We start from the raw sequence: 72,089 nt of genomic DNA on the forward strand, positions 1-72,089 counted from the left end.
GGGACATACACCTCCACACCAATGCTACAATAACCAGCTTTAATCGAGTCAGGGATGTTTGCTCGCTAGCGAATGTGAAGAGATAGGTGTTCGTTGGTTGAACAACACCATCCTTTTGAAGGTGAATCGTTTGGCCCGGCTGTGGCCGGATTGCGGAGAGAGTTCCTTGACAATTTGTTCTTCAGTCATGTCAGACAGGCATCGAGCTCTGTCCCGCGACAATGCCTCTACCGCGAGTTAAGGGTTTTGTGTGCTGAGACAGCCAATCTTGATATTGACAAATTCTTTTTATTTGAGGAGATTCAAGGATTGGTGTTTCCGGTACATTCTATCAGGAGAGAGCCAGATCGAGCTTTGTAACATTGGCAACCTCTCCGCCAGATACCAGCGATACCTTTGGAGATTGCAGAAGGATTCAATTGCAAAGGTTGCTTGTCACAAGCCCTCAATGATCAGGAAACGTGGCCAGTAGTCAGGTCGAGGGGCTGCTCTCGTCAGACGAGGAGTTGTCATCATCCATATGTCTTCGCTTTTGAACCGGGTATTGAGAAGCCATGTCGTTAGTAATGTGGTTCAGCATCCCTCTCCCCACCCACCGTGGAGTGTCAACAAGGACCGATCTTATACCAGCGGGTCTCCAAGCTGCAAAGACCAGGATAAGAGGTGTGTTATACTCCAGCGAATTTGACATGAAATGCTGTAGCTGCCTACAAGATTAAAGGTCAGGATGGTTCTGTCCATGACAATCAATTGGAGGCGTACAGAAATCGGAGGTCAGCATCACCAGATTGGCCCATGAGCCACCGCTTAGCCTTCTGTGCATGGGTCTGCGAGGCTAGTTTGTTTTGGTGGAATATTTGTTAACATTTTGAACATGGTCAAAGTGTTATGTAATACCCGTTTTGTATAGACATTCCATGCACAGGGCAAGGTGTGACCAGCCCGATTGGGGTGAGACACAGATAGGTCACTAGGCTGTGGGAGGTTTGTATGTGTCACATGTGAAATTAATCACAGATAGGTCACTAGGCTCTGGCTAGGTTTGTATGTGTCACTGTGGCACATAAAATTAATGCAATTAGCGCTTCAGAGCCTGGTTGTTCAAAAGCCTGTTACATTTTAAAGGATTGTTAACTAGTCTTTAACGGATCGTTAACGTTAGCAGGGCGAAAGCCTGTTGCTCAAACTCTGTTAACCTTTAACGGCACGTTAAGACCATGTTAACTTACCAAAAGGGGAGGAGGTACATTAGCTCACCTGTACTACCCATCAAAAGACTCACTTGAAGCACTCACTATATGTTATGCATATACATATGGTTACATCGAAGATTGCTTTCTCCACTAACTTGGGGGAACCTTATGTAGATGAATTGTACGAGGATCATGCATCAAATTGCTGAAAAGCATGTGCAAATATCGTACATGTGAACTGATGCGTTTGGTGTAAAGTTTTGTTAAGAATTCGCCAATATTCACTGATTTTCATCGTTTATTGAACTCATGACAATAATCTTTTCAACGTTGCGAATATGTTTTACAATACATCAGTTCATGTGTAAACAGTACCTTTAAACAGTATGGAATATTTTGCACAATTCAGTTCAGAACAGCTGACTGAAGTAAGTGGCTACATTTACATAAAGAAGTTGTATATCCATAATAGTGTTCCTCTTCATCTTTTAGTCATGCTGCCAGTGCTTACAAACAATATTTCATGGCATGCAAATTAAGCTGTATTTCGATCCCTGATCTCTCAGTAAAGAGGAAAAAGTAAGGTTTAAAATGAGCCAATGAGAGATGTTATGTATGAGATTGTTGTCCACTAATAATGTTTCCAAACATAGGAAGACTCGGAGTCTCAATGATTCTGCTTCAATGTTAGATCTGGGAACGCCAGTATTTAGGGGACAAAACAAAGATTGGTATAATGAGTATAATCAGTATAATGAGTCTGAACTGGTAGTGGGGTATCCTAGTGGTTAAATCGTTCTCTCATCGCGCTGTAGACCCAGGTTTGATTCCCCGCATGGGTACAATGTGTGAAGCCCATTTCTGGTGTCCCCTGTTGTGGAATATTGCTTACTCACTAATTGAACGGGGAATCCATAATAAATATGGCGTGGCCAACCTCTATAAAACCAGCATTAGTTCAGCCTAGTCCAGTCATGCATGTTGTTGTACAGGTGCATCGATCATCAATCGTGAATGCAGTGTCAGGGGTGGAAATAACCCATTGTCCGACATCCGAGTCCAGTGTTTTTTTCTGTCGGGCAAGCAAATTTGTATAGCAACCTGTACCGGTGTCCAGTTGACTTTCCAATGTTAGTTATGCTGTTTATTTAAAAAATCAACAAGAAAATCGGCCGGTATAGTGGAAAAATTATCAGGGCAAGTGATTTTACATGTGCCACTGTACCGGAGTACACTAGCAATTTTAAAGTTATTTTCACCCCTGTGTGTAACACCTTGACGTCCCCACCCAGCCCACGCCCACACAGCGATATATATTGGTAAGTTTTCTTTACGGATACATCTCACTCTAGGTTGTCCGTTCCGGCACTGTGATGGGGATGTGCTGAGACAGAAACTGCGAGCACAGAACATTTCCAAAGATGCTGTTGATGAGGTAATATTGATTTGTGAATGTCAAAAAGACAAAGAAAAAGCTATAAGCTGCGAGGAATTATTTAATTGTTCTGAGAGAAATAATTCTGTAAATGCATAGGCGTGTAGAGTGATTTTAACATAACTTCTAGAGGGACTTGTCATCCATTATTCCAAGTTGTAAGTTATTCTATATATCTAAGAGATACAGTTCACTCTACCCACATGTATAGTGTAGTCAGCATCCTTGTGCTTTAACTGTAATACGAGGGTCGATCAAAAAGTATGTAGAATCACCAAGAAAACGATACAAATACAGTTATTTTTGTTTTATTTTTCTACATATTATCTGTCAAGCTCAAGCGGGCGGTGGAGTAACCTAATGGTTAAAGCGTTGGCTCGTCACGCCGAAGACCCGGGTTCGAATCCCCACATGGGTACAATTTGTGAAGGCTATTTCTGGTGTCCCCCCGCCGTGATGTTGCTGGAATATTGCTAAAAGCGGCGTAAAACCAAATTCAGTCAGTCAGTCAAGCTCAAGCAATTTGGTTTTGCTATGTTCCAGTCTCACAATCCCCATTTTGTTTGACCTTTTATCTTGGTACCCTCAAAAAAAGGCAAAATCTACAATAAATGCATCAAAAACTTAACAGAATATGCAAGAAATATTTTGTGTGTTTGAGATTGATAGAAGTCCCCTAGAATCACACTTAGATATTAAAGTTCATAAAAAAGCCAATTGAAATTACAATTGCTTGTTAAAATGACTCCCCCCTTCATGTTGACTGAAAGAGCTTGTTTTGGAGACACAACCCATCCCCTTTCAGATGACGTAATCATAAGGACATAACTTATTCTAATGCTTTCACTTATTCATACATGATGCCAAGGGTTCAAACTAAACACTGAATGGTCACACAAGTGTCAGCTCACAATATATTGTAAACAGTACCAGCTTGAATATCTGGACACAATGTTTTAGGAAGATTGAAATGGGTGTTTCCTTAAAAAACAGCCCTCGACTAAAAATATATTAAGCAATCCAAATCTTTGACTGTTGATTATGACGGGAAGTCATCTAATACTATACTGAACATATTTTATATGATATACTCTGAGGGCATGCCATTATCCAAGAGGTACCAAATGACAGATCGTTTTTCATTTTCTGCAGTTTTGTTAGAAATATACCCCAATGTGTTGTGATGACTAATATCTTGTTAACCACATTACCCATTATTTTTGGATATGACTTTGCTAAAGATTCTTTAAAATTAAAATGGAAGCTTTTCAAACGTTGGACATCGAGAATACAGTTTTTGATCTAGGGCAAAACTGAACTTTTACACTATGATCGACCCGTGAGTCAGTGAATGAAAATGAACATTATTACACTATGCATGGGGTAGAGTGTGAACTGTATTTCTTTTGCTAAAAGCGGCATAAAACCAAACTCAGTCAGTCAGTCTTTTCTAAGATGCCAATTTTTATACATACAACGATCAATCTAAGGCACAAAACATAAAACAATATTGTTGTGACCTAAATTATGGTTATGTAATGCAAAAAGTCAGAAGCTAGAGTACTGTCGGCACACACGTCATTATATCCCAGTTGTGTAGACAGATGCTCATGCTGTTGATCACTGGATTGTCTGGTCCAGACTCGATTTTTTTGCAGACTGCCGCCATATAGCTGGAGTATTTGCTGAATGCGGCGTTAAACAACTAACAAACTGTCAGCACCTTGATCTTTTGGCAAAGCATCTTAGAATATCCCAGTCATTTTTATCTGAGAAATGTAGAAAATTGTGTGTTTATAATCACAGGTTGAGCTAGATCTGCAAACTAATTCTGTTGTTTTGAATCAAAGTCATGTCAAGTACAATTGATGACATCTTGTTTTCGTTGCAGCAAATTAGAATAATAGTTAAATAGCTGGATCGAAGAATGACACTGGGATGTGTACATGGTTTGGTCAACCTTTCGAAGGTCATTCTTTGGACATTTACTGAAACTTGCCTAGATATTTTTTTGTAGTTGGAATTACTTAGAAGGGGAACATTTGACCGCGTTGTCTTTAGTGCTGGAGCAATTGATTGAATAATCTGTCAGTCGATTGATTTTGCTTGCATCAGCGATTATCGATGACCTCGAGAGTCTAATCGATATTCATAAAAAATGAAACATCAAATTAAACTTTAAAAGTATGTACCTTATTGTTATGTTTGTTAACTCAAGAGATAAACAGTTGAATATGGTTTCCTGACTCAGAAAACAGAAGTGTAAACAACATACTTGCGTGCCTGTCTCAACAGGAAGTATCCGAGATCGTCTTTGTCATATCATTGTGCACAATATTGTTTGCACAATATTGTGATTGTGTCCCCTTTAGTGGTGTTCCGATTAATTGAAATAATCTAAGATTGGTCGCAGTGACCAAATGACCAAGCAATCGATCACATTTTCTTCATTATCGAACACAAACTATTTTGTTTTAGTCTTTGAAACACTTGACAGTGGAACATATCTTCGAAGTTGTCAGGGCCTGCAAACTTGTTTAATTCTTAGAAAACTCACTTCACTAACTGAAAAGTCATGACTGAATATTTCTTGAAGACTCCAGGAAGTTTATGGTCATGATATATTCGTCATCACTCTAAAGTAGCATGTTGCATCATCTTGTACATATCTGCAATTACAAACTTGATAGGAAAATCTGAAAAATGACACTAACCAATTTTTTTCGATGATTGTTCGTTGGTAATGAAGCAATCATCAATTGTGAGATTTCAACCAATTCCCAACACTAGTCCCCTTATTGCCCACATGGGTATATGATTCCATAGACTATAGATTGATTACTGAGCTCCGTTTGTTCCTCAGCATATTGTGGTGAATGACACTACAGTCCGTTTGAGACAAAATGATACCGATGAATTGCAATCTAACACAAAAACAGATAGACATAAAAGAATCAAACCAATGCGGACGAGAAGAAGGAAGTTCAAGCGTCTATTCATCCCGCTATCAACCGCTATGACTGTAGAAGTCTCCCATACAAAGATCTCCTTCTGGATCAGAGCAGTGATCCTAAGAGCCTATAAAGCAGCAGGGTTAGAGCATCCAAGAGCATCAAACCCACATGAAGCTAGAGCATTGGCCTCGACACTCGCCCTACATGGAAACTGCTCTATATCATCTATAATGGAAGGCTGCTTTGGAAGTCAGACTCTGTTTTCGCTTATCACTTCCTGAGAGACATCTCCACAGAAGACGTATCAGGGATACATCAGTTCGGCCCTCTAGTCGTAGCGCAACAACTCACTGTACCGGCCAGACTTTGAAGAAACTCACCCTTGTCACGCAGATTCGTTGACGCCAGGCAACTGTCCATTGCCACCGGCTGAGAGTCCGTGTTCCCCTGACTTACAAGATAAGTCAGCACATGAGTGATACATAGACTCAGTTATGGTAATGTTCTTGCCTTAACAGATGGGTCGCGATTCTAGTTTCGGTAAAGTTCTACCGTAACATATTGGGTCGTTGCTGATATCTAGACAACCAGGCGTCTAGTATACTAAATCCACAAAACTTAAGAAGTTTGCTTCTAATACAAAAGTATATGAAGGTAGTCCCCCGACAAGCATCAAGAAATATTGAAGTTAGCTGCAGAAGAAGAAAATTCCCAGGGGGTATATATATATCAAGGGAACGCTGATGTGAATACAATCATGCAGGGAATCCCGTGAGGTGGTTGACCCACCCGATTCCGTCCCGGATTCAGTAAGCAAATAAGCATGAGTCAGGATAAGGACAAATATGTACTATTTTTCCTTATCCTGACTCATGCTTAATGCTGTCTCTTCTTCTTCTTGAACCTAGTGGAACATTGTATCTCCCAATTGAAGTTCCTTCAATAAAAAATCACTCATTAGTACTCACCACGAGTAACCTCCCTTCCTTAGCCTTGGGAGCAGAGCGCCACCTGCCCCATGTGCCTCACTCTCTCCTTCTTAAGCCCAGTGAGCTGGGCGTGAGAAGCCTGTGTCTCCCAACACACTATATCCTTTATTTATATTTAGTTTATCCTTATTCAATTTTGCATTGATTATTAATGTGTTTCTGCTGTTTATTCACGGTTAAGCGTGTTTGTTCAGCAGTTTACGTTAATGAGAATCTGCACAGATTGTAAACTCGTTACTCTGACAGACCCACATTTAAAATGCCCTAGTTGCATTACTCCATGTTCATTTGTTTCTCGTTGTAAATTTTGTATTAATTTACCAATTTCTGCCTTTGATAAATATTTATGTTCCGTTTTTAGGCGGAAGGCAGATAAATCTAAGTAAACAAATCTCAGTCATGGCTAATAGATCACATATTAATGTTCCCTGTCAACTGTTGACTGGCGACCGCCACCGGCTGGTGGCATGCCTGAAGTTTCCCTCGAGGGGGATAAGCGTGGGGCGCGATCCGCTATGTCAAGAAGCGACCTGCGTCTCAAGATCTGTCGTCTTCTCAGTCTAAGACTAGCAAAGCGTCCATATCATCTCGTGCGCCCGTACACCCAGGTCTACAACCGTCAAAGGGAAGTCTACAAAATCTAATAATTTTGCCTCTGATATTTTACCAGTCACAGAATTAGCCTTATATGATGATGACATTCCGATTATCATTCAGAGGTTAAGTCACAAAAGCGTCCGGTATCGCGACTGTCACCTCAGCGCGGAATTAACACACAACGGAGATGCCTACGCTGTCACCAGAAATTTTGACTGAGGGTCCGTCACCTCGCAGAGAGACAACCCTCATCATCAGCGCCAGACCGCCTCAGGCGACCTGGTCAGCCAAATCATGAGGCTGATGGAAGACCGTTACGGTTTACAGAGGCCCCAGAGCCACAGGCCCCAGAGCCCAACCCATTTTAAGTCATACAGGGCCCCAGAGCCCGCCCAGGCTTCAGCGTAGAGGGCCCAGAGCCCACAGGCAGCGCCTCCACGAAGGGCATCCCAGCCGGGCGAGCTCTTTGCATAGGAAGTCCCAGGCCACCTCCTTGAAGGAGCTAGAGCCTCACCTATTGCGAGAGCTTAGCGGAGAAGAGGCTTTAGCCGAGCCGCACCTTGTAATTCACAGAGGTGGATTCGCGAAGCAAAGCTCACATGTCGGTCGGACACTGACTTCGAGACATTAGCGAAGGGCCGAAGGCTAAGTGGTTCCATTTCTACCTCGCCTAGAAGAGCTTCGCGAAGCCCCCAGCGTTCACGTAACACCCAGCGTTCGCGAAGCCCCCAGTGTTCGAGAAGCCCACAGCGTTTGCGAAGCCCTCACCGTTCGCGAAGCCGCCAGCCTTCGCGAAGGATGTCTTCTCCAAGGTCTCCGTACACTAGCCACTCGTCAGTCCGTTCTCCACAGTCCTCACATAGATCTTCCCATAGATCTAGGACTCCGACATATGACCATCACGTCAGAAGAGGAGGATGGTATCATTTTCTCAGATGCTGAGATAAGATATTGGATGGTGAATGAATTACAACTTGCCTCCCCATCAAAGAGCGAGGATGCAACTCAGACTTACCTGATGAAATGATGTAGATTATATCACCTTACCTCCTATTGACCCAATCGCGAAGCGGTACCAGCTAAACTAGATACAGCCTGCTCCAAATCCACTAAAGCCCAATCTACTCATTTACGGTCTTCAATGCCAAGAAATTTGCTGGACATAATATGGAACCCTTTTCCAAGGCCCAGGATATTGATGACAACTTTCAACTTTTCTCTGATACCAAGTCCAGAAGTTACAAGGTAGGCGATCGCAAACTGCCCCAATTAGATACCATTTCCAGGAGGATGTTCTTGGGATTAAATAGATCTAGAACTATTAATGAGACTCTCATCCACCCAGAGTTCAAGAATTCTACAGATGAGGAAGACAGAATGATCTATTCAGCTCTACTCATGCAGAAAAGACCGCCAATTCCTTACAGAACACCTTTCGAAGTAAACTTACTGACGCTACTACCATGGCCAGTAGGCAAGGGACTACTAGCCTCCTGCTCTTGGAATAAAGCAATTCCTACAGAGCCTCTTTACACAGCTCCATGGTCATAAGCCCTTTCTGTTTGGTGGCAACATAAACAAGGTCTCCAAAGAAGTATCTAAAGATTCCAGAGAATTACTTATGATTAGGGGTGCAACCATGCAGGTGGAGCCCGCGATCACGATACATATCTACGATACTGCTGCCCACGATTACGTCACGAATCGCGATACACAAAATAAAAGAATAACAAAATATCAGCATACAACTTTATTTGAATTGAAGAAGAAATCTTCAATCAGGTTAGTAAGCTGTTCCAATTCTCTTATTGCCTAGAAAACAATTACTTTTGTTTTAAAAACACTAAACAAATCTGTTGCTTTAACAGGCAGTCAGCTATCTGGATGTTTCTGAAATAAACTTTGACACTTTCAAGGAGTCTGAAAATCTGACTAACACAACATTGTCAAACAGACAAATGGTTTTACACTCTTTTCAGTGTGCTTCATGCATCATAATTCTATTACAATTACAGTTTCATATTTTTTTTAGGAAAATCAGAACATCCAACATTTTCAGCTGAAAGTTGAAGCCGCGTTGAGCAGTGACAATATCCCCAGCTGAGGAAAATACTCTCCGGCTGGGGACTGAAGTAAACACACACTCCTAGGTACTGCTTCACAAGACCGGCAAGGGCTGGGAATCTGACTGCGTTCATCTTCCACCAAAACAGGGGGTTTTTCCAAGTTAATGGAATACATTCCTCAAGCTTGTATTTCTGCACCTCTTCCTCAATGGAAGCAGAAAGTGGCTATAAAACTGCCTCTTGCACATGTAATGAACACCTCCCAAAATATCTCCTCAATTGCACTTTTGGTTTTCTTAGGTTGTGATGGGCCTGGTGTCTCAGAGTCAGAAACAGAGTCTGAAGTGCAAGTCTGTATCCCCCACCAGTCTCAGTGTCACTGACACTCGAGGGGCTGACTGTCGGTTTGAGGCAGCCATTACAGGTAGGGGGCTGTGCTATGCAGCTTCATCTGTGGGATGACTCGGTTCCTCACCTTCACTCTCTCACTGGAGCCAGTTCATCCTGAAAGAAGAGATTATAACAGTTCAACCCGACAGCTAAAATGTCACAAAGTGATATTTGAAATGCTTAGCATGATTAATTGATCATAATACACTGTTGAAACATTTTTTACCATTCAAATTTCAATCATTTTGTGTAATAAAAAAAATAAAATATTCAGAAACAAATTAAGATGAAGTTTTGTTGTTTTGAAACACCTTTTTTCTGTGGAATTTTTGTTTTAAATGTTTTGAAGCATTAATTAATTTACATTAACAGTATTTTTAATTATTCAATTGTTGAACTGTTTTATTTACCTTGTTTGCTTCTGCCATCTTGATAGCATTCCATGGTCAGGGCACTGAATACAAGAAGCGGTTGGCTTCCATTGTGGTAGGAGTAGTGATGTCCGAAACCTGGGGTCAAGGGCAGTTTAGCTTCCTAATAGAAATTTGTTGATGTCAGGCTCGAGTATATCTGGTCTTCAGATCTTTGACAATTGCCAACTTCACCAGACTTGACAGAATGCCAAGAATCACTTTCAGTGACGAGCCATGGATTTCAGAATAAGCTCCTTTAATGGGTAGAGATCAAAGGAAACTTGTGGGCACTTTCTCTGAACAGACGAGAAGTTTGTTATTGTCTTCAATGAGGGTGAAGAACATTTACCGCATCTTCTACTTTCTGCGGGACATCTTCCTCTGACAGAGTAACAAGGGGTGTCTGCATTTTTCCTGATATCCTTCACTGTGAGAGTGGCAAAGATTTGCAGCTTCGCTGGAAGCGTATGTCAGTAGCTAGAATTCCATCCGTTAGGAACATCTTGGATAGTCAGTTTGTGATCGGGCAATTCAAGAAGTAACTGTTTTGACCTGAGAACAGATGCAGCATCAATGAGCTTCTGTGAAAGAATGGAAACTATTCTTCTCACCTCTCCCCAAAATTCCTGGACATCTCGCGGCACCTGCATGGCTTTTGGCTTGCTATGTTAATTGTTATTAGCATAAAGCACCTTATATGAGGTGCAAATCTCGACTGCTTTACAGCACTAACAATATTGCTAGCATTATCTGTGCTTTATGGCAATCTGAGAAAATTTGCCTAAAGTTCCATTCGATCAACAGCTGATTCCAGGACATTAGCCAGGTTTGCTTACAGTAACGGCTCTCATGTAATGTTAGGTGTTTGAAGATACCCGGATTTTCAAGTTGCCAGTCTTCGTTAACATATGGTGAGCCGTGATGGTAATATAGCTCTCGGTGGAGCGTGAGGTCCAACCATCAGTAGTGACAGCTTCATTGATGGCCTTGCGAGCAATACTTTCCATCACACTTGATTTTTACTTTTCTTGTACATTTCAGGTATCACATAATTCATGAAGTGGGTTCTCGATGGGATTTTCATATCTCCGGTTCAAGTGTGTGGATGAGGTAGCTTGAGAGCCGATGTTCTCTACAACTGAATAAAGATTAGCATGTCCATGCCCAATGAATATTACCAATTCCATTTTATTTATTGCTTTAGCCCATTATCGAGCGAGGGCGACAGTTTGGTCTTGAAAGCCTCACTAAGTCTAAGTTGACCTGCTACTTCGCGATGTCGCGTTTCTTATCGTCAAGAAATGTTCAAAGCGTTTTGAACGACGGTTGATTGTCCATAATCATTTGCCAATCAATATCGAGGGTGATGTATGCGCCCGAAGATGTGTGGACATGTTAGTTGTTAACTCCCCGTGTACCTGATTAGCGGGTAACACAGGCAGATGAGCAGTCTCATCTTTTTTAACAAAGTTTCTTACCGTCAATGTATTCAATTGGAAGGAAACCAAATGCTTGCCAAACAGAGAGATTTGAATGAGGCGGGGGTTTTCGAGCTTCACATTTGATTTAAGCTGCTTACCAGTCCGTCTTCGAGACATTGTTTTGACAGCTCAAAAAGCACGCATGGCATCTGACCGTGAACTTGAGGCTTGACATTGAGTAATGCAATCTGATTGGTCATTCATGTTTACTGGCCACCAATGAACAAACAGCATGGCTGTGTACTTTTCGTTTTTCCTGGAAAGGTGTGTTTTGTGTGAAATGTTTTAGTCATGGTTTCATGCAGAACATTTTATTATTGTACAATTTTTGTCAAATTATTAATAACACAAGCTTTATTGATTGCTATGAAAAGAAGTATATCCGATGATAGGTATGCTTTGCTCGTTTGATGGAAAATATTTATGATCATAAGCGTTTTGTCACTGAAAAAAAAAGGCTGGATATTTTTAGACGATATAGTAAAAACATTTGAAGGCGAATACAGCAGTTTTGTGCGAGCTTGTCGATCTAACCTGTACAACTTAGAGACAAATATAGACACTCTCTCAGGTAAGATCGTTTATTCAGATTCAATGTTCACAACACGGACGGCTATATTATGTGAACAAGATCATTTTACTGTAATTGACAGCACACAAAACACTGTTTACAGTTTTGTATAAATGGCGTCATCGGTTCACGGGCAAAAATGTATGGCGTATGCATTATCGTCATGCCATAGATCGCGATGCACGGTGTACGGTGTATCGTTGCACCCTACTTATGATTAAGATCCATGGATACCTTAGCGAGCATGCTTTAAACAGTCAGCACCAGAGATACCGAGGAGCCGTCTAAGTTCTCAGGGGCTACAGAGAGCGCGGGACAAAGAAACTAGCTTGCAGCTCTAATGTAATCCCAAAGGATTCTTTTTAAATTAAGCCCATACAGCAAATTTAGAGGAGGATCTGGCGAGGCAGAATCATCCAGAGGTGGCCGTGGATTTAAGCGATGAAAGGCAGGTTCCGGAGCGACTGGAGTCTTCCACCCCAGTTAGTTCCAGTACAACTCTTCTTCAAGAAGTGGGTGGGCGTCTTCAACGCTACACTGGGAAAACTGGGGAATACTACAAGATCCTTATGTATCCAACGCATCCTACAACACGCGGATATCACATACAACTCAAGACCAAGCCGCCGTTAACGAGTCACCCCCACCAAGGTTCAGCGTTCTTGGCGGCTCAACTACCTATATGTTAGAGAGAAACAGTACAGTCTCTGCTAAACAAACAGGCCTTAGAAGTTCTGGATCAGCGAAACTGGCGTTACCCAGGGGTTTCTCACCAGATTTTCCCTAGTGCGAAGAAGAGAATTCCAAGGAGAAGTATAAGTCTCATTTACAACATGAGGCACCTTCAACAGAGAATATCTATACCAGAGCCACCTGCGTTTAGCATGATACATTTACCACAACCCGGCGGTGAATGAGTCCACTAGATTACATAGCCAGCATAGATTTGCCAAGGCGCATATCTACACACATTTCGAACCCCAGCTCCAGGAAATATCTAAGATTTATCCTGGAATGACGCTACATTACCAATGGAAGGTACTTCCTTGAATCACTTCAGCGGCCTTGGGTATTCACAAGAGTAACCAAGCCTATTGTCTCATACCTACATGCGTCAAGGTCTGCGGGAGGCGCATTTTACCTGAGCGACGGTATACAAGTGGATCCAGATCCACAGCGTCTCGAACTACAGCTGAACTTTATAATCAAGTTACTAACTCAATTAGGTTGGTTAGTAAATCTACTCAAGTCAGATCCTAAGAACCAGCGCCAGGATCTGCATTTCTAGGTATCACGATTCCTTACAGCTCAGAATCGTTTAGTAGTCGGAGGACAGATGGATCAAGATCCAATAACTGATTCCCCAAGCCCTACTCTCGTTGCCTACAAGATTAAAGGTCAGGATGGTTCTGTCCATGACAATCAATTGGAGACGAGCAGAAATCGGAGGTCAGCATCACCAGATTGGCCCATGAGCCACCGCCTCTGTGCATGGGGTCTGCGAGGTGGCTAGTTTGTTTTGGTGGAATATTTGTTAACATTTTGAACATGGTCAAAAGTGCTGCTGTAATACCACGCTTTGTATAGACATTCCATGCACAGGGCAAGGTGTGACTCAACCCATTGGTAGAATCGGGCCTATTCTACTGATCTGCCTAGGCAAAGTTAGGGGTCGGCGGTGTGGTTGATTATTGAACACTATTGCCGGTTCCAATATCCCCTCAACCACCAGACTCCCTTCCTCTGCCGACACAGGATGCAACTCCACGGCAAACGGGTTGCCCAATTTGGTCGCTTCTTACAACCAGCAATGGGGTGTCAGGGACCTATTCGGACTCGGTCCACACGGGGCGAGGGTTTGTATGTGTCACGTGAGACACAGATAGGTCACTAGGCTGTGGAGGTTTGTATGTGTCACGTGAGACACAGATAGGTCACTAGGCTGTGGGAGGTTTTTATGTGTCACTGGCACATGCAAATTAATGCGATATATGTCACGTCGAGGCACAGATAGGTCACTAGGCTCTGGTAGGTTTGTATGTGTCACTGTGGCACACGCAAAATTAATGCAATTAGCGCTTCAGAGCCTGGTTGTTCAAAAGCCTGTTACATTTTAAAGGATTGTTAACTAGTCTTTAACGGATCGTTAACGTTAGCAGGGCGAAAGCCTGTTGCTCAAACTCTGTTAACCTTTAACGGCACGTTAAGACCATGTTAACTTACCAAAAGGGGAGGAGGTACATTAGCTCACCTGTACTACCCATCAAAAGACTCACTTGAAGCACTCACTATATGTTATGCATATACATATGGTTACATCGAAGATTGCTTTCTCCACTAACTTGGGGGAACCTTATGTAGATGAATTGTACGAGGATCATGCATCAAATTGCTGAAAAGCATGTGCAAATATCGTACATGTGAACTGATGCGTTTGGTGTAAAGTTTTGTTAAGAATTCGCCAATATTCACTGATTTTCATCGCTTATTGAACTCATGACAATAATCTTTTCAACGCTATTAATATATGTTTTACAATACATCAGTTCATGTAAACAGTACCTTTAAACAGTATGGAATATTTTGCACAATTCAGTTCAGAACAGCTGACTGAAGTAAGTGGCTACATTTACATAAAGAAGTTGTATATCCATAATAGTGTTCCTCTTCATCTTTTAGTCATGCTGCCAGTGCTTACAAAACAATATTTCATGGCATGCAAATTAAGCGTATTTCGATCCCTGATCTCTCAGTAAAGAGGAAAAAGTAAGGTTTAAAATGAGCCAATGAGAGATGTTATGTATGAGATTGTTGTCCACTAATAATGTTTCCAAACATAGGAAGACTCGGAGTCTCAATGATTCTGCTTCAATGTTAGATCTGGGAACGCCAGTATTTAGGGGACAAAACAAAGATTGGTATAATGAGTATAATCAGTATAATGAGTCTGAACTGGTAGTGGGGTATCCTAGTGGTTAAATCGTTCTCTCATCGCGCTGTAGACCCAGGTTTGATTCCCCGCATGGGTACAATGTGTGAAGCCCATTTCTGGTGTCCCCTGTTGTGATATTGCTGAATATTGCTTACTCACTAATTGAACGGGAATCCATAATAAATATGGCGCGGCTAACCCTCTATAAAACCAGCATTAGTTCAGCCTAGTCCAGTCATGCATGTTGTTGTACAGGTGCATCGATCATCAATCGTGGAATGCAGTGTCAGGGTGGAAATAACCCATTGTCCCACATCCGAGTCCAGTGTTTTTTTCTGTCGGGCAAGCAAATTTGTATAGCAACCTGTACCGGTGTCCAGTTGACTTTCCAATGTTAGTTATGCTGTTTATTTAAAAAATCAACAAGAAAATCGGGCCGGTATAGTGAAAAAATTATCAGGGCAAGTGATTTTACATGTGCCACTGTACCGAGTACACTAGCAATTTTAAAGTTATTTTCACCCCTGTGTAACACCTGACGCCCCCACCCTGCCCAATTTCACACAGCCATATATATATTGGTAAGTTTTCTTTACTGATACATCTCACTCTAGGTTGTCCGCTCGCACTGTGATGGGATGTGCTGAGACAGAAACTGCGAAAGCACAGAACATTTCCAAAGATGCTGTTGATGAGGTAATATTGATTTGTGAATGTCAAAAAGACAAAGAAAAAGCTATAAGCTGCGAGGAATTATTTAATTGTTCTGAGAGAAATAATTCTGTAAATGCATAGGCGTGTAGAGTGATTTTAACATAACTTCTAGAGGGACTTGTCATCCATTATTCCAAGTTGTAAGTTATTCTATATATCTAAGAGATACAGTTCACTCTACCCACATGTATAGTGTAGTCAGCATCCTTGTGCTTTAACTGTAATACGAGGGGCGATCAAAAAGTATGTAGAATCACCAAGAAAACGATACAAATACAGTTATTTTTGTTTTATTTTTCTACATATTATCTGTCAAGCTCAAGCGGGCGGTGGAGTAACCTAATGGTTAAAGCGCTATTCACCACTCAAGACCCGGTTCAATCCCCATGGGTACAATTTGTGAAGGCTATTTCTGGTGTCCCCGCCGTGATGTTGCTGGAATATTGCTAAAAGCGGCGAAAACCAAATTCAGTCAGTCAGTCAGTCAGTCAAGCTCAAGCAATTTGGTTTTGCTATGTTCCAGTCTCACAATCCCCATTTTGTTTGACCTTTTATCTTGGTACCCTCAAAAAAGGCAAAATCTACAATAAATGCATCAAAAACTTAACAGAATATGCAAGAAATATTTTGTGTGTTTGAGATTGATAGAAGTCCCCTAGAATCACACTTAGATATTAAAGTTCATAAAAAAGCCAATTGAAATTACAATTGCTTGTTAAAATGACTCCCCCCTTCATGTTGACTGAAAGAGCTTGTTTTGGAGACACAACCCATCCCCTTTCAGATGACGTAATCATAAGGACATAACTTATTCTAATGTTTTCACTTATTCATACATGATGCCAAGGGTTCAAACTAAACACTGAATGGTCACACAAGTGTCAGCTCACAATATATTGTAAACAGTACCAGCTTGAATATCTGGACACAATGTTTTAGGAAGATTGAAATGGGGGTTTCCTTAAAAAACAGCCCTCGACTAAAAATATATTAAGCAATCCAAATCTTTGACTGTTGATTATGACGGGAAGTCATCTAATACTATACTGAACATATTTTATATGATATACTCTGAGGGCATGCCATTATCCAAGAGGTACCAAATGACAGATCGTTTTTCATTTTCTGCAGTTTTGTTAGAAATATACCCCAATGTGTTGTGATGACTAATATCTTGTTAACCACATTACCCATTATTTTTGGATATGACTTTGCTAAAGATTCTTTAAAATTAAAATGGAAGCTTTTCAAACGTTGGACATCGAGAATACAGTTAGTCTACGTACTTTTTGATCGACCCACGTAGTCCAGGGCGAAAATGAACATTATTACACTATGCATGGGGTAGAGTGAACTGTATTTCTTTTCTAAGATGCCAATTTTATACATACAAGACCCGGTCAATCTAAGGCACAAAAGCATAAAACAAATATTGCTAAAAGCGTGCATAAAACCAAACTCAGTCAGTCAGTATTGTTGTGACCTAAATTATGGTTATGTAATGCAAAGTCAGAAGCTAGAGTACTGTCGGCACACACGTCATTATATCCCAGTTGTGTAGACAGATGCTCATGCTGTTGATCACTGGATTGTCTGGTCCAGACTCGATTTTTTTGCAGACTGCCGCCATATAGCTGGAGTATTTGCTGAATGCGGCGTTAAACAACTAACAAACTGTCAGCACCTTGATCTTTTGGCAAAGCATCTTAGAATATCCCAGTCATTTTTATCTGAGAAATGTAGAAAATTGTGTGTTTATAATCACAGGTTGAGCTAGATCTGCAAACTAATTCTGTTGTTTTGAATCAAAGTCATGTCAAGTACAATTGATGACATCTTGTTTTCAAGCAGCAAATTAGAATAATAGTTAAATAGCTGGATCAAGAATGACACTGGATGTGTACATGGTTTGGTCAACCTTCTCAAGGTCATTCTTGGAAATTTACTGAAACTCTGCCTAGATATTTTTTGTAGTTGGAATTACTTAGAAGGGGAACATTTGACCGCTGCTGTGTCTTTAGTGCTGGAGCAATTGATTGAATAATCTGTCAGTCGATTGATTTTGCTTGCATGAGCTGATTATCGATGACCTCGAGAGTCTAATCGATATTCATAAAAAATGAAACATCAAATTAAACTTTTAAAAGTATGTACCTTATTGTTATGTTTGTTAAATCAAGAGATAAACAATTGAATATGGTTTCCTGACTCAGAAAACAGAAGTGTAAACAACATACTTTATGCGTCTGTCTCAACAGGAAGTATCCTAGATCGCCTTTGTCATATCATTGTTGCACAATATTGTTTGCAATAATATTGTGATTGTGTCCCCTTTAGTGGTGTTCCTGATTAATTGAAATAATCTAAGATTGGTCGCGAGTGACCAAATGACCAAGCAATCGATCACATTTTCTTCATTATCAAACACAAACTATTTTGTTTTAGTCTTTTAAACACTTGATGATGGAACATATCTTCGGTTGTCAGGGCCTGCAAACTTGTTTAATTCTTAGAAAACTCACTTCACTAACTGAAAAGTCATGACTGAATATTTCTTTTGAAGACTCCAGGAAGCTTTATGGTAATGATATATTCGCCATCACTTTAAAGTAGCATGTTGCATCATCTTGTACATATCTGCAATTACAAACTTGATAGGAAAATCTGAAAATGACGCTAACCAATTTTTTTTCGGCGATGATTGTTCGCTGGTAATGAAGCAATCATCAATTGTGAGATTTCAACCAATTCCCAACACTAGTCCCCTTATTGCCCACATGGGTTTATGATTCCATAGACTATAGATTGATTACTGAGCTCCGCTTATACATCAGCATATTGTGGTGAATGATACTCAGCACTACAGCTTGAGACAAAATGATACCGATGAATTGCAATCTAACACAAAACAGATAGACATTAAAGAATCAAACCAATGCGGACGAAGAAGGAAGTTCAAGCCGCCTATTCATCCCGCTTATCAACCGCTATGACTGTAGAAGTATCCCATACAAAGATCTCCTTCTGGATCAGAGCAGTGATCCTAAGAGCCTATAAAGCAGCAGGGTTAGAGCATCCAAGAGCATCAAACCCACATGAAGTTAGAGCATTGGCCTTGACACTCACTTGGCATGGAAACTGCTCTATATCATCTATAATGGAAGGCTGCTTTGAAGTCAGGCTATGTCTTTGCTAATCACTACCTGAGAGACATCTCCACAGAAGACGATCAGGGATACATCAGTTAGCCCCTAGTCGAAAGAAACAACTCATTGTACCGCCCAGACGATGAAGAATCTCACCCTTGTCACGCAGATTCTTTGACGCCAGGCAACTGTCCATTGCCACCGGCTGAGAGTCCATGTTCCCCTGACTTACAAGATAAGTCAGCGATGAGTGATACATAGACTCAGTTATGGTAATGTTCTTGCCTTAACAGATGGGTCGCGATTCCAGTTTCGTAAATTTCTTACCGTAACATATTGGGTCGCTGCAGATATTTCAACAACCAGGTGTCTAGTATACTAAGTCCACAAAACTTAAAAGGTTTACTTCTAATACAAATGTATATGAAGGTAGGTCCCGCCGACAAGCATCAAGAAATATTGAAGTTAGCCGCAGAAGAAGAAAATTCCCAAGGTATATATATCAAGCTTAACGCTGATGTGAATACAATCATGCAGGAATCCTGCTAGGTGGTTGACCCACCACCGATTCCGCTGGATTCAGTGAGCAAATAGCATGAGTCAGGATAAGGAAAAATATGTACTATTTTTCCTTATCCTGACTCCATGCTTATTGCTTGTCTTCTTCTTGCTAACCTAGTGGAACACGTATCTCCCAATTGAAGTTCCTCTTCAATAAAAATCACTCATTAGTACTCACCACGCAGTAACCTCCCCTTCCGCAGCGGAACGAGGGCTTCACCTGCGCCCCATGTGCCTCACTTTTCTCCTTCTTCTTCAGTGAGCTGGACGTGAGAGCCTCTGTGTGTCCCAACACACTATATCCTTTATTTATATTTAGTTTAGTACCTCTTATACTTAGTATTCAATTTTGCATTGATTATTAATCGTGGTTTCTGCTGCTTCTTATTCACGGTTCGGCCGTGGTTTGTTCAGTGCAGTTTACGCAATGAGAATCTGCACAGATTGTAAACTACGCTACTTCCGCATACAGACCCACATTTAAAATGCCCTAGTTGCATTACTCCATGTTCATTTGTTTCCTCGCTGTAAATTTTGTATTAATTTACCAATTTCTGCCTTTGATAATATTTATGTTCCGCTTTTAGACGGAAGGCAGATAAATCTCGTGAAACAAATCTCAGTCATGGCTAATAGATCATATATTAATGTTCCCTGTCAACTGTTGATCGATCTACCCGCCACCGCTGGTGTCATGCCTGAGTTTCCCTCTCGATAAGCGTGGGACGAGTCCGCTATGTCCAAGAAGCTTACCTACCTGCTCCTCAAGATCTGTCGCCTTCTCAGTCTAAGACTAGCAAAGCGCCCATATCATTTCGCATTTCTGCACACCCAGGTCTACAACTTCACAAAAGGGAAGTCTACAAAATCTAATAATTTTGCCTCTGATATTTTGCATACCAGTCACAGAATTAGCCTTATATGATGATGACATTCGATTATCATTCCAGAGGTTCGCCACAAGAAACGTCCGTATCCACGCATCGTCACCTCAGCGCAGATTAACACACAACCGAGATGCCTCACGCTTGTCACCAGAAATTTTGACTGAGGGTCCCTGGCCACCTCGCAGAGAGACAACCCTCATCATCAGCGCAGACCGCCCAGACGCACACTGGTCAACCAAAATCATGAGGCTGATGGAAGACCGCTACGGCTTACAGAGGCCCCAGAGCCACGGGCCCCAGAGCCTAACCCATTTTAAGTCATACAGGGCCCCAGAGCTCCGCCTTTGGCTTCGCTGTGAGGGCCCCAGGAGCCCACAGACGCTGCCTCCACGGTAAAGGGCATCCTAGCCCGGAGCGAAGCTCTTTGCATAGGGAAGTCCCAGGCCACTCCGCTAAGGAGCTAGAGCCTCACCTATTGCGCAGAGGCTTCGCTGAGAAGGAGCGCCTCAGCCGAAAGCACGCACCTTGTAATTCACAGAGGTCGCTCGCGGGCAAGCGCCACATGTCGATTCGACACTGACTCAAACATTCGCTAAGGACGCCAAGGCTAAGTGGTTCCATTTCTACCTCGCTTAGAAGAGCTTCGCTAATCCCCAGCCGCTCACGGGAACACTCCAGCGCTCGCGGAAGCCCCCCAGTGTTCGAGAAGCCTACAGCGCTTATGGCCTCTCACCGCTCATGGGCCGCCAGCCTTCGCTAAGGATGTCTTCCAAGGTCTCTGTACACTAGCCACTCACAAGTCCGTTTCTCCACAGTCCTCACATAGATCTTCCTATAGATCTAGGACTCGGCATATGACCATACGCCAGAAGAGGAGGATGGTATCATTTTCTCAGATGCTGAGATAAGATATTGGATGGTGAATGAATTACAACTTGCCTCCCCATCAAAGAACGAGGATGCAACTCAGACTTACCTGATGAAGGATGATGATGTAGATTATATCACCTCACCTCCTATTGACTCCAATCGCAGCCTTATTCAGCTAAACTAGATACAGCCTGCTCCAAATCCACTAAAGCCCAATCTACTCATTTACCGGCTTCAATGCCAAGAAATTTGCTGGACATAATATGGAACCCTTTTTCAAGGCCCAGGATATTGATGACAACTTTCAACTTTTCTCTCTGATACCAAGTCCAGAAGTTACAGAGTAGACGATCGCAAACTGCCCCAATTAGATACCATTTCCAGGAGGATGTTCTTCGATTAAATAGATCTAGAACTATTAATGAGACTCTCATCACCAAGTTCAAGAATTCTACAGATGATGAGGAAGACAGAATGATCTATCTTAGCTCTACTCATGCAGAAAAGACCACCAATTCCTTACAGAACACCTTTCAGCTTTACTGAAACTACTACCATGACGCTGTAGGCAAGGACTACTAGCCTCCTGCTCTTGAATAAGCAATTCACAGAGCCTCTTTACACAGCTCTCATGGTCATCGCCTCTTCTGTTTGGTGGCAACATAAACAAGGTCTCCAAAGAAGTATCTAAAGATTCCAGAGAGGTACTTATGATTAGGTGCAACCATGCAGGTGGGCCAATGATAATGATACATATCTCGATATTGCTGCCACGATTCGATACTTAATCGCGATACACAAAATAAAAAGAATAACAAAATATCAGCATACAACTTTTATTTGAATTGAAGAAGAAATCTTCAATCAGAGTTAGTAAGCTGTTCCAATTCTCTTGTACCTGAAAACAATTACTTTTGTTTTAAAAACACTAAACAAATCTGTTACTTTAACAGCAGTCAGCTATCTGGATATTCTGAAATAAACTTTGACACTTTCAAGGAGTCTGAAAAATCTGACTAACACAACATTGTCAAACAGACAAATGGTTACACACTCTTTTCAGTGTGCTTCATGCATCATAATTCTATTACAATTACAGTTTCATATTTTTTTTAGGAAAAATCAGAACATCAACATTTTCAGCTGAAAGTGAAGCACGCTGAGCAGTGACAATATCCCCAGCTGAGGAAAATACTCTCGCTGGGGACTGAAGTAGCACACACTCCTAGGTACTGCTTCACAAGACCCGGTAAGGGCTGGGAATCTGACTCACGCTCATCTTCCACCAAAGCAGGGGGTTTTCAGTTAATGGAATACATTCCTCAAGCTTGTATTTCTGCACCTCTTCCTCAATGGAAGCAGAAAGTGGCTTTGCCTCTTGCACATGTGTAATGAACACCTCCCCGCAAATATCTCCTCAATTGCACTTTTGGTTTCTTAGGTTGTGATGGGCCTGGTGTCTCAGAGTCAGAAACAGAGTCTGAAGTGCAAGTCTGTGTCCCACCAGTCTCAGTGTCATGACACTCAGGGGGACTGACTGTCGGTTTGAGGCAATACAGGTAGGGGCTGCTGTGCTATCGCTTCATCTGTGGATGACTCGGTTCCTCCTTCACTCTCACTGGAGCCAGTTCATCCTGAAAGAAGAATTATAACAGTTCAACCCGACAGCTAAAATGTCTAAAGTGATATTTGAAATGTAGCATGATTAATTGATCATAATACACTGTTGAAACATTTCTTTTACCATTCAGAATTTCAAATCATTTTGTGTAATAAAAAATAAAATATTCAGAAACAAATTAAGATGAAGTTTTGTTGTTTGAAACACCTTTTCTGTGGAATTTTGTTTTAAATGTTTAAAGCATTAATTAATTACATTAACAGTATTTTAATTATTCAATTGTTGAACTGTTTATTTACCTTGTTTGCTTCTGCCATCTTGATCGCATTCATGGTCAGGGCACTGAATACAAGAAGCCGTTGGCTTCATTGTGGTAGGGTAGTGATCGAAACCTGGGGTCAAGGGCAGTTGCTTCCTGTAGAAATTTGCTTGATGTCCAGGCTCAGTATATCTGGTCTTCAGATCTTTGACAATTGCCAACTTCACAGACTTGACAAGGCCAGAATCACTTTCAGTGACAGCCATGGATTTCAGAATAAGCTCCTTTAATGGTAGAATCAAGGAAACTGTGGGCACTTTCTCTGAACAGAGGATTGTTGTTATTGTCTTCAATGGTCGAAGAACATTTACCGCGATCTTCTACTGGGCGCTGGACATCTTCCTCTGACAGAGTAACAAGGGTGTCTGCATTTTTCCTGATATCCTTCACTGTGAGAGTGGCAAAGATTGCAGCTCGGGCTGAAGCATGTCAGAGCTAGAATTCCATCTCGTTAGGAACATCTTGGATCAGTTTCTTGTGATCGGGCAATTCAAGAAGTAACTGTTTTGACCTGAGAACAGATGCAGCATGTGAGCTTCTGTGAAAGAATGAAACTATTCTTCTCACTCTCCCCAAAATTCTGGACATCTGCATGCACCTGCATGGCTTTTTGGCTTGCTATGTTAATTGTGTGCGAAAAGCACCTTATATGAGGTGCAAATCTCGACTGCTTTACAGCACTAACAATATTGCTAGCATTATCTGTGCTTATGGCAATCTGAGAAAATTTGCCTAAGTTCCATTCGGCCAACAGCTGATTCCAGGACATTAGCCAGGTTTGCCCCAGTGTGGCTCCCTATGTAATGTTCGTGGTTTGAAGCACCGGATTTTCAAGTTGCTAGTCTTCGCTAACATAGTGAGCCGCGGATGGTAATATAGCTCTCGTGGAACGTGGAGGTCCAACCATCAGTAGTGACAGCCATTGATGACGACGACGCAGCAATACTTTCCATCACACTTGATTTTACTTTCTTGTACATTTCTAGGTATCACATAATTCATGAAGTGGGTTCTCGATGGGATTTCATATCTCGGTTCAAAGTGTGTGATGAGGTAATTTGAAACCGATGTTCTCTTACAACTGAATAAGGTCGCATGTCCATCGCAAATGAATGTACCAATTCCATTTGTTATTGCTTTACTGCGCCCATGTCGAACGAGATCTACAGTTTGGTCTTGAAAGCCTCACTAAGTCTAAGTTGACCTGCTAACGATGTGCGTTTATCAGCTGTGAAATGTTCAAACGCTTTTGAACATTTTTTGATTGTCCATAATCATTGCAATCAATATCGGGGGGATGATGTCAAGATGTGTGGACATGTTAGTTGTGCTCCCGTGTACCTGATTCGCAGAGGTAAATACAGACGCACAGACAGTCTCATCTTTTTAACAAGTTTCTTACCGTCAATGTATTCAATTGGAAAACCAAATGCTTGCCAAACAGAAGATTTGAATGAAGCCGGGGTTTTCGAATTTCACATTTGATTTCATTGCTTACCAGTCCGCCTTTCAGACATTGTTTTGACAGCTCAAAAAAGCACATGGCATCTGACCGCGAACTTGAGCTTGACATTCAAGTAATGCAATCTGATTGGTCATTCATGTTACTGGCCACCAATGAACAAACAGCATGGCTGTGTACTTTCGCTTTCCTGGAAAGGTGTTTTTGTGTGAAATGTTTCGAGTCATGGTTTCATGCAGAATATTTTATTATTAACAATTTTGTCAAATTATTAATAACACAAGCTTTATTGATTGCTATGAAAAGAAGTATATCCCGATGATAGGTATGCTTTTATCGCTTGATGGAAAATATTTATGATCATAAACGCTTTGTCACTGAAAAAAGGCTGGATATTTTCGAACGATAGTAAAAACATTTGAGCTTGAGAATACAGCAGTTTTGTGCCGAACGGGCCGATCTAACCTGTACAACAGAGACAAATATAGACACTCTCAGGTAAGATGCGCTTATTCAATTCAATGTTCACAACACGGACGCTTATATTATGTGAACAAGATCATTTTACTGTAATTGACAGCACACAAAACACTGTTTACAGTTTTGTATCGAGCGCATCGATTCACGGGCAAAATGTATCGCGATCGTGATCGTGATGCCATAGATCGCGATGCACCGTACCGTGTATCGCTGCACTTCTACTTATGATTAGATCCATGGATACCTTAGCTAACTTTTTAAACAGTCAGCACAGAGATACTCGGGCAAGTCTAAGTTCTCAGGGCTACAGAGAGCATGGGACAAGAAACTAGCTGCAGCTAATAATCCCAAGGATTCTTTCAAATTAAGCCCATACAGCAAATTTAGAGGAGGATCAGCTAGAGGCAGATCATCCAGAGGTGGCCGTGGATTTAAACGATGAAAGTCAGGTTCGAACGACTGGAGTCTTCCACCCCAGTCGCTCCAGTACAACCTTCTCAAGTGGGTGGACGCCTTCAACTACACTGGGAAAACTGGGGAATACTACAAGATCCTTATGTATCCAACATCCTACAGCACGGATATCTCATACAACTCAAGACCAAGCCATGCTAACAGTCACCCCACCAAGGTTCAACGCTCAGCCGGCTCAACTACCTATGTTAAGAGAAACAGTACAGTCTCTGCTAAACAAACAGGCCTTAGAAGTTCTGGATCAACGAAACATCGTACCAGGTTTCTACTCCCCAGTTTTCCTAGTGCCGAAAGAATTCCAAGGAGAAGTATCGCCTCATTTACAACATGAGCACCTTCAACAGAGAATATCTATGCAAACCACCAACGCTTTCGCATGATACATTTACCACAACTTCGCAATTAATTCGGCCCACTAGATTACATGGCCAGCATAGATTTGCAAGACGATATCTACACATTCCGAACCCCAGCTCAAGGAAATATCTAAGATTTATCCTAGACGGCAAACATTACCAATGGAAGGTACTTCCCTTCGAATCACTTCAGCCCCTTGGGTATTCACAAGAGTAACCAAGCCTATTGTCTCATACCTACATCGCCAAGGTCTCAAGGGATGCATTTTACCTAGACGACGGTATACAAGTGGATCCAGATCCACAGCGCCTCAGACTACAGCTGAACTTTATAATCAAGTTACTAACTCAATTAGGTTGGTTAGTAAATCTACTCAAGTCAGACCTAGAACCAACGCGAGGATCTGCACTTTCTAGGTATAACGATTTCTTACAGCTCAGAATCGCTTAGTAGTCCTGAGGACAGATGGATCAAGATCCAACAACTGATTCCCCAAGCCCTACTCTCTCGCTACCACTACGACAGTGGCAGAGCCTATTGGGACTACTCACATCAGCTCAAGACCTGACACTCAGAGGCAGGCTTCAATTAAGCCCATTACAAGTCCTCATCAATGCTCATCTCGAGGACCTCTACCGCTCAGTCTACCAGATTACGCCAAACCACATCTACTCTGGTGGACCAAGAGATTGAATGTTTCGCAGGCATCTCCTTAGTAGAGCCGGAATCGAAAACACATCTCTACGCAGACGCTGGCGTCACTAAAAGGTTGGGAGCCCACCTTGCCGCAGGACAGCGCCAGGCCTATGGAGCCATCAAGAGAGCAAATGTCACATAAATCTGCTAGAGATGCAAGCAGTCATAAACGCCCATAAGTCACTGGAGCAATCTACTACAGAATGCCTCAGTTGATGATTCACACAGACAATTCAACAGTGGCGCTTTATGTGAACAAACAAGGTTCAACAAGATCACTGAATCTACTCAATCGTTGTTTCAGACTGTTCGATTTAGTCGACAATCTAAACATACATGTCAGAGCTTGCCACATTCCAGGAGCAAAGAATGTTTTAGCAGACGCTGTCTCTCGGCCACACCAACCGTCGCCGACAGAATGGATGCCCCACACAGAGATATTCAATCAAATAATCATGGAAATAGGATCTCCATTGATAGACCTATTTGCCACTTGATTCAACAAACAACTGACAACCTTCGACGCCAGTGCCAGACCCACTAGCATGGGCAACGGACGCACTAAGCATATCGTGGGAGGGACTCAACGCTGCGACGCTTTCCGCCTCCCGCGTTAATCCCACAAGTCTTACAGAAAATCAGTCAAACGAAGAGCCTCGATCTCATTTTGGTCGCATCATACTGGCCTGCGAACGTGGTTTTCCAGATCTCATGCTAGGAATCGGAAAACCAGTACTTCAGCTACCACTGCGCACCAATCTATTGATACATCCAAGACACCAAACAAGTGCACAAGACACCAGAAGCATACCAACTTCACGTGTGGGATTGTATCAAGGCATGTTTGAATAAGAGAGGTTATTCTGCCAGAGCTGCTAAAGCGGTCACGCTTTGCACTACGTAACTCAACTCGTGAATTTGTACGATGACAAATGGCACAGCTTTGTCAATTATGCTGCTAAGAAAGGATTTACAGCCAGATATGCTACACATCCTCAAGTGGCAGATTTCTTATGTTACCTACGTCAAACTAAGAATCTAAAAGGCTCAACCTTGTCCACTTATCTTGCAGCCTTAAGTTCTGTCATAACTATGAGAACGGGCGTCAAGTTGACCAAAACACCGGAGTTACTCGCTTTGTTACGAGCGTTCCGATTGGAAGATCAGAAACGGAAGTTTCAAGCTCCAGCCTGGGATCTAAATATAGTACTCCAACACCTCACGAAGTGAGAGGCTTATGAGCCATTGTTATCTGCTTCGTTTGAATCACTGACCCACAAGACCTTATTCCTGTTAGCATTAGCTACTGCCGCCAGGATGTCTGAGATTCACGCTTTGGATTACGAGAGAACACGCTTTGATGATACTCATAACATCGCTCATCTGGGACTCCGCTGGGATTTTATAGCAAAAAATCAACTGCCAGGTCAACCAGACAGGTTGTTCCATGTCCCAGCTCTCTCATCCATACTTGGACCGCATGATACGATGGACCCATCACTTTGCCCTGTAATGCACTGAAAAATATATCTCCAACGATCCAAGAAAAGTAGAGGGAAATTCAAAAGATTGTTTATCCCTATATCCACCGCTTCGCAGACAGAAGTGTCGCAGACTCACGATTTCTATTTGGATCAGAACTGTCATACTACGAGCCTACAAGGCTGCAGGACTCGACCCTCCAAGAGCTTCTAATCCTCACGAAATTAGAGCTAGCCTCAACTCTCAGCTACATGGAAATTGCTCGTTGAATACCATTATGGAGGGATGTTTTGGAGATCCGATATGGTGTTTGCCAACCACTATCTGAGAGATATCACCACCAAGGATGTCTCAGGTATCCACCATTTCGGTCCCATGGTCCTCGCTCAACAGTTGACAGTTCCACGGAGAAGATAAGTTTATCTTACAGATTTATACTTATCTGATAACAGTACTAATAGCTACATGCTATCTATATATTGTTGCTTAAGTTTAATTTATTATCTTAAGCTCAGTAATATGATTCTATATCATACTATATATATGCTTTCAACTCCTAGGAGTTCTGCTATTATATATATGTTCAGCTTAAGTTATCAATCCTTAAGCTCAGTCATATGTTCAATTCATAACATGTATTAGTTAACAAACTCTAAGTAGTTGGTTACTATTATACAGCTTAAGTTATATTATTTCTTAAGCACAGTACTATTATAGCTTATATATATGCATATTGTAAGCTTAATACTTTGGTTCATTATAAAAGTATTCACTATAAACTCTCAGAAGTTTATACTATCACATTAATGGCTTCAGTTTACCTTAATGTTGTATATACTTTTATTATCTTCACTAAATTTGTAATAACCTTTATATGGCAGCTGATAAGTTAACAGCAGGAATTCTTCAGTTCAGTGCCTTTATGAAGTTCCCATAGGGTTATTACAATCATCTCAGTTCAAAATCACTAATTATTAAAATCCAAAGTATATATAATCCCACCTCCTGTTCCGTCATTCTACAAGCAATAAGTATGAGTCAGGATAAGGAAAAATATGAAATTTTTAGAGTAAAATTAATATTTTATACTTATCCTGACTCATGAGGTAAGCCCTCCCGTCCTCCCCACTAAACACTTTGGATTTCTTCGGAAAAATAAAGTGTCGGGCTCAAAACAAAAAAGGAGAGAGTGAGGCACATGGGGGCAGGTGGTGCCCTCGTTCCCGCGCTTGTGGAAGGGAGGTTACTCGTGGTGAGTACTAATGAGTGATTTTTTATTGAAGGGAACTTCAATTGGGAGATACACGTGTTCCACTAGGTTCGCAAGAAGAAGAAGACAAGCAATAAGCATGAGTCAGGATAAGTATAAAATATTAATTTTACTCTAAAAATTTCATTTTTATGATAAAATTAATATATTATACTTATCCTGACACATGGGATGAAGCTTTCCCAACCGTCCCCTCTCATCACACGGGTTTCCTTTAGTTGCCAATGCGCCCTTGTAACAAACTGGGAAAACACACAAATAAATGATGACAGTTTCTTAAACAACTTTTTAATTTTTGTGACAAAAATAAGCCATTTATTTCTAGAGTTGGTCTATTGTTTTCTTGCAGTCTGCGTTGGTTTGATTCTTTTATGTCTATTTGTTTTGTGTTAGATTAAAATTCATTGGTATCATTTTGTCTCAAACGGACTGTAGTTGTTTTTCACAGGTTAGTATTGGTACAGTGTTAATCTTGTCATGACATTTGTCTTTCCAGAAAATATTGTGATAAAAGACCCACTGTTTTTTAATGTTTATCTTGTTATGACAAAAAGATCAAGTCTGCTTTTGTTTTTCCAGATAAAATATTTGAAGAAACTCACTGTTTTTTATTGTTAAATCTTCTTGTTGTGACAAAACATCAAGAGTGCTTTTGTTTTTCCAGAAAAAAAAATTGTTTTGAGATTTGCACTGTTTTAACCCAAAAATAAATGAATTGTGAGAGCCCCAGTAAGTATCGGAGACAAGCCCCACTCCTCCCGACACACATGCTGACACGCTGTGGCATAACTGCGGTGGAGTGGTAGCCTAGTGGATAAAGCATTCGCTCGTAATGCCGAGGGCCCGGGTCGATTCCCACATGGGTACAGTGTGTGAAGCCCATTTCTGGTGTCCATCGCCATGATAGTTTTGGAATATTGCTGAAAGCAGTGTAAAACCATACTCGCTCACATACAGTGGCATAACTAGAATATAGTAAACCTAAGTCACTCGCTCCCCTATTTGAAGAAATCAAGAGGTAGATGTATAATTATTGAAAAAATGGACTTGCAACATGCTGGATCATGGAATATGGTAGACATATTGTTTTTATGATATCCTATACAATTTTCCTTCTTCATCTTCTTTCCAGATAGCAAAGTTTGCGAAGGAAGGTCACTATCAGTTGGCGTGTGGGCGATACTTTGATGCATCCCACAACATTTCGGGGGACAATGTTGAGACCAGCATCAACCATCCTAACCAGTACTTTGAAGAGAGTCAACTTATACGCAAGGATGGGGGGAAAAAAATAAGTGAGTGGTTTGTATTAAATTAAATATTAAACTTTAAAAATATAAATAAAATGCTATGTGTAGGGCTGGCTACCAAGTCACTCACTCACTCAACAGTCATTCACTCACTCACCTTCTAAGAAGTGTTCTGATGTTTTGTTGATATTCCAAGCCTGAACCTGTCAGCTCTCACCAGTGATGTCCAATATGCTGATTTCTTTCAGCAGATTTTTTTAGATTTTTGCTTGAAGTTCCTTGCCGAATATTCATCAATAATCGATTGAAAATCAGTTAATGATTATTGATCCCTATGAATGTTCAGAAACATGAAGGTTGCACAGTGGAATTGAAAACTAAACTAACTAAATAGAAGTTTCGAAATGTTCTGTTCGGGGAAATAAATCTTTGTTAAACTGATGAAATAATCCAAGTAATAAAAAAAATGGTTAACTGAACGGGAATCTCTTTTAAAAATGCAAATGGGCTAACTAACTTAATTTGATACCTTTAAATTCTATTGTCTACACAAATCTTTCTAGCTCTATTGCAGCTTAAAGTCTATTTTCTACTATCTAGCTCTTTTGCAGCCAGCTTTGAAACTTCTATTTCCAAGAACTATTTAAAGTTTTTTTATCAGTCTATCTACATCCTACATGAATGAGCTGATAAAACGAAACTCAAGTAACACCCAAACTCAAGTGAAACCTGAACTCGAGTGAAGTCCAAACTCAAGGGCGTCTGCATCTCTCGATTTCCACGTGGTCTGACCGCACGGGAAAATTCGTGCTCCTCGGTTTTGTTGTGTTTACGTGGCCTGTTCAAACTGTTTGTCTCCAAACCAATGAACGTATGCTAATTGCTGTCAGAAGTAGTGTAGTTCACGTCAAAATAATCTTTATGAATCCTACACATAGTTTATTTAATGTTGCCAGCATTTTTCTCATGCACTTCTTGTAGTGGCCATGTTACACAACCAGTTGTGAACAAACCTGACCTGTAGGTAAATATTATTTGATACGGGCATCAAGCAATTGTAATTTTAAACCTGCTCATCAATGTCTATGATGATCTTTTGCAGACACACCTAATCCTGGGAAGGTCATCCGAGTCAAAGGTTCTCAGAATTCTCAGTCGGTGAAAACTTCAAGTCAGCCAACAGACACACAAGCCACAGACTTGGATGAAATGGAGGATGACTTCCCCATGGAGGAATTAGACTCAATGCTTCAATAACCCTGCGGTTTGACATGGCTACTATTAATGGAAGCACTATACATTCATTTGTTATTAGTAATTATTTATGGAATAAATGTTAACAGTTTCATTCAAGCCAGATCTTTGTTCTTCCTACTTGCTACTGCTGAGGGTATTCCATTACACCTCATGGCAGAGTGAGTGAGTGAGTCTGGTTTTATGGCACTTTTAGCAATATTCCAGTAATATCATGGCGGGGGACACAAGAAATGAGGCGTATCACATTGTACCCATGTGGGGAATCGAACCCTGGTCTTCGGTGTGATGAGCGAACGCTTTAACCTCTAGGCTACCCTACTGCCCCCACTTTGAATAGCATGTCGGGATGGGTGATTAGAATCTTTACGCTTTTGTTATGAAATGTTCCAAGCTATTATAGCTCTGCAGATTTGTTTTAGTCTCTGGACATGAAGAAAGTCTTGGCTACATTCTTATATTTTTTGTGAATATAATTTAGGAACATTGTTTTCTTCTGTGAAATGTTCTTTTCAGAGGCGAGATGCTAGTCTAGCTGTCAGTGGACTTGGCTGGAATGTTAGTGATTGGTTTGAGAAAACTTTCACTCACTCACACCTAAATAGATGAACCTGCATCACTAGAGCTCTCATACTTGTTAAACACAGCGTTGTCAATATTTTCCCAACTATGTTTGTTTGCAATGAATGATAAGAAAGTGAAATAAAAAAATAACTGTCTTGATGTCATTTGAGTTCATTCTTCTAATCAAAAGTTTATACCACTGTCAAATATTCCATGTGAGACCCAGTAGGGCAGGGTAAGATCACCATTCCATAATCTCTTGTTATCATCATGAATTGATATTGATTTGAAAATGCACAAAAACAATTCCTTCTTTGAAAGGCGAAACCTACAATTTTATTTATTTATTTATTCTTTCTCCTCCTCCCCCCTTTAATCAAATTGAGTAGAGGGCGTGGGTAGCCTAGTTGTTAAAGTCTCCGCCATCACGCGGAAGACCAGTGGGAACGTGACAACAGGACTTTAAAGGCGGCTCTGAGTAAACTCGTCAATGACCAAGTTGATGATTGGGACCAATACATTCCTGGCGTCTTGTTCGCATACCACACATCAGTCCATGCTTCAACGAAATGCACACCATTCGAGGTGATGTACGGCCGCCCTGCCAAGCTACCGATAGACCTGAAACCGACCGAGGGGAATGACGGCACAGCTACAGCATCTTCACCTAACAAGGCATGCCCAGAAGTGCTGGAAACCATCATCGATCTACACAAAGGCATCTGTTCCACTGTTTCCAACAATATCTCCAATGCACAGGATCGCCAGAAAGAAAACTACGATCGACGACACACCAGCAACAAGAGATAGCTGTTGGATCAACAGTGTACATCAAGAATAACAGAGTCCAGAGGATAGGAGCCAAGATGGAGCCACGCTGGACTGGACCATACTCCGTCGTCCAGACATTGACCAAAGGTCTTGTGAAGCTGCAGAACGTGAAAACCAACAAGATCCTGAACAACACATACCACGCCAGTAACCTCAAAATCTACTCCATTGACCCACCCACTAACGACAACGCCGAAAGCCCTAGTGATTCGAAGCAACGAAAAAGACTCGGAGAAGAACTGGAGTCAGGCGACCATACAGACCTTACTACCAAACAAATCAAGTCAACCCGTTTGTTCAACCCTATCCCCCAAAATGCTCGAAGGAATTTGGCTGCTGCATTAGGCCTGAACTCTTCAAAGGATATTTATTACGGAAGATCAACAGACTTGACAGCACCCCCACGGACATACAGAACCAAAGGCGACTTCCGCTGCATCAGTTACAGCCTGACAGGATCCGAAGACAGTCATGGCACTATCCGAGATCGAGTGGTTCAGCATATGAACAATGACATTAATGATGAACTAAAACATTTCCTGAACCAAAATGTCAATGAGTACATCACTAATTCGGGAATTTCACGAGATTGAGTTGAGAAGTTATGTCAACAGCCAGTCTGTTCAGATATTTATATTTACTGACTGACTGAAGTTATGTCAATATTCAGCCATCACGTCTGGGGACACCAGAAATGTGATACACATTGTTATGTGGGGATTAACCTCGGTCTTCGTGACAGTTGGCTACCCCAATGCATATTTACTGCAGTTGGTCAGTCAATGCAATGCCATGTACCCTCCAGCTTCAGCTTGAAAACTCACACTGATTATGCTTTGTATCTGGAAAATGTATCGGACCATTTCAATGTTGTAACCAGTGTTTAATTGTGTGAGAAGTACAATAAAATTATACTAGTATCCTTAATCACTTGTTTTCTGTAGGGGTATAATCTGGGCTAGGGGGGTATACTATGGCCTAGTTCAGAATATACCCCGGGGTATAAACTAGGCTAGCCCAGATTATACCTGGGGTATAGTCTGGGCTAGCCCAGTTTAACCCAGGGTATAGTCTGGGACGGGGGTATACTCTGGCCTGTTACACCGGGTTCAAATCCCAACATGGGTACGATGTGTGAAGCCCATTTCTAGTGTCCTCAGCTGTGATATTGCTGGAATATTGCTAAAAGCGGCGTAAAACAACACTCACTCACTCGCTCTCAAGCTTATCGTGTATTTTGTAGTTACCGGGAGTTTAATGATAGAGGGGGTGTTTCTGTGTGTATTCATTCTTCGCTTATTTGTTATATAAAACATGTGTTTACTATATACAATGACATTATATTTATTGTATTGGACAGGACCATGTTTACTTCTGCACGTGATGTGATATTAGGCTTTGTGTATATTCACCCCGCCACCTCCTCTGTACTGACCGACACCAGGCCATGGAAAGGAGTTGACTATCTAGAGCGTTCTCTTTCGGAGTTGTTGTATTACTACACAGAATGTGACATAATGTTAGCAGGAGATTTTAATGCTCGTACAGGAAATATGAATGATTTCATCATCGATGATAACAACCGTTATATACCAAGTCTTGAAGATATGGATTATGAAATGGATGAATTCAGTATGCAACGCCAGTCACGTGATGATGTGATTAATGATTATGGCAAAGAGCTTCTCGATTTATGCTGCACATATGGAATTCACATGCTAAACGGTAGATTCAAAGGCGACAGGTGTGGTGCATTTACGCGTTTCAAAGAGAATGGAGCAAGCCTGGTTGATTATGTACTTTGTTCATCAAAATTATTTGAAAGAATCTTAGATTTTGCTGTGTGCACTCAATGTGAGTCAGATCACTTCCCTTTGAGTGTTACATTCAACATCGGCACTGCAGCTAGGCAGAACACAAGCGTAGACACGAATGGAACCAGTATTCCCAGATTCGTATGGAAAGCAACCAATTCAGTAACATTTAGGGACATTGTATCTTCATCCTTAAGCAACATACATATGGACTTATTACTTCAAGATCAGGTTGACAACATCGACTTTATTGTCAGTGATATTTCACAAACAATACAAGATGCTGCTGTGGTATGTGGTATGGTGAGCAGACCATAGCAGGAACGAGAGAATAACGCATGGTACGACAGTGAGTGTAAAAACCTCAAGGACAAGAAATTCGGTTTATTGAACAAATTCAGAACAACTGGTGATAAACAAATATTGACTGAATACATTAAACTCAGGAATAGTTACAGAGGTTTGTGTCGAAGTAAGAAACAACAATACCAAGATCGACAGATAAATGAATTGACTGATGTGGATATCAATAACAGAGTGTTTTGGCAAAAAATAAAGAAAATGTCAAGTAACAGAAAGGTAACAACATCTATATGCCAGGACGAGTGGACAGAATATTTCAAAGAAGTTCTGAATGTAACAGGCAACTCGGTCGATCAACTCAATCTCGACAAAGCAGAGGAAATTCTACGTGATCACTGCAGTCTGTCATGTGATGTATGTCAGGATGATGACATTATGTACCTGCTAAATAGGGATATATCCGTAAAAGAGGTCAAGGCAGCTATTAGGAACTTAAAAGACGGCAAAGCAGCAGGTCCAGATGGTATAAAGACAGAGATGGTGAAATGTTGTGATGACTTACTCGCTCCATATCTAACTACCATTTTTAATGAAATATTAGTCACCGGAAATTATCCGATTGAGTGGGCCAAGGGTATAATCGTACCTCTTCACAAGAAAGGTGACGTCAACGATGTGAATAATTATAGAGGCTTATCCCTCATGGATGTTTTGGGAGAATATTTTGCTCAATTCTAAATGAACGTTTACAATCGTTTGCAGATGTTTATGATAAAATCCCCGAGGCCCAAGCAGGATTCAGGAAGAACTACAGCACAACTGACAATATATTCACTCTTCAAAGTTTGATTCAGAAATATCTCTCAAAACGAGGCGGTCGCTTTTATTGCATATTTGTGGACTTTAGAAAGGCCTTCGATTCAATTAATAGACAGCTTCTTTGGTACACACGATATCCATGGCAGAATATCAAATGTGCTAAGGAATATGTACTCTAAAATACAGTCAGCCGTGAGAACAGGCACCAACTCAATCTCCGACTATTCCAATGTTTGAGCGGTGTGCGACAAGGGTGCGCTCTCAGCCCTTTCCTTTTTACAATATTCATTTCAGAATTTCAAGTCATATTGGAAAATGCCAATCTTAGAGGAATATTCGTCGACCCTGAATTTATGGAGCTGTTCCTGTTACTTTTTGCTGATGACCTATGTATATTCGACGATTCTGTAATTGGACTTCAAAGAAAAATTGATATTCTACACATCTACTGTCTGACATGGGGAGTGGAAGTCAACATGAACAAAACGGAAATCCTTGTCTTTCGGAACGGAGGCTTCTTACGAAATTATGAAAAATGGTATTTATACGGATCACAGATAAAATGCTCAACATATAACTATCTCGGAATAATGTTCCCCACTCGACTGTCATGGACTAAATGTACTAAGACACTTACCGCTAAAGCCACTAAAGCCCTATTTGCCATCAAACAGGTATCTTATAAATATCCAAATATGTCTGCAAGTGTTCTTTTCAAGCTCTTTGACAGTAAAATAAAGCCAATATTACTTTACGGTGCAGAAGTATGGGGTCACCAAGATAGACAAGCTATTAACAAATTCCACTCCAATTTTTGTAAATTTGTACTAGGTGTAGGTAAGCATGTGTCCAGTAACGCAGTATTAGCAGAATGCGGTAGATATTGTATTAGTATTGACTATCAAATTAATTGTATCCGGTACTGGTGTAAACTATTATGTATGGCTGCCGATAGGTACCCCAAGCAATCTTATATTCTTTTGAAAAAGCTTGATGATTGTAGCAGAATTACTTGGGCATCTTATATAAGAATATTGTTAAACACGTATGGATTTGGTTTTGTGTGGTTAAGCCAAGAAGTTGGTCCTGTAAATGATTTTGTATTTATGTTTAAACAAAGACTTGTAGATTCTGCAAAGCAAAATATGTTTAGCAAAATAAATGAATCAGCACATTTATCTTATTACAAATCATTAAAGTCATTACTGGATGTTGAATACTATATTTCTAATGTACATCTAAAGGAATATCGCCGTTATTTATGCTTATTACGTATTCAACAATTGCCTCCCCTATGTAACGTAAGATGTCAAGATGACAGTGGGTTAAGCAAAATATGTAAAATGTGTAACCGCTATAACTTTGAAGATGAATTACATTTTGTACTTGTCTGTGATGCATATGCAAATTTAAGAAGCAAATACCTACCTGAATTTCATTGTCCATCTGTTTTAAGCAAATATCATAAGTTGTTAACATGCACAGATAAGAATTTACTTATAAACATTTCATTATTTATTAAATATGCACTATCTAAAAGGAATTCTATCCAATTTTTAGAAGAGGCATGTATATATATATACCTATGTATATGTTTAAACCATATTGTCTATATATCATATACCACTTTGCATTTATTGTACACGGGCCAATGGCCTACATACCGAAAAAAATTCTTCTTCTTCTAAAATTCAGTAAATGGTGTGAACAAAAGCATTTTGGATAAACAAAAGACAATTTATGTATTTTTTTATGTATCACTTGTCTTTTGATTACCCTAAATGGTATTGTTTTTCATAACTTTTTGTTTTCCTTAAAAAGTTAATGCGCATGTATCCTTCATTTTCAAGAACAAATAGACTTATGAAGCTATATCATGAACACATTCTCACAAAGGAAACTGAGTACAAATCTTGCATACAACATGTTGAATTTTAGTCTTACATCCTTTGAAATATCAGTTTAAGCATTTGTCATCCGTTTTGTAAATAAACACAGTAGTAAAAGGAATGCGCATGTATCCTTCATTTTCAAGAACAAATAGACTTATGAAGCTATATCATGAACACATTCTCACAAAGGAAACTGAGTACAAATCTTGCATACAACATGTTGAATTTTAGTCTTACATCCTTTGAAATATCAGTTTAAGTATTTGTCATCCGTTTTGTAAATAAACACAGTAGCAAGGCAGTATCTAAAAAGGATATGAAACCAAAAATAAAGTTCAGAATTTAAGGTTTTGTATGTTTGAAAAGGAATGTTTGCAATGAATAGCAGGATAGATAGGATTCAATAGAAGGAGGTTTTCTTCAGTTCCATCACCCCTCTTTATGAGGCAAATCTTTTAACAATCTGCAGACCCAATCCATATCACTCTAAAACTCTGTCATGTAGGATACAGAAAGAATGTCATTCTAATCTTCCCCATTGTCTGAATTGAAATTAATAGTTTTCTTTTCTTGCTGGGGTTACTTTTCATAATTTTGGAGTTGAGGCACATAATTAGATGAGGAAGAATGCTTGGTCAGTTTTACCAAGTTTATTAGTAATATCAGAATTATTAGTTAATAACTGGTTTCTGTCTTTAAGAAGGGTAGCGCTGGAATTAGAATCCTTGTGGTTTTCGCAATCATATTCCATACCTTTAATATCGGTGCTCATTAATTGTTTTTTATATACATGTATGATTTCCCCAAGGTTGGCATTTACTTTGCTATAAAGTATGCGGTGCGTTAGTATTCTCCGAAGAAACAAATTTCACTCTTCACACACACTCCCTTCTCCAAAATCCTGGATCCGCCCCTGATAGTGGTATAGGCTGGCATGTCCAGCCGATTGATAGAATCTGGTCCCTTCTACCATCCGTCTAGGTCAAGTGAGTGAGTTTAGTTTTAGGCCGCAATATTCCAGCTAAATGGCGGCAGTCTGCAAATAATCGAGTCTGGACCAGACAATCCCGTGATCAACAGCGTGAGCATCTATATACGCAATTGGGATACGATGACGAGTCTGACCACCCAATCCCATTAGTCGACTCTTACAACAAGCAGGGGTCACTGAAGATCAATTCTAACCCGGATCTTCACGGGTCATCCAGGTGAAGTAAGGTTCGAAATGGCGTATTGGGCAAAGGAACGCTATTCCTGGAAGCAGTGCCCTCAACCACCAGAATACCGTCCTCCACCGACACGGCGCAACCCACAGAAACATGTTGCCCAATTTCCTCGCCTTTTACAACCAACAATGGGTTGCTGTGGACCTATTGCACCCCGAGTCAACCCAGCACAAACCACGAGGAGGTTGCTCTTCACGTGTGCGATTTTTTTCCAGATTATATATGAATAACACATATTTTAAGCTTTATAACAAATCGTTGTAGAGCATTAAAATAAGTATATTATCACTCAGTTGTAATAAGTGAGTGAGTGAGTTTAGTTCGAGGAACCCAATCTGCGGAACCCAAAACGGAAGTAACAATTCCTCTTTTCAATTAAATTTAAATTTAAAATCCAAATTTTGAAAAACGCAATATTGTCCCAGTTTGCCCAGCATTCTCATTTCATTCAGAATCCAAGATAGGTCCCTGCAAGCATAATTTTCGAAGCCATTGATATCATCATTTAAAGTTGATACACAGTACCAACACTGATGATGCCATAACTTAGACTCAGTCCATCCAATGTGGAGTGAGTGAGTTTAGTTTTACGCCGCTTTTAGCAATATTCCAGCGTTATCACGGCGGAAGAGGCCAGATATAGGCTTCACACATTGTACCCAAGTGGGAAATCGAACCCGGATCTACAGCGTGACCCCTCCGCCCCTCAAACAAACTTAGATGGAAAAAACAAATCATATTCGGCACATAATGCATATTATTGCTTGATAATGATATATAACGTACATTTCATACAAAGCGGCTACAAGCTCCGGTCGTACTGCAACACCCAACGCAATATCATCATCAAACTCCAACTGTAAAATCACCTTCTACTGCTATCAAAGGCAAACTAATAGGCCTTTTCTCCAGTCGGGGCATCAGTGGGATCAATAGTGAAGGAGGCCTCTGCCTTGGACTTCTGGGAATAGCTTCAATGTAGTACACCGTTTCTATCACTGAATTACTGCTATCTGCCCAATGCACAGATAGCTGTTTTCTACGACAGGTTGGTAAGTCACGTGGCATGTAGCAGTCCAAACTATCCATCTTTGCAATCCTGAAGAATGGTTTCCATCTGAGGGACTCGTTTCTTTTTCTGAAATATATGGAAGAAGCGGAACCTTGGAACTCATGGTCTTGAATACTCAGAGTCTTTCGCGGAGACTTGTTGACATCGTTTCATTAGGTGTTGTATTTCTGTCCTGCTTTTAGTTCTGTGTGAAAAAGGGTCCGATCTGGTAGAGGATTTCACGGCGGTAGGCCTTTGAGATTTTGTGGTGGGCATTCCAGAACTATAGCCTTCTACGAGAATCCTTGTGTGATTTGATTCCTCTATGACTACTTCTTCTTGTCCAAGAAAAACATCAAGAACCGTTAGGTTACGTTCTTGAGTACACATACTATTTTTTCTTTTGTCTTCTTTTGCTATGACCAGCTGTCTGTTCCGAAGTGCTGTCGTCTGCGTGTCGTCTGGAGGAATGTGATAAGTCTGGTCTCGTCCTCGTATTTATACAACCACGTTTTCTAATCTCGTATAGGTGTGTATATAGGTGTTGTAAACATCCCCGACACACCTTTTATAAACTAAAGTATTTATACTTAAAACAGCTCCAGGTGGTTGCCTCCAGAGACAGTGGGATGGACCACAGGGCAGTGTCACGCTTAGAAACAGCGTTAGAAAGACATATAGGCATATAGTACCTTAGTACTATATAAAAGGAACGGGATGTAACGACGGAACCACTCCCTCCTCAATCTAAGTTAGATTTCACCACGTAAACTATTTTTAAGGCCCCGTCGAGGCCTACGGATCAAAAGCGAGATGATTTCCCTACAAAATGACACGCCCCTGTGGGAAGGACAAGGACCGGAAGGGATGTTTGTAATGGCGATGGGTAATGGGATGCAAATGTCACGTTTAAGATCTATATTGCGATGGGTATGCCGGTTAACAAGTCCCGTCTTTCAACATCTTTTGTGCTGCCACGTCCAGGGTATGGAATCACTGACCTTCTGCTCTCTGACAGAAGGAACCTGGGGGTATTCTATTTATATTCCTACAACCGATGCTTGTTCTAAGAGGCAGCTAACCAGTCTGGGTTGATTGCACGTCAGTATGAAAGAAAATTATCACCGACTTCACTTGACAAAAAATAGAAACAAATACCTGCGGGAGATTTATGATAATTATTTTGCAAACAAAATCGTTTTCCAATAATCTGACTGTAACGCTGGTGTTGCATTTGCATTCATTAAGAAAGAGTCAAAGAGTTAGAATTTAAAATTACACAAATCATTCAAAAAGTGCTTCAAGAGTGACATAATGAGACAGGAGTCAATAGCGAGTGTGTTATAACCCTGGGTATCCATACACGTCAACACACGTCTCACTGACGTCGTCAGTCGGCGGATGACGTCAGCACTGGCCAATGCAGTAGGTTGACGTCAATGTTGTGCAGGTATTCTTGCGTTGTCGTACTGCAAAATGACTTCTCTTGGCTGGGCACCACAAAAGGTCTCAACACTTCATCACTGTATTGCTGAGCATTCAGATTTCCTTGGATGATAACTGGTTTCGTTGTTCTTTGGCCACAAATGCCACCTCCTCCATCGAACGGATGAACTTCTTGAACGCTCTACATCGGAAAACTCGAACGTTGCCATCGTTTCTGAAGCGACTTTCATCTGTACAGAGGAATCTCCCAGTCACGTCGCTGCCACCGAATTACAGTTCGTGCCCATTGTAGTCTGCGTTGACGGTGTAGACGGGTGTCAAGCCCATTCCACGGAAGGGGTGGTAGACTCGTATACCAGCTACGCTGTTTGCTGGTAGCGGTTTATAAATTTGTTGATGGTGGCCTGGCTGCAGTTGTAGGTCCTTGCCAACTGACGTTGAGAAGCCCCCATATTGGCCAATGCCGACCTTATCGTTGCGCTTGCGTAACTTAAGCCTTGGCATATTCGTGATGCTTGCTCTGTCCAACACCAGTATTTATGCCACAATCATGAACGTGCATTTGGACCAATGTTCGACATTTTACGTTTCACACGTTTTGAAAAATGCACAATTCAAACGAAGTTTTCGGAGAGCTGAGTTGTTTTCTGGCTCATGTTGCGTTTTGGCGAATGTTTTATACTTGTGTTTAAACCTGTACCGGCGGTTTTTTATATTGTATTTTCATACAATTACTTTAAAAGTGATAACTTTCTTTGGCCCGGTAGTTTATATATCCGAAGTTGTTAGATCTACATAAGTGGATAGTCTCATTCAGATTTTTCACAATGGACCATCCTAAATCTGGAATATTGTTCACTGCGGCAAAACACCAAAGAGGCAAATAACACGACAGCTGCCGTTCTGACACAGCAGCACTCCTTGTGCAGATATTTTCTGAACTTTGTTGTTCAGTCGTGTCTTCCAAAATGTCTTTCACACGTTAATCTGATATCAAACATGCGAATAATAAATACACACAGCTGCCATCTAACGTTCACATGAACTATACTCAAAAGTTGAAATATGAAATCTTTCCAGAAGGGCACGAGTCGCTATTCGTCTTGTCCCGGAATAACTCGAGTTGGTCACGAATTTCGTGCCCCTCTGGGATGATTTCATATTGACGCATTAGCTTCGAACTATTTTAAACAAGAACGATAACTCTATTACTGTTTGATTCCAATGCTACTTATATCACCGATGCACTCGTATGTGGTATTGCTGCTTTTGCATTTGTCTTTATTTATCTATTTTAAAGAATTAAACCTCTTTGATACAACTAAAAGAAGGAGAAAAATATATTTTGTTAAATACATATTCTAACGTAATGTATTACCAGCTGTTCACCTTATATTTCCAAATGTATATGTATTATTTTTAAATTGGGGTTTAAGATTCACAAATGGCATTTTAAAAAATTGAATATGCAAATAAAATTATATTTTTTCAGTTACTTTAAATCTAAAAGCAGATACTAAAATAATTAAAATTAAAATATTTCTCAAACTGAACATTTATGTAACCTTGCTGTCAAAACCCTGGTGGCATCCTAAAATGAATACGCTGAAAACAATATGAATGACCCCCAAAGAGTCAGACTAAAATACCCATAGAGATGTGAAATATAAGCCCAATGCTATTAAAGTCGATTCGTTATATATAGATATAATGTTATTGCTTTGAAACTATATTTATAACTATAATTCCTAAAAATGTTTGAAAGCGCACGTACAATCTACAAAAGAAGCCCGCAGGATCGTCAGAAATACGCTCCATGAGAGAGCCGTTATGTAAACAAACGCACGTGCGTGTATTTGAATCTCCCACCGTTCATGGCATTATTCTTATTAGAAACTTCACATTAGGCAGTACAATTCTGTTAGCTACGTTCTTTGTACTTTTAATGTGACGATATATATTTTCATGATTTTCTAAAAAAATGACATATTACCATAAACAATTTAAGTACTCGGGAATATTTTTATCAAATCAAAGGGGCTTGTAACGCTAAAAACTGCCATCAAGGTATATACTGTCACTGATGGAGTCTTAGTACTATACTGTCAGATATTTTCTGATCCTCCCGATGTTCCTGAGTTGAAAATATGACGTTTTGACAAGATGGTTGACGTGTCCTTCGAGACTAAGCTCTGGATCAATGATGGCCCCAAGATCTCTGACGGATTCTGATAAGAGAATGGTGCAGTGTCCTAAAGTGAGAGAGTTTAAGTCTGTATGTTTCCGTTTTGCTTTGGTTCAAGTCAGCAAACATTCAGTTTTAGAGTCGTTTACTTCAATTTGTTGTTGGACATCCAATCCTTGACGTCATCAAAGCACTCTGAAAGGCTGTCTGCAGCAGAAGTGACACTCAAGGGATCAGGCTGGAACATCTTCATCAGTTGTGAATCATCGGCATATTGATGGTGAAGAATATAATGATCTTGAACAACGCTGGCAAGGGGTTTTATGTACAGGGTAAAAAGCACAGGGCCTAGTACCGAGCCTTGTGGTACTCCACATGTCAGTTCCTGGGGATCAGATAAACTTCCATCAATGAGGACAGATTGCTGTCTCTGTGAGAGGTATGAGTGAAACCACGCTAGGGCCTGTCATATTCAGTCCGAAGTCTCGAAATCAAGCAGCTGTGATCAATGGTATCAAATGCTGAATATTGCTAAAAGCATCGTAAAACCGAGCTCACTCACTCATTTGGCATGAGATTCGTGCATTTATTACTCATATTACGCTTTCAAGATATAACTGATAAACCCTTGGTTCAAATGAAAAACAAAAATATAATACCATTACCAATCCCACAAATAGGTTTGAATAATAGTTTTCTGAGAAGGGAATTTGCAATTATGCGTTGGCTTCACGGGGGCTTCAGGATCCAGCCGAGGAGGGCGACCCATGGACCCCGGGATCTCAAACTTTTTCTCTCTCCGGACTGGAAGCTCTGAATCACAACGCAGAACACCAATGGAATGAAAGCTAAATATGATGCTGTTAGTTGTAAAGTGGCAAGTAATGTTGAAAGCCAACATTAAAATCAAGATGGGTTTGCGATGACCCGGATGTTGTTAAAATCCAATCGCTGTTCCAGCACAAACTTCATATGGCAAACCATGTATGAAAAGCAAACCAAGAAATTTCAAGTGTTTTTTGCTGAAAAGGTATAATTATACAAATATGGCAAGGTTTTACAATTGCCGTGTACTGATGGCAGCATTCACAAATGCCATTTTCGTCTATGCGACAAAATAGCCACGTATTTTCACTTTCAGAATATAAACGTAGACTGAAAGATGCTCTTTGGTCTAAAACGAAGGATTTTTTTCATATAAGGCTGAACGGAAATACTATAAATAAATAAACTGAATGTACATGTGGTGTGATTCATTTTATGTAAAGAGTTTGAAGAAGTTTTGTTCGAGGAAGCCAAGGTCAGGTATTTGGTAATTACAGTCATTACAGTTCATTATCCACATGAACATGACTGGGTGACAAGAACTGTTGTGCTCTTACATGTATCTATCTATGAAACTTTGTGAATTTATAATTGATTTCTCAAACCCTTTATGATAACATGTCATTTAGGACGCCGTGGTGGTGTGACATAGGCGGATCAAGAAATTTTCAAAGGGGGTTAGGGTGGTGTAGTTCAGGGCCACCTTGGCTCCGCCATTGCAAAACATTAACTTCCATGTGGTCTTTAGTCTTTTTAAAAGACCCCAACCCCAACCCCCCTCTGGATCCGCCACTGTGTGGTAAGAGTATTGCTTGGTACACCGTTAGCATATACCATTGGTTATAAAACTGTGTGAGATGAGGGTGCAATAGGAAAGGCAGAGCATAGTTACCGATTAAGCAAACACCTGTTATCACTGATTCCCAGCTTATTCGTAACTGTTTTGACTTTTGCAAACTAACACAGCTAAACAAACAATAACAGCTATATAGAACAATCGGAACTTAACAGACAATCAAAACTATGCAAACAATATATTGACATTTATGAACTATCAGAACTATACAGACAATCAGAATTATATTGACTTTATGAACTATCAGAACTATATTGACAATCAGAATTATATTGACTTTATGAACTATCAGAACTATACAGACAATCAGATTTATATTGAAATTATGAACTATCAGAACTATACAGACAATCAGAATTATATTGACATTATGAACTGTCAATCAGAATTATGTTTAAATTTACGAACTATCAGAACTATATCGACAATCAGAATTATGTTTACTTTTACGAACTATCAGAACTATATCAACAATCAGAATTATATTTACTTTTACGAACTATCAGAACTATATCGACAATCAGAATTATATTTACTTTTACGAACTATCAGAACTATATCGACAATCAGCATTATGTTTACTGTTATTAACTATTATATCTAAACACACAATCAGAATTATGCAAACAATCAGAACTGTACAATCAGTCACTGGTGTGCCATCAGAACAATACAAACATAACAATGTTATACATATTATGAAGTAGCGTATGAAGCGTTCATATAATACCCAAACCGGGCTTACTTTGGCTTCTGTGCGGCCGAGGAGGGATGTTATTGCCATCCATACACAGACAAATAGAAAATAAATCATCTGCTGTCAAAATTCTAAGATGAACAAATCGTGTCTCGTGAACACAATGCAACAAGATGGACAAACACGTCACATATCATAGTATGTACGAACAAACGTATATGAGTTAAAGTATCCAATGTAGCCCTTATAGCATGACAAGAGGAGAGCCCAGACAGAATAGACCTCTAGTGTCTTATCCTTGTAAAAATCGCGATCAGAAAGTCTCGGCTTGTCGCCATCCTAACTGATTTTCATTGTGATCCGACGGTTGATCGTTGATCGTTGTTCATGCTTCATCCACCGATTTGCAGGGTTGGGTTGAACATTGAAACATTCATTTATCTGGTTGTGACAAAATCCTTCTAATCGGAGCAACTCGCCTCCGAAGATCGGCGACGAAGGGAAACAGCATTTTTCTCCGAAAATTCCATAACTAGCGATTTTAGAACACACACTGCGATTAAGCCTCCGTATTAAAGACAATCCGTGACACATCGTCAAGTCATGTGAAATCACAGATAGATACACAGTCTCTTATGTTGTTGATTTTACGTCGTCGCCTTTTCCTTGGTATTTCGTAACCTTCATATATACCCCATAACAATCGAGATATTTTTTTCCGCTCTGATTAGTTATCATAGACTGAGTGACATCTTATCAATATTCATCAAGAAAAGAACCTAATTTATACAAAACATAAATATGTTATGTTAAGATTGTGGAGGAACGACGCTCCAAACACAATCTGTCATCTACTATAATGTTACCTTGGGACACTTTATAGAGGAACGATGGCTAATGCTTCAAATACAATCTGCAATACTCTACAGTGTAACCTTGGGAAACGTTATAGAGGAACGATGGCTAAATGCTTGTCGTCACGATATGGCTGAAATATTGCCGATGTGACGCTAAATATTAACTCACTCACTCACTAAACGCTTCAAACACATTCTGCCATACACTACAATGTTAACATGGAAAATGTTATAGAGAAACGACGGTTAAATGCTACAAGTATAATCTGCCATACACTACAATGTTACCATGGAAATAACTTTATAGAGGAATGATAGCTTAATGCTTCAAACATATACCTGCCATCCATATTGATTTTACTATTGAAAACAGTCGTTTTACAAGTTGGAAAATTACGCTCAGTAAAACATGCATTGTTTATGGTATTTTTTCCTTTCATTCCAAGTCCTACTTTTTAGTTGATCCTGCTCCTGGAAGGCTCTGAGTGGGATCGAGGTTTGCTGTCTGAAACTCCACATGTCGTCGTCACGGACGGCAAGAACATGTCATTTTCTATACTCATACGATTTCGGCGCCGAAATAACTCACTCTCCGACCGGTTCCTTGGCGATTCCGTGGATCCGAGATGCGTTGTCCAGCGCCTCTGTTTTGTGCTATCAGTTGTCGTCTGCTTCCAGAGGCCATTTGGTCCATCAGATGTCGCCTGCTTCCTACTCAGAAAGACGTAAACATATGTCCCTTTAACCATGACGCGGCGGTGAAATAACCTTTTCCTTTTGTTATCTGATTGTTCTGATTTCTTTTTCGAAGGATCATTATCACTTTCAGCGTTATTTGAAAGAGTGTCCCGACGGATATCGTTCATTACCTTCTGGAAGACCAAAGATCCTTTTGGCAGGGGCGGAAGTCCGTACGTATCCCGATACGTACTGCTAGAATCCAGACTGACATTGGTATCTGAGTCCTGTAGAAATATAGATCCTTGTAACACCATGATTACCTTTGGAACCCAAACAATTCAAATATTTTGGTCCACTTTCTCCGTTTCCTTCCTACGAGTTTACTATGCTTCAGTTATCAGCGAAAACAAGCAAAGAACTGAATTTGATTAATAAATGTGGATAAGTCAGTAGTCCATGCGTTGCTTGCACATTTATTGCTGGAATGGTTTTCTAAGGCGTGTGATAATAGTTTATGTTAAGGCTGTCACTTTATCAAATATTGCCTTCAATATATAAATAAGGTCAAGATGTCGGTCAATGTTGACCTATTTACAATATCAACCTGTTTCAAAGGAACGTTGTGACTGGCAGATGCCAGGCCAATGTGAAGTCACTCAGGGGTCAGATCACAAGTCAAGAGGTCAGTCCCCTTTCCATAGTTTTGCAGAAACATTGAAGTTAAAACATATAGCAGACCAGACCCACATCCAGCAACTCCTTTAAAAACAAAATAAATAAAATAAAATAAATCAATAAATAAAAAATATTAAAAAATAAAAGAAAGAAAGAAAAAGAAAAAAGAAGGAAGCTGGAAAGAAAGAAGGAGGACACCGGTCCTGAAAACCCCCTGAAACCAAAGCATAATTGCAGTGTCCCTTCTCAGAAAGGTCACTGAAAACGATGTATTAAGACCTTATTGTGAGTTTTTTAACGGATTTGTATTTTTCATATGAATCCTGTTAGGCGTGAGATTTATCAGTTTAGTCGTGAGAGCGTGACATGAGTAATAACGTCAGCCTCAAGCCAGATGCGTGAGAATTGGGAGGTATGTGTATCAGCAGTGTTGTACACTCCCCAAAATTTCGGCCAGACAATTGGTCTGGTAACTCTCAAAAGTTACCAGACCAGCTGGAAAGTTACCAGTCCAGAATTTTCAGGATTAAGATAAAATATAAAGGAGGTAAATAGGAGGAGGGAACTGTTTAATGTCAGGTTATTGTCACAATAACACGTTTTTAAATGTTTTTAGTCATTATATACATTACAAAATACGCTGATTCAACAGCCAGACCATCGGGCGTGCAACTTTTTAAAAATGACCGTCCGGGCGCAAAACAGACCGTTCCGGACGTTCGGGCAGGCGGGAGTTTGCAACGCTGGTATCAGTATGTCTCTATGTACACGCCACGCTTGAAGGTACAGATTTCATGAATGGGTGAGTGAATGAGTATGGTTTTACGCCGCTGTTAGCATATATTCGCTATATAATATCATATAAAAATAAAAAAATAATAATAATAACATGCGTCAGCGGATGAAGTCGAAGTTAGCTATATTACAGCAATGTGTATATTGTTTGTTGTTTAACGCCGCACTCAGAAATACGTCAGCTATATGGCGGCGGTCTGTAAATAACCCAGTCAGGACCAGACAATCCAGTGACCAACAACATGACCATCGATCTAAGAAATTGGGAACCGATGATATGTGTCAACCAAGTCAGCGAGCCTGACCACCCGATCCCGTTAGTCGCCTCTTACGACAAGCATGGGCTACTGAAGAAACATTCTAACCCGGACTTTCACGGGTCTCTTTGTGTTTCATGTACAGTTCTGTGTCACAGTTTGGTCAGAATCAAAGGTTAGTTATTATACATTTTAATCGTTGCATACATAGTAAATTAAACCCTAACATTAATCATTACACAAAATAGGTATAAATATGCCCATGATAAACAAAATAAAAGTCCATACACAGTATACCATTTAACTTGTATGAATGTGCTTATGGTTTGTTTTCTATATGTCTAGTCAATATGCTGGCTATCAGCGAGTCTGACCACCCGGTCCCGTTAGTCGCCTCCTATGACAAGCATGGGCTACTGAAGACCAATTTAACCCTGGTCTTCACAGACCCAATTATGAATAAAATGGCGTACTGCACATTTACTGGGCCAGATTAATTGTATTCAGTCTCTTATCATTTTGGTATGAAGCCTATTTCTGGTGTCCCCCGCCGTGATATTGCTGGAATATTGCTAAAATCATAAACCATACTCACTCACTCATATCATTTTGAAATGCAGATAAGGCACCGCACAAAATTGATAACGTAACTAGCCTTGATAACACAAAACCATGAACCCTGGCAGACACTTAAGGCCAAAGAAGCGGTCATTGTTCCAGACTGAGTGAAGGTTTGCCCCTATATCCAACACAGCTAGAACACTTGCTCCGTTGCAGAATGTTATTTTAGAAATGTTGCAACAGCTTGTGTGGCGGTCGTGTTTTTTATCTATCGTAACTGTAATTGTCATTGGGGCGGTGGGGTAGCCTACTGGTTAAAGCGTTCGCTCGTCACACCTTTGACCCGGGTTCGATTCCTCACATGGGCACAATGTTTGAAGCCCATTTCTGGTGTCCCCAGCCTTGATATTGCTGGAATATTGCTACAAAAGCGTCGTAAACTAAAACTTACTCACTCACTGTAATTATAATTACCTCCAGATACTAGAAATCTTGGACAGAGCGCCTGCCTGGAGAGTTGACGATCCAGGATTCGAGTGTGAAAGGTCCAGGGCTCGAGAGCGGAAGGTCCAGGGCTCGAGTGTGGAAGGTCCAGGGCTCGAGAGCGGTCCAGGGCTCGAGAGCGGAAGGTCCAGGGTTCGAGAGTGGAAGGTCCAGGGCTCGAGAGCGGAAGGTCCAGGGCTCGAGAGCGGAAGGTCCAGGGCTCGAGAGTGGTAGGTCCAGGGCTCGAGAGCGGAAGGTCCAGGATTCGAGTGCGGAATGTCCAGGGCTCGAGAGCCGAAGGTTCAGGATTCCAGTGCGGAAGGTTTAGGATTCCAGTGCGCAAGGTCCAGGGCTCGAGAGCCCTCACTCACTCGTTACAGCTAAAGCGGGGTACTTCCTCAACTTAAAGTTATGAAACTATGTTTTTGTCCCAGTGACCCTTTATACTGAAAATAATCCCAGAAAATGTCGATTTAAATTAACCTCAGTGTACCCGATGATATCTGATATTCAGCTTCCTTACAGTTTAATCGGGGTACTTCCACAATTTTGAATTATGAAACTATGTATTCATCCCAGTGACCCTTTATACTGAAAAAGAGTCCCCGAGAGAGATACCCCAATACCTTTGGCAGTGTGAGAAGGTAAGTATTTACCTAGAAACGACTAACTGACATGTCTTTCATTCGCTATCACAATCTAAACAATTTAATGTGTAGCACTGGCTTGACGTCACAGCAATCAGGGCGAATGTCACGAAAGATACCGTACGTGACCCGAACATGACCCCCTACCAACACAAGGTGTGGATCCATATTGGAGCAGTTCATTTCTTTCCTGTCTGTTGACGGAGATCAACAAATAGTTGAATGACATGGGCAGGTAACATGTTTATCTTACCAAATAACAAAGACAACGTTGAAATAGGGTCGCAGTATTGACCTTTCAAACCATATCGAAGGTTGCCATACTTTCCAAATCTCGAGACCTGTGAAGATTGTCAGCAGTGATCGTCAGCAACCCATGCTTGTCGTTAGAAGTGATTTACGGGTTTGGGTTTTCACGCTCGCTGACCTGGTTGACACGTCATCGTATCCCAATTGCTTATGTCGTCAATCACTGGGTCATCCGTTCCAGGGCCCTTATTCTCGAAACGTTCGTAGCCCCTAAGAATTCTTAACTTTGATCGTAGCCAATGTGTTGAGAATGGGCTTAAGAAGTTCGTAGGGCTACGAACGTTCCGAGAATAGCTAGCCTCGTTATTTGCAGACCGCAGCATATGGCTGGAATATTGTTAGATAAATTCAAGAGAGTGACTATGTTTTACGACGCATTCAGCAATACTCCGACTAAATCATTTGGGATCTGACACACACTTGATGATTGCGAGGGGGCGGTGGGGTAGCCTAGTGGTTAAATGCGTTCGCTCGTCACACCGAAGGCCCGGGTTCGAATCACCACATGAGTACAATGTGTGAAGCCCATTTCTGGTGTCCCCAGCTATGATATTGCTGGAATATTGCTAAAAGCGGCGTAATACTAAACTCACCCACTTGATGATTGTGCAGCGTTCAACCACCGTCAAGACTGAGATTTTTTTGTCCGTTTCAGATACTTTTTCGAACACTCAAGATATACGGTACTATTTAGGTCTACGAAATTCTGACCCTGAACAAATTCAGTTTTGCACAACAAATATTTTTTAGGACATCCAGCATGGCTTGTGAACAAAAATGTTAGTATCAAATTAGAAGGCTCAGTCATCTAAATATTCTCCAGAACATATTTGTTGGATAATATATATGCTGGACAAAATAAATGAGGGATCGTGGGTTGTTTCAGTGATTCCAAATTTACATTCGCGCATACATTGAAGATAATCTAAAACATCAACGCTGATAACATTTTTCATCAATATTTAATGAGAATTATCGATTCCATTCTGTCATTCTTCAGCAATATTGCGCAAAAACAACATGTCGCAGACTGACGTGAAAAGATCTGGTACAAAGGACGAATTTAACATTAAAGAACATATGCAAATCCGACTTAAAGTCTCATCAACACTGATTGTGACCACCGAACAGCCTGGCACCGGCGCTGGATGCTAATGATGACATCCACAATGTTCTCTTGTGGGAGATTATTCCATTCCTGTCTCAGTGCTTTCTCAAGCTCATCCAGCGTCAACAAGTATCGGCTTGGAGTCAGTATAATGTGTCTGAGTGGGGTATTCATGCTTCACTGCGGCATGGTATCTCAGTGGGCTAGCACTATAAAACCAGCTTCAGTCTGGGCTAGTACAAGCAGCCGCACATACACATACACACGCATGCACGTCGTCATATGAGCGGAATATTCTCCAGCGCGACGTTAAACCCAATTTCACCTCACCTCTGGGAAACCCCAAACGCTATAGCAACATCTCGTTGCGTTTGTCCAACCTGAAGCATTCCGACTGCTTGGTTGCGTTCATGTGCCTCCACATGGCGTCTTTGTGACGACATGCCTTTACCATAGTCACGTTGATTAACCGTACACTTTATCAATACCGTGGCGGTTTCTCTCACCTGATTGTCAGTGTTTATATATATTGCAGATTTCTTCATGCGCCTTTTCCACGTCAGCAGATATGCTCAAGGCGCAAAGACAGATTAAAGGAATCTCCGACATTTATACAGCAATATGTACACGTCCAAATAGAGTTCCTAATAATACATTGAAAACAGGTATGTTTTGAGTCCTGACTTGAATGTTGCAATACTCTCAGAAACCTTCAGAGTACAAGGTTTGGGCTGCATATGAAAAAGTCCGGTTTCCAGAAGTTTTAAGCCTAAAGTTTGGCACAAACAGAAGCTCTTGATTAGATGATCGAAGATAGCGTTTGTTTGAGTAAGGAGTGCGTAGGTCAAGCAGAGGATTTTGTAGTCACTTATTGCCTTGCTGGGGAGCCACTGTAGCTGTTTAAGAACGGGAATCCGACTGATGATACGCGGGGCCGTGTTCTGCACCTTCTGTAGCTTTTCTAATAGCTTCTGACTGATCCCAAACAGCAAGCTGTTCAGGTAGTCGAGCCAGTCACAAGCATCCGGACTAAGGCATGGGCGGCTTCAGCTGTAAGGTATTGACTTATGTTGCTGATGGAGCGGAGATGAAAATAACAGGTCTTACAGATATTGTTCACTTGTGTTTCCATTGACTGTGATGTATAAAGTATACGCCTAGATCTTTGACAGATGAGCTTATAGGAACAACTGCATGGTTAGACTTTTAATGGGACATCTTGAAAGTTGGTGACTTGTACCTACCAGAAGTGCCTCAGTTCTCGTGTCATTGAGTTTGAGAATATGAGTTGTCATCCAGCACTTGATTTCCCTTGTGCAGTTTGTGAGTTCTTGAAGTGACTGATTTTGCAGAGGTATCTTCTTGAGGAGTTGGGTGTCATCAGCGTAAGAATGATGCGAAAAGTTGTGGACTGATGTGATGTTGGCCACGTGACCAGTATACAGCAGGAACAGCAACGGGCCCAAAACAGATCCCTGTGGTACTCCATGTTTGAGAGTAATGCTGTCAGATCTGTCTTTCAATATCTTTACACACTGCCGTCTGTCACAGAGATAGGGGCTTATCCAGTTCACTACTTTGCCGTCAAGTCCGTACTGGGTTCTCAGCAGATTTAAAGGATACTGTGGTCTATGGTATCAAATGCTCAGGAGAGGCCTAAAAGGACCAATGCTGTTATATCGCCTTCATCTACATTCCGACTCAACTCGTCAACTTGTACTAAAGGTGTTCACAAATCAAATTTTAACATATTTTGTTTCGTGCGGCTCAGAAGCACGTGCCAGTCGTGAACAAACATACAGTGAACCTGGTCCAACTCAGTAAATGCGTTCTGAATCCATATATATCATATATATATATATGGAATGTCACGTCATGTTATTTTCAATAACATTACCAAACAAAAAAATTCCATGATCCCTAAATTATTTAGTCCAGTATATTATATACTAAATAAACTTTGATATTGAACCTTGAGCAAATCATGACACTTTAGGATGCTTTCCCATACACAGTGTACACAACAAACACAAGACCCGGGTTCGATTTCCTCACATGGGTACAATGTGCTACATACTCACTCACTCATAATGTGGGTGCGTATGTATTTAATGTGTGAAGCCCATTTCTGATGCACCATGCCGTGATTTTGCTGGAATATTGCTAAAAGTGGCGTAAAACCATACTCACTCACTCATAATGTGGGTGCAGTGCGTTACAATATTTGTGACGGAACGCCCAGGGAGGGATACGCACGTGGTGTGGGAAACATGAGGGGGCTTGTCAAACACTCACATGGGCACAATGTGTGAAGCCCATTTCCGATGCACCATGCCGTGATTTTGCTGGAATATTGCTAAAAGTGGCGTAAAACCATACTCACTCACTCATAATGTGGGTGCAGTGCGTTACAATATTTGTGACGGAACGCCCAGGGAGGGATACGCACGTGGTGTGGGAAACATGAGGGGGCTTGTCAAGCACTCACATGGGTACAATGTGTGAAGCCCATTTCTGATGCACCATGCCGTGATTTTGCTGGAATATTGCTAAAAGTGGCGTAAAACCATACTCACTCACTCATAATGTGGGTGCAGTGTGTAACAATATTTGTGACGGAACGCTCAGGGAGGGATACGCACGTGGTGTGGGAATCATGAGGGGGCTTGTCAAACACTCCGGGGAGTAACGTCCCTCCAACCGAGCTAGCCTATAGTCTCTTTTCAGTGAAAACGTACCGATGAATTTCACTTAAAACAAAAAGGTAAATCGAATAAAGTGAAATTAAGATTGCGAATCCTCATAATTTTACCTTGCCAAATAAACATTTAAATCTCAGAATTTTATTCAACTCAGGATGAAAGTTGTTTAACAAACGATCATAGATTCAAATCGCTATTATTGGTTTGTATTACAAGGGGGTATGCACATTAAATGAAACACCGATGAAAAAGTAGGGTTGGTCTAAGTTAATGCTCATCACGTACCACACGTGCATTTGTTTCACTGTTCCAACCACTGCGCTTACCAGTCAATAAAGACGTTAGTAACACCACAAGCCGCTGGCTATGGGAACCCCACCCAAATCGTGGTGATCAATGTAAATATCACTACCTGGGTGCACACGAAATTCCGGTGTAATGGCATAAACATTTCTACACCCAGCACTGTAATAAACAGTGTTTGATCAGTAAGTGGTGCCGTAGGGAAGAACTACTTGCAAACACTAGCCAGTACCTAACTCGACATTTTCCGCGAGAGAAGTTTCTGCTCCAGTGACAAAGTGGCGGTTGCATGGTAATATAATTTTACACACTAAATTTAACGTGTCACTGGCTCTCCGTAAGACTTTGGTGACAGCTTTGGATGGCAAATGCGGAAATGGAAGTAGTATGTTTTTTACATATTAGGATGTTTCATCAATGAAACCGAGACGTGGTGTGTAGTATGTGCAAAGAGAACAGGTGACAAATCAGTTGAAGTTAAGCAACGCTGGTCACAGATAGTAATTGGTTGGTAAACCATGTCAGGCAGCTCGATACCCAGGTGTTTCAGTCCTGCGCCACAACGAAGTGCGTGTAATCTTACCTTAGTAGGCAAATAGGGGCGGTGGGGTAGCCCAGTGGTTAAAGCGTTCGCTCGTCACACACGGATTCTATTCACTACATGGGTACAATGTGTAAACCCATTTCCGGTGTCCCCTGCCGTGATATTGCTGGAATATTGCTAAAAGTGGCGTAAAACCCCAACTCACTCACACACTAGTAGGCAAGTGACTTTGTTCAAAATTGCCTCACCCAGCAGTGAATGGGTATCCGGTGGGATGAGATGGTCATGTGACTGTTACCCTGCATCAGACGATGCAGTCTAGGTTGTAGTACACTGATCCATTACCGGGGTAATACTGTTAGCGCTTTACGCTTACACGATGTGCTGGGAAGTTAGTGCAGTGATAACACACATGTAAATTATAGCGTCACCAAAAAGTGGGTAATAATACCAATAACAAGTGACAAGTGACAAGTGACAAGTTTATTCTGTGTAGAGGCCTCAAGGCTAGGAGTATGTACATATACAGACCAATGGTTGCGCATACAAAAAGTTTTGGATACGGGATTAAGTAGGTAGGGTTCTCTTGTGGAATATAGCAAGGTTTTTAACATGTTTCACATTTTGTGATGACAAGAGTTGGTATAACTTATGCTTAGAGGGGAATGTGTGATAGAAATGGGGTATCGGGTGGAATTCATCCTCTGTAATATTCATGCTACATTTAGAACAAATAAGTTGATTACATTCAATGTCCTTATCATAGCTCAATTTACTCACTTTTAACTTAGACTGGAAACGTAGTTTACAGTGTATATGGAGTAAATCTTTGTGGCTGAACAATTCTATTACGTATTTCTCTGAATCTGACAGAGATTTAAAGTAAGAGTAAAATGAGAAATCACTCCGGCCTGATAGTTTAATTGAATGTCTACACATCTTTTGGAAAACATGCTCATAAATATTTTATAGTCACCAAATTCCTGTGAAATCCAGACATAGGAAAATACTGTTGAAAATGAAAGTCTGAATAATGCTCAAATAACATTATTCAGTGGAATTGTAGAGGACTAAAGAATATTTTAAGTGATATACAGTTACTTATACAAGATGTTAAACCATCGGGGTTTGTTAACAGGAAACATATTTCAAAGAAAGAGATCAAATTGATATAAGACAATGTACTTCATACAACTTCTTTTCTCCAAGGGGGTAAGAAACATTTGAGGGTCTTCAATGTTATTAAGGCAGGGCGTAATACACAGCCTTGTTACCCAGAATACACTACTTCAAGCTGTTTCTGTCCATGCACACTGTTTTATTTGTGCTCTCTCTATCTTATTCCTTCTTGTATCATCAAGGGTTTGAATGGCTGCAACCCCCTCTGGGGAGGTACACATACAAGCAATATAGGACACCACTGGTTAACTTTAATTCAACAACAATATATGTGTCTTTAACCACAGGGGCTTGTAACGCTAAAACCTGTCATCAAGGTATATACTGTCACTGACGGGGTTTTAACACTATATGGGACGGTGGGGTAGCCTAATGATTAAAGCGTTCGCTCGTCACGCCGAAGGCCCGGGTTCGATTCCCCATAGGGCACAATGTGTGAAGCCCGTTTCTGGTGTCCCCCGCCGTGATATTGCTAAAAGCAGCGTAAAACCCAACTCACTCACTCACTCAGTGACTCACTCTGGTATACATGGTAAGGAGTAATAAGGACATTTCAGAATATGACGCATCAGTGACAAAACATTCCCGAACATTCCTTTCACTATATAAAGGAAAGGGGTGTCACAACAAGGTTTTTTCAGGGCAAATTCAACCATACTCGCTGTATATACCCCATTACAATTATGCACGCATATTAGGTCAATAGATTTACCTACAAAATGAGACATGCATCACAAAACTCGAAGCAATACTTGAGCGCGCTAGTTTCCATACCTTTAGAGACACTTGCATCTAACTGTCTTAATGAGATTACGTACATATATTCATTTATTTGCAAACCCCAAAACATGGATGTAATAATTTAATACCAATTAGCTGAAATACGTATTAATTAATTATGTGTCATGATACTTTAATCACTTACAAACCTAAATCAAATTTAGAGGAATAGTATAGTATAGTATTTTCAATTAAAATTTTTCCAGTTTAGCTTTTTCATCCTTAAAATATATCCAAACAGCATTATTGTACACTCCTTTGTCAGAAACTGATTGCAACAATAACAACAAATGAAGTCTAACATTAGTATGTTGTTTAACATCACTTTACAAACCGTTTTGTTTCCTAGCAACAACTACCGTCAAATCGAATGAGTCACTGCTACCAAAACGCATATAAAGAACAGCTGTGTTGTCTAAGCTCATATCCGTGCAAGAACGTTTCTTCCAATCATGAATACAATGGTGCAGGTATGTGAATCCTGTTTTCGGGTATTGAACCGCGTCGTCAACATCTCGACTGATAAGTCAGAAGAGACATATCTACTGTGCAGCGGTTGTTATTCCAAGAACACGAACCTGATCAAAAGAGTTCTCCGGGCTTTGGGTATAAAACGTCGACGCAGACCATTTGGCAGAAGTATGTCGTCGAACTACTCCAACTCATCTGAGGACTACCAAATATTCATCAACTCCGAAGCTTATGGCTGGGCTGAAATGAGTGGTGAAAACGTCTTCGATGATTCTCGGGGTAGAGGGCCAGGCAAACACGCCGCTTCAAGTAGATCTGTTCGGTATACGTCCACTGCAGCAACCCCCAAACAGGTACGACCAACTGTATCTTCAAGACAAGACCCAGCTATTGGTTTTCGACTTTCAGAAGATCAGAAGGCCCAGAAACGAAACACAGTGCTACCAGGATGCCAAGTGTCAGAGAAACTTGGTATATTACGAAGAACAGTCTCGACGGAGTCCTCAGGGAGTCAGGGATCAAACGCCATCGGGGATGGTTTACCTGGGATCAATGTTCAGGAGGGGTTCCAGAAAGTCGAGAGACTTGCCAAACGTTCAGTCCGCTGGGCGGATGCTGATGATGGACCAGGTCTGGAGACGGTGCATCTACTTAAAGAAGGAAGGCCCTTCTTCTTTAATCTCACTGCCTGCATTCGGCCTTGTGGCTGATGAGGTATTGCAGTCTATGTCTGTATATATAAAGTAGTGGATATGTGTGTGGTAAACTAGAAGGCGCACAGTAAGGACTTTGTATAATAGTTAAATAGTCTGCATTGACTTAAGTTTGTTTGTTGTTTAGCGCCGCAGTCAGCAATAGTCCAGCTATATGGCGGCGGTCGGTAATTAATCTAGCCTGGACCAGACAATCCAGTGATCAACAACATGAGTATCGATCCACGCAGTTGGGAGACGATGGCATGTGTCAACTAAGTCAGCGAGTCTGACCACCCGATCTTGTTAGTATTGTGCGACAAGCATGGGTTGCTGAAGACAAGCTTTATGTAAAGAAGTTTAAAGTAAGTGAAGGAGTGGGAATGCAATCATAGAGTAGTCATGTACAGGAAGCTTATTAAGCCTTATGTCGTGAAGAAACGTGTAATGTGAAGCTGTAGGCATGTGTTTAAGACGTGGGTAAGTTGTAAAGGCATAGCAATGTAGTATGAGTCAATGTATATTTCATATGTCATGTTTACTTCCGGCATTGTTACTGAACGTGAGATGGACTTCAGCGCCTGTTTCTGTAAATTTTTGTAAAGGCATACTTTTATCAACAGATATATTCTTGATATTCGCCAGTAAATATTTTTGTAGGGAACAATTGCTTTGAAATGAAAACCTATTATGTAAATAATTCCAATAAATCATTTCATCTGTTATCTTGGTTCAGTTATATTTGATTGATGGACTTATACGCACCCATGCGCGCACGCACGTACACTCGGACGCTGACTTAGGCTTGAAACAACAGTGAGTGAGTGAGTTTAGTTTTACCCCGCACTCAGCAATATTCCAGCTATATGGCGGCGGTCTGTAAATAATTGAGTCTGGACCAGACAATCCAGTGATCAACAGCATGAACATCGATCTGCGCAATTGGGAACCGATGACATGTGCCAAGTCAGCGAGCCTGACCACCCGATCCCGTTAGTCGCCTCTTACGACAAGCATAGTCGGCTTTCGTGGCAAGCATGGGTTGCTGAAGACCTATTCTACCCCGGATCTTCACGGGTCTTGAAACAACAAGTAGCCATTTCAGCTTATTCACGACAAGAATAAAAGCTAAATTGTTTCCACTTATACCAATCAAATCTGTTTCTAACAACTAGCGATGAATGCCTGAAGAACATTGCTAATTCAGGCGGGATTCCGGTGACTTGGGAAAACCTACAATTCGGCTTGGTTAAAATGATAATTAGATATTAAACTGTAGTATAATTGAGAACAAGCTCAGTGTATGATTCTTTGATTCAAAACAACGCTGTTAATCAAAGAAACATGACGTCATGCATTGCACCATGGCCTATTCAAAACTGAAGTCAGTTTTCAATGAAATTTGAACGTTTCGAAAATCCACTTAACCCGCAAATTTAAAAACTCTGAATGTATACCTCCTAAAGAATTCCCGAACAGAGTAATATCTGTGGATGTCCCGGAAGGACAAAGTCTCTTGGTTGCTGGTGATGGCAGCGAGGTTCGGGCAATGTATTGCAGCTGGTACCATTCATGCTTCAGTGCGATTCATAGACACAGCTACGGTTCTTTTGACTTCATTTTAGACCGATGAATTGCTCACTAACACAAAATCTAATAGTTGCAACAAAACCAAATTTTGCTCAGTCACATGAAATCGACAGACCATCTCTGATGATTTGACACCCGAATAAATAAGTTGTTTAACAGACGATCATTATTTTCTTCACTTTTCGCTATTTCTTACGAGAGGGGACCACTGGTAGAACAGCCAGGTGTGGGAGTGTGGGAGTACGTGTGAAATTGAAATTTCACTGCACACGCTTGTTGATTACCTGGATGTTCTACCAGCAAGTGGTCCCCACCTCGCTGGAAGAGAATGGAGATGAGAACGGAAAAGCAAATACAGATTGTCTTACTACCATGACTTCCATGAGCGTCGTGAGTCATATCCTCAGAAGTTGTTTGAACTCGTGAAGGTCCGGGTTAGAATATTGATCTTAAGTAACCCATGGTTGTTGCAAGAGGCGACTAACGGGATTGGGCTGTCAGGCTCACTGACTTGGTTGACACATGTCATCGGTTCCCAATTGCGCAGATCGATGCTCATGCTGTTGATCACTGGATTGTCTGGTCCAGACTCGATTATTTACAGACCGCCGCCATATAGATGGAATATTGCTGAGTGCGTTGTAATCCTAAACTCACTCACTCACTCTTGGCATTTAGAAGCCTCTGTCAGTAAGTACATACACTGTTTGATAGAAGCACGGGTCTGATGCCATAATGCAGTCGTGGAATACGAATCAGTGAGTTATTATTCCCGGTATATGACGTCGAGTCCGCTTAATTTAGGAAAAAGACCCAAAATGATAAGGTCCTAGATGTTCACCTTCGTGAACCCCACGAGCACCAATATTGTGCTGACAATTCTAGTACCATATCTGGACAAATCGGGATTCGAACGCGCAATCAAGAAACGCAACTCCACACAAGGAATTAAGGCCACTGGGCCACTCCAGCCCTGGATGCAATATGATACTTTATAAGCTATATAATCAATATTAATCATTTATAAATGTTTTCAAATTGTTTTCATTTTATAGGCCAATACTTACTTGACACAAAACATGTTTTCACAAAATAAGATAGGAGTTAGGAATATAAAATCTTCCAACATCGTAAATGTACTTGGAAACTGCTTTTACCTAAGACTGAGGTCATCAGTCCCATTCTCTCGTGATTCTCTCAAGCGAAACGCCAAATTTCGTGAACAAAATTTTAAAACAAAAGAAACACGAAGAATATATTTTCAGTTATAAACGTTGATTTTCCTGGAGCATGATTTTTTCTCCCAGCATCAACCTTCGCCAGGCCGTTAGACGCTTGGCAATTGGAAAGTGTAAATACTTATTCCGCGGATTCTATATCCCGGCTCGAAATGGACATACTGATATTTTATACACTCAGCTTCCCACCAGATATTATCCTAAATATGTTTACAGAAGCATATCAATGACATTGGCAATAGAAGCAAACTGCAAACTGAAAAGGACTAAACGTCACAATGACGAGTTAAAGTTGTCTAGAATCAATGTTCGCTTTACGTGTGACCAGAGCATTACAGTAAGGGCTTAAATATCATATGGTCCAAGGACTGTCAGACAATGTAGCGAATGTGTTTTGGATATGTTACACATGGAACTTAATAAAGCACCCCCCGATTTTTTCATATTGCCATGAAACTGAGCAACCATTACCTTTAGTATGTATACTGGAAAGCTTAAACGCCATTGTTTCCTGAAAGTTGACATTGTGGACTAGACAATAATAAGAAAATCATGAAAATTTGCAATATTTTAATTTACAAAATGACATGAAAACGTCAACGATGTTTTGTCAACAAAATGTATCCCTGTACAACTATGGGGCTGCAGAGTTCCAAAATGGGAGAGGTGAGTTTCTCTCAGTCAGAAAATGTTCCCTGTCATCTTCAGACAACAAATCACATGAAAAATGTAATAGTGTGCATATCCTTCTTGTGCACGGATGACTGCTTTGACCCTCCTCCTCATGCTCGTCTTGAGTCTCCGGATTCGCTCCAGAGGCAGCTGCTGCCACTCCCGACCCAAAGCTGCTTCAAAATATGCCAGATCTTGTACAGGCGGATTCAGTGCTTGCATCCTAAAAATGCCCAAGACAGGCTCCAATGGGTTCAGATCCGGGCTCATAGCAGCCCATGGAAGTTTGGTTACAGCGTTGTTGGAGAAAAACTGTCACAGGTCGGGAACGATGTGGTCGGGCGTTGTCATCCATGAATACAGGGCGAGTGGCTAATGGGTGGTTATCAAAATGTGGCACAAGATTAGGATCCAGGATGTCGTGGTCGCCAGTAATATTTCCACGAACAGTCACCACGTCCAGTTAACAATCATGGGAGAGACAACCCCAGGCCATGACAGATCCACCACCGTAAGGAACTGATGCTCTGATGTTCTTAGGCTCATAGGCACTGTTCTTGGTCCTTCCGACTCGCTGGCGCCCGTCTGTGACGTGCAATAAAAAGTGACTCTCATCCGACCAATGCACCTTCCTCCATGACGTCAAATTCCAATGACGTCGGGGTAAACTCCACGCCAAATGAGCTCTCTTGTGAAGATTGGGTAAGGCTGGACGCTTGATCACCCTTCTTGCCCTCATCCCATGTGCCTTTATGCGGTTTCTTGCAATCTTGCACAGACGTCTGTTGGGGAGCCATAGGTGCTTCAGGACGCCAATTGTAGTTAAAGGCTGACGTCTTACAAGGCTTGCTAAATCCCGACCCTCAACTTTCGGGGTTGACCTGGCCTTGGTCAGTCATTTAACCTTGTTGGTTTGACGGTGTTTTGAACAAGTCGACTTATGACGGCGTGGTGAATGTCAAGCTGTCGCCCAATAGCCCTGCATGATATCCCGGTGTCGTGCATTCCAATAATTTGCTTCTTGCTTCTGGTAGTCTCCTTCATGCCATTGTAACAGATACTGGTAAAATCATTAAAACGTTTGGGCGTTTTATACAGCGTTGAGTTAATAGCGCCTTTTGAGGCAATAGTGGGTAGTGCTTCAACACTGCATTTTGGGATGTGTTTTGACGATTGATTTAGCAAAACCCTTAAACCATACTGAAAGGGAATACAGTTAAAATAATAGTCATTGTCACAATTCAAGATGTATCATTAGGTAAGTCAGTAACTTAAAATATGCTAGGGGGGTGATTAATTAAGTTCCATGTGTATATTATGTGCTTTAATTTCAACGTGTTACTTGTTGGGAATTTAGTTATTTATAGTTCCGTTATGCTACCTACGTCACAACTGCTTCCGGTTCACACGAAACTGCGCAGTATGATCAATGCTCCTTCCGCTCCAATGAGTTTTGTCTGGAACACTGTGCTCCGGATCTCTAAATCGCAGATTTACCATTGAATACTGATTACGTACAGTTGACGCTGTTGATCAAGAGTGAGTGAATGAGTGAGTACGGTTTTACGCCGCTTTTAGCAATATTCCAGCAATACAACGACGGGGGACACCGCAAAAATGGCTTTACACATTGTGGGGAATCGAACCCCTGTCTTCGACGAGCGAACGCTTTAACCAATAGGCTACCCCACCGCCCCTGAACAAGAGTGATTGTTGTAATATAGTCATGATAACTTGAATAATTATAATAAGAAAATCATATTTTCTGTGAATGTTGTTCTAGCAAATACAATGATTGTTAAAATGAATACTAAAATAATATATACTCTCCCCCAAAAAGAAACGCATATATATAGGAATTTCAACTGTATTTTTATGTTTATTTTGAACATCTTGTAGGCGTTATGAGTCAATGAAATATATATATATAGTATATTTGAAGTAAACCCTAAACCACCACTCCTCTCTCTCGGTATGGGGCCGTGTTGTTCGTCTTTTTTTAAAAAAACTGCCCGATTTGGAAACGGCAAATGCAAAATCACCAAATTATGATTCACCCAAAACATTAGTTTTGAAGATGCAAAATAAGCTAGTCAAAAGATCCATGTGTTATTGAACGATTTCTTGACAACAGCAACAGACACGATATCCTAACGTGCGAGTACACATCGCTGTTAAAATCGGATGTGTCTCGTTTACTTTCGTGTCTCGAAACTGCTTAAATAATGTTTTCCCTGACAATGGCCACTATTCTCGTGTAATAAACTTTGCGAAAGTAATGATGAAAATGCGAAGACAAAATTGTAACCACCCGTTGGACGGTTTTTCGATGGTAAATATGTTTCAGGCCGGATGTTTGTGTGCCCAGCAGAGGCCGCCATTGTGCAGTTAGTGATTACTGCCTTGGTCAGCGCCAGCAGAGAAGCGGGGGCGCAGTATACCCAGGGAACCAGGGTGTGAGCAATCGAGGCGGTCAGGGGCGTACCCAGGAAAGAAATGAAGTGTAGGCAGAACTGTACATGCGGGAGATTTCTATGGGGATTTGGGGACATGCCCCCTGAAGAAAATTTGCAAGAACTTCAATCTGTATTGATAGAAATATCATTAATGAGCATGTTATGAATTGCTGTCCTTAAGTAACTTTATCTAAGTCATAGAGAATATGTTAAAGAGATCTATGTCCTAATTATATTACCGAAATATTCATTTCTTGATGGAAAATTGAACAAATGATAATCTTTCTTTTCCTGATCAACCAGCCCATTTCCATAACTGACTGGACCTAGACCTGGGAATCTGGAATGGATACTTTCTTTCCCCCTGAATGAGGAACATGCTCATTAGTATCATCTTTCACAGATGAAATCTTTAAATACTTGTCAAAACTAAATCCATAACATACCACATGTAAAAGAAGTGCCGAAAGCATTAAGTGTAGGCACGTGCCCCAAGTGCCTAATAGCAGGTACTCTACTGGCGGTGACATCAGCATAGAAAAACGGAAAAGCATAGAAAGATGAGTACAAGGTCTTGTGTTACTCAGAATGATGGAGGATACTCAAAGCTATCACAACGCTGAGATGATCGTTACGTTTTTCTATAACTCAGTTGTGATGCTTTGTAACGCAAATCAAATGGCCAGCCATATTTCGTGTGAATAAAATATATTGAAGTCATTATTGAATGGTGACCATCACTAAACTTGAATTAAACAAGTTCTATTCAAACCTTTGAGTGAGTGAGTGAGTTACGTTTTACGCCGCTTTTAGCAATGATCCAGCAATATCACGGCGGGAGACACCAGAAATGGGCTTCACACATTGTACCCATGTGGGTAATCGAACCCGGGTCTTCGGCGTGACGAGCGAACGGTTTAACCAATAAGCTACCCCACCGCCCCAAGACCTTTGATTCGTTAATTGTATTTAACTAACATTGTCAATCAATTCACCATTTTCACCGCTTGTTGAAAGAAATATTTGTTCTTAAAGGGCTGCCATGCTGAACAATCTCACGACATTTTTACTCGCTAAACACAGTATACTTTTTAATCATTACCAAATGTTCTCCACCTGACCAATGGATGGGTATGACCACCCATTGGACGAAAGTTTGTGTCTGTGCTCTAATCAGTGATAAAACACACTAATCGATAAATGACAACAGAAGTACACATTTTGTTTATATATTTTAATTTAGCAATGTATGAAAAATAGAACAAGGATATATGTTATCACATTGCTTAATAGCCATTGCACTTGTCAGTGGTGAACATAGACATATACATGCAGAAAATAACATGCATTTTAAAAACGATCTTATTCAATACCTGCTTTGTCTGACCACGAGTCCACGTCAACGAATGTCCATTGCATGCCTGAACTTCGTAAATGTGAGCATATAACTTCACATTAGACACAGGATATTGTTGATTCACAAAACATCTTTTATCACGTAGGTTGGATTACTCATTAAAACTCATTAAACGTCAGCAATGATTAGCGAGGGTCCACAATTCACAATTACGTTGTAAATAACAAATGATCGTTCTCAAGGGCATTCACAAGCATCAAAACATATTGTGTCCTTTGAAGCTTCGTCCTTGATGGTATTTATTCTGTAAGGTGTGAAACAAACAAATATCAATATCGTAAAATGGATCTGAGGGGCAAGGTTGATGAGTTTGAAGACAAACATAATGACCGGTCAAATATCACATGAACTGTCTCTAATTCTGCTCCATTATCGTCTGCCCAGCGTACCGATCGTCTGCTTTTGAATAACGAGTAACCTCCCTTTATGTCGTCTGCTCTCTTTTGCAGACGATAACTCGATGTTGCGCACTTTCGTCGTCGTGATGTCGCGCTCCCGCCACACGATGACGAACGCTGAAGTTCAGTCTTCTTAGGTAATGGAGGTGTTGGCGGAGATACGTAAGATAACGTTTGAGTTATCCTGTTCAGGTTTCCATTGGTCACAGGTGTTTGTTTCGGTTTGTCCGCCTTCGTCATTCTTTGAAAGAAATCGGACAAATTCACGGATGAGCTCTGTTTAAGAACCTGAACACGACAAAGAAGTTTGTGACCATATATTTTCTTCACACTCGCTGTACAGCTCACACAAACTTTTTGTGATGGGTGAGAGCGTAACAAAATATCACCAGCATCTCGATCAGGACTAACAGGGTGAAAACAAAACGTACAGTTGGGCGGCATAATGACAGCGTTCGACACACACAGTACCGGTTTAACTGGAGTCTCCCCCGAATATATACCGTCGTTGTTTACGTTAAGTGCTCTGACTGACAAGGTCGTAAACGATGACGTCTGTGTAAAAGGCCCTTGAGGACGTTAAAACACAAGGACTTTACACTCAGTCACGTACATCCATTTTAGTGACCTGTCTGAAGTGACAAGGGGGTAACGATATTGGCCAATGAACTACATGTGATTGTTATAAGGCATTCCTGGCGCACTTTTGAATAGACTGATTTAATCAAAAGTCTTTTGAAAATTCTCTGTAATTTGCTTGACGTCATTCTGGGTCAGTGAGCGCCTCGAGCTATCTCTTGACGTGTGTACAGAGTGATTAATGGCGTCGATTTACGAAACATTTCCACATCGTGTTATCAATATGACGCAAATAATTAGATTTAATTTTAACACATTCTCTGTTTTTCAATATTTCGTGAAAACAATATTTATACTGTTCCAATAATTTAAGGAACGAGTCAATAAATGTTATTTGTCAATAAATAGGAGTTGTTTAACTGAACACCCTAATCATCTCTTGACCCAATAAAGAACTCCAAGACTTTCTTGAACCGACAAAGCTTATTTACGACCGAGGAATTCGTATTTATGTTGTTTTAAATGAGCCATATGAAAAGGAGCCATGTTGTTGTGACATAAACAACAGGTAATAAGGGTGCTTTATAAGTGTTTGGACGGGTGTGGTTTGATTGAGGGTAGATTAGGATGGTATATGTCCGTGTTTGAATGTTCATCTATCATGGGTGGGGTCGGTATTGTGAGCACTTTGGTAGGTTAAGTATGAGCGTTTGTGATATGTCAAAACAACCTCTGTATTTGGCGCCACAGTACAATTCGAGTCCTGCTTTTGCGCCCTGCTTTCGCGCGCAAGTATTGTTTTCTCCAGAGGTATATTTTCTGTCAAACTAGCGATATACAGCCTGCCTCGATCACTGTGTAATGATAAACATAACAAACATTGTTTGTCTCAAACCCCGAAAAGCTGCAGGCCCTGAGGACCCAGAACCATGAAAAGTTGTGGGTCCTGATCTGAATGTGTAGGCCCTATATTCTAATATAGAAATAATATTCTTATTTATTGGGGAAGAAAAGGTTGTCGGTCATAAGGACCTGCAGAAAACAAAAGCTGTGGGTCCGAGTGGTTTCAGTCGGCCGGGGGCCTAAGGGCCAACGTCAATTTCGAAAGCTGATAACAAACATAACACTTTCCTTGCAATTGGTTGCTAAGAGATACCGTGTAAATATACCGATACACAGAAACTGTAAACACATTATAGAAATTCATATAGCTGCAAGAAACCGGTTTGTTTTTCTCCTTTGAGTGGCATTTAGAAGCTGGTATGATGAACATGAACGATGTTTTTATGGATAGACAACGCTTGATAACGAAGCGTCGCAACCATGGCAATACAGAAGCCATAACGATCGTTCCTGTTCGGTTTGTTTTTGTAAATGGAAACTGAAAGAACTGATTATATCAGGTTTATTTACCCATCACTCATTCCTGCACCAGATTGTAGAACGGCATCTTTGGATGAATCATTTTGTGAAATAATTATTATAGGATATTTATATAGCGCACATATCCACGCAACTATACTGGGACTCTCTATTATCGCGGGCTCTCTATTATCGCAGCACGCGAAAACATCGGGAAAGCAGACACACCACTCCCCGCATCGGCTGTTTACATATGCACATTACATAAATATATTCATCGCTCTTGAAAAAGTCATTTATTTCATTGGAATGTCATGTCTAATCGTAGAAATATTAAAGCATTCATCTTTTCAGTAAGTTCTGGAACATTTTGAAACTAGTATGACCCTACTGCCATTACATCTAGCATGAATCAAAACTTACTTCGTCAAGAGTTATCAGCCACAACTATAAGGTCATTTGCATTTTTTTCAGTGCTAAAAATATAACAGGAAGTGACGTATTATGCAACTTCACTCTACACACGGCAGCAACTTGTATGGTGCTAAGTTTTAAGGCGGAAAAACAAATTGAATATTTTGTAACGTTATTGTTACCTTGTATCCAAATGAATAGAAGTTTCAGATGTTTTGGTTAAAAACATGATGATATTACTAATGTGAATGAAATTCCTAAATATTTTTGAATGATCAAACTATTTAGATTCGTTACTTGTCTTAGTAAATGTTAGTGTCATCTGCTTGTACCGCGTGCCACAGTAAGAAAATAGCAATACCGCTATAATAGAGTTGCTTCAATTTCCGGGTCAAACGAGACAATCGGAATTGCCGCAATGGTATTAAACGAGTTGCGATTATGTGTCACATTATTTGTGAAAGAAACGAAGATTATACATCAGTCAACTGAAAATATAAATAAAATGCTAAATGTCAGTGGCCGTTCATAATCCCGATGGCGACAGCATTAACTACCACGATTATAGAGGGTCCCATGATACATGCTCAAGGCGCTGGTATTTTCCCCTCGATCATTGGATGTCAATCTCAACGGCACATCGTATTATCAATCTCAACTCCCTGGGGAGTATACAAATAATAAGTCTGTTCAGTGAAGAATGAGGAAAGAAATGAATTTGACGCCGCATGGCCGTGTCCATGTTCTACAATTGTGGAATTTTCATTGTTTTGGCTAAGCGCAGTAAAACCTACTTAAATATTTTGGATATAACATCACCAACCTAAGTAGTTTTAACAAACAATGAAACATGATCACATCAGCGGAGAGGTTGGATCCACAGTTTTAAATTAAGAGGAGGCTGGGTAGCCCAGTGGTGACAGCGTTTGCTAGTCACGCCGAAGACCCGGGTTCGATTCCCCACATGGGTACAATGTGTGAAGCCCATTTTCTGGTGTCCCCGCCGTGATATTGCTGGAATATTGCTACAATCGGCGTAAAACCACACACTCTCACTTTTAATTTATTGCTTGGACTGGATTGTAAATCAGTGTACCGGAGGGCCTGGACAAAACGTGCTGTGAAAAATAATACAAGACATTTGACTCCTTTTTTCTACAGAATTATTTTTATGTGTTTAAACAGCGTGAAAAATTACATCTAATAAGCTGCATCTCCGGTTTCAACTAAACAATACGATGAAGTTTTTCTGCAGATTGATCGTGAATCACGATGCATCTTAAAGGGGCAGTATGCTTATGCAAACTGGCAGCCACTGTAATGCAATAGACATCTGACCCTTTAACTGGGTGAGTGTATCGAACTAAAGTGCCCTTCATCTTTATACCAGAAACACCACAGCATGTCAGCTTCTTGAGGAGGGTAGGATGTTACATAAGTACGTCAAAACCTTTTTAAAGATGAATACCATTTTCTTCTGTTTTGTCCTTATCGTGCAGAACGTAGAAAAACGTTCGCCAAAATTATTCGCCACAACTACGTACCCTTCCAGCCCAAAGATAACTGAATTGATGTATTCAACAAATATAAACAGGAGAGGTGTCTCCTTGTACTTAAACTGAAATTTATATTTATGTCTTATATGCAGCGTTCGACATTAACGTCGGTCCTTAGGCCCGAAGCCGACTGAAAACCACTCGGACCCACAGCTTTTGTTTTCTGCAGGTCCTTATGGCCGACACTATTTCATCCCAAACAACTAAGTGTATTATTTCCATATTAAAAATTCTGATCAGGACCCACAACTTTTTATGGTTCTGTGTCCTTAGGGCCTGCAGTTTTTCGGAATTAAGGGCAAACACTGCTTATATGCAATCAAAATCTTGGCTAATGTTGCCTTAAATTTTGAAATAAAGAAAAAGCGGAAGAAAAATACAACCGTGCAAAATTGTTGAAATCAATTGCTGACAAAACAAAGGGTCATAATCTGGTTGAAACTGGGATTCGAATCCAAGACCAGCATACCCAGGCATCAGATTGATATATGTTGAATAAAATTCAGGGTCATGTTCAAATGTTCGCTCTATACATAAAACCCGGGTTCCAAATCAGCGTTACGTAGGTTTGTTCACCATAGTCAATGTAAACTTCTCGTTAAAATATTCACACTCGTGTAGCACTTATTACTGCCGTTCATACAATACCCCATTCTGATTTTTGTGTTATTATTTTACTAACGAACACAATACGCTGAACTGCTTTATATTGACAGGACGTCTAGCGTAATTAGTGATTGGGTTCATAAACACCCTCACCCTAGCAGCAAATCATGGTAATGTTATTTTAATCTGGGCATGTTGACGTCGGGGTTTACCTATTTGATAAGATTCCAGAGGGAAGGTCAACATGTTTACAGGCGAGGTTGTTGACAAGGAGTGCTGAGGGTCTTGAATTGACCCGTGGTAAACATCTCAAGTGCCACTTCCTTCCCTTTAGAGATCATGTATTGTACAAACACGGTAGATCTGATATCGCGATTTCCTTCG

General features: G+C 40.8%; 1 protein-coding gene and 1 long non-coding RNA gene across 2 annotated transcripts; both read left to right on the forward strand.

Moving 5' to 3' along the window:
* Nucleotides 1-2,485: 2,485 nt before the first annotated feature.
* On the forward strand, nucleotides 2,486-31,958 carry LOC124277337 (DNA primase large subunit-like; the record flags this gene model as incomplete). The annotated part of the gene is made up of 3 exons (XM_046712989.1): nucleotides 2,486-2,628; nucleotides 30,493-30,655; nucleotides 31,713-31,958. Coding segments are annotated over 3 exons (461 nt in total), but the record flags the coding sequence as incomplete, so codon positions are not given.
* Nucleotides 9,141-22,819, forward strand: LOC124277335. Its single transcript, XR_006898801.1, has 3 exons — nucleotides 9,141-9,182; nucleotides 11,420-11,421; nucleotides 22,686-22,819. It is a non-coding gene; the product is annotated as an uncharacterized LOC124277335 (long non-coding RNA).
* Nucleotides 31,959-72,089: the final 40,131 nt, after the last annotated feature.

Source organism: Haliotis rubra, unplaced genomic scaffold (assembly GCF_003918875.1).
Source record: "Haliotis rubra isolate DU_JTF1 unplaced genomic scaffold, ASM391887v1 Scf220, whole genome shotgun sequence".
Lineage (NCBI taxonomy): Eukaryota > Metazoa > Mollusca > Gastropoda > Lepetellida > Haliotidae > Haliotis > Haliotis rubra.